This window comes from Eucalyptus grandis, chromosome 8, assembly GCF_016545825.1.
Source record: "Eucalyptus grandis isolate ANBG69807.140 chromosome 8, ASM1654582v1, whole genome shotgun sequence".
Lineage (NCBI taxonomy): Eukaryota > Viridiplantae > Streptophyta > Magnoliopsida > Myrtales > Myrtaceae > Eucalyptus > Eucalyptus grandis.
The window spans coordinates 28,964,028-29,036,116 of record NC_052619.1 but is presented as its reverse complement, the minus strand read 5'-3'; the positions used below and the strand labels follow the sequence as shown (position 1 = coordinate 29,036,116).

General features: G+C 39.0%; 4 protein-coding genes across 5 annotated transcripts; 1 reads left to right on the top strand and 3 right to left on the bottom strand.

The window, feature by feature from the left end:
- Window positions 1–2,272: 2,272 nt before the first annotated feature.
- On the bottom strand, window positions 2,273–8,487 carry LOC104457403. The gene is given in 8 exon segments (XM_039299825.1): window positions 2,273–3,558; window positions 4,289–4,409; window positions 5,345–6,415; window positions 6,511–6,975; window positions 7,412–8,202; window positions 8,237–8,374; window positions 8,377–8,466; window positions 8,469–8,487. Coding segments are annotated over 8 exon segments (3,645 nt in total). The 3' UTR covers window positions 2,273–2,608.
- Window positions 8,488–21,084: 12,597 nt separating this feature from the next.
- LOC104457402 (cyclin-D5-1) lies at window positions 21,085–25,034 on the bottom strand. Its single transcript, XM_010072352.3, has 6 exons — window positions 24,989–25,034; window positions 22,949–23,532; window positions 22,751–22,837; window positions 22,260–22,548; window positions 22,002–22,138; window positions 21,085–21,916 (listed from the first exon to the last, which is right to left on the bottom strand). The coding sequence occupies exons 1-6, from the start codon at window positions 25,032–25,034 to the stop codon at window positions 21,713–21,715; spliced, it is 1,347 nt and encodes a 448-aa protein (XP_010070654.2). The 3' UTR covers window positions 21,085–21,712.
- A 14,523-nt stretch (window positions 25,035–39,557) lies between these two features.
- Window positions 39,558–42,960, top strand: LOC104457400 (BTB/POZ and TAZ domain-containing protein 4). The gene is given in 7 exon segments (XM_010072351.3): window positions 39,558–40,279; window positions 40,835–41,113; window positions 41,509–41,639; window positions 41,742–42,048; window positions 42,158–42,374; window positions 42,377–42,470; window positions 42,677–42,960. Coding segments are annotated over 6 exon segments (1,143 nt in total). The 5' UTR covers window positions 39,558–40,279; window positions 40,835–40,849; the 3' UTR covers window positions 42,807–42,960.
- Window positions 42,961–46,366: 3,406 nt separating this feature from the next.
- LOC120286405 (proteasome subunit beta type-4-like) lies at window positions 46,367–50,846 on the bottom strand. Of its 2 annotated transcripts, XM_039301181.1 has the most exons (8): window positions 50,363–50,846; window positions 50,176–50,268; window positions 48,748–48,824; window positions 47,971–48,100; window positions 47,683–47,842; window positions 47,413–47,598; window positions 46,756–46,858; window positions 46,367–46,537 (listed from the first exon to the last, which is right to left on the bottom strand). In XM_039301181.1, exons 1-8 carry the CDS (start codon window positions 50,377–50,379, stop codon window positions 46,503–46,505), a joined length of 801 nt encoding a protein of 266 aa, XP_039157115.1. In that variant the 5' UTR covers window positions 50,380–50,846; the 3' UTR covers window positions 46,367–46,502. The 2 variants fall into 2 exon arrangements, with proteins under 2 accessions (XP_039157115.1, XP_039157116.1); XM_039301182.1 differs by lacking the exon at window positions 46,367–46,537 and having other exon boundaries at window positions 46,745–46,858; window positions 50,363–50,844.
- Between the last annotated feature and the right edge of the window lie 21,243 nt (window positions 50,847–72,089).

Sequence of the window (72,089 nt, the reverse complement as noted above, 5' to 3'; positions counted from 1 at the left end):
AGGTTTAAGGATGGTATTTAACATCGAGAAAACGTTCAAGGATCACTCATTCATTGTCCGCGATATATATCTAGTTGATCCCAAGGAAGCTTCCTAGGGAGTTGCCTCCGCCGGCACTGGACTCCATGCTCTTGTCCTTGAGTCCTATTGGTGTTTAGCCTTAACCAACGTGACATTAATAATTAGTTAAAGCCCTTAAACTGCCTTCATTAAAATTCCTATCAATGAACACGAGAACTTTAATATTAGAATAACCTTAAAGGTAGCTTTATCTGATAAACATATTTGTGCTTAGGGATCAATATAATTAGAAGGTTTGATAACTAATCTTATAAAAGTACAAAGTGCTTTCACCAACAATGTCGAACAGGCTCATAATGGAGAACTGGATTCCAAATCTATCTCATTGGCATAGTGTTCAAAAGTTTCAAGATATTTGTAACTCTAACGAGGGATATCTCGGAAAATTAAATTTATAAAATAACAAAGGCAAGTTGCAAACATGGCTTCATTACTAAAACAAATTAATAACAAAATACGGGGAACCGTGTAAAAAAAAGTCATAAACGTATTCCATTTGTGCCAATTTAGTTTTAAATCTTTTATTGGTGTTAATTTAGTCATAAATATTTTAACATAATATCAATTCAATTGTTCTAACTAATTTTAGCTAAATATTGCTAATGTAGACACCGGCCAACTTTGGCTAGATATTGCTGACGTAGACACCGGCCAACTTGTGCGATACCTTTAGTGCTAATATGAACAATTTTTAATTGTATTTTTTCAATTCTTTTAAAAAAATTTCTTTCTTTTTTTCTTTCATTTTTTTTTTGGCCTTTCTTTTTCCTTGGCGTTGGCCGGCCATCGACCATGGTAGGGCAAGCTGGCCTCACCTAGGCAAGGGTCCCCATCACTCACCACAAACGAGGCCTGAACAAGTGAGGGCAATGGCTCACCTCCCTAGATCTAGTGAGGCCAACCCTCGTGCAAGCCAAGATAGCCTCACCATATTTTTGGCTAGGGGAGCCGTTGGTCGGCCAAGCCTTGCCTATGGTGGGCAACAGTGACCCTCGCCCAAGCAAGGCCAACTCTTCTTGCCATGGCCAGTCATCGACCAAAGGAAGAGAAAGGCCCAAAAAAAGAAAAAGTCAAAAAAATAACTAAAGATTAGAAAAAAATATTAAAATACTATTAGAAATTATCCATATTAGTGTCAGCAATGCCACATAGACTGCCCAACGTCCACGTCAGCAAATTCAAGGCAAAATTAACCAAAAAAAAGTTTAAGACTAAATTGGCACCAGCGCAATAAATTTGTAACTTCTTTTGACACTCTTTCCGTGAGTTACGAAGAGTATCTTTCCACTACATTTTTAAAGGTCTTGCCATCGGTGCTCTGAAAATGACAAAATATCTATGTACGAATCTTTAACCTGTATCTCTAGAACAATCGCCAATAAGATTTTATGGTAGAAAAGGGCCATGGTCACCATTAAATGAAATTACTCATGACGCTTGAATTTAATGCTCTTGGCGAGCTGACTCTCCCACTCAATGTAGTGGTTGGCGCCATTATTTAATGTAAGCCGCTTTCTCCATTAACCCCTCTCTAAACCCACTTTGTACACCACACCCCCCCCCCAGTTCCTTCTCTCCCCTCTAGCACACTGAAGTTTCTCTCTGTAGCTAGTACTTGTTAATGGACGCTCACTTGGACCATTGCAATAAGGTCAATGCTCCAAAGGAAGCAATCTACCTATAGTTAGCCCAATAGATCCCTAATCTTATATCTAGACTTACTTTGAATGGTGTGATGCTGAAAGATGATTGAAAGTTAGGTTGATTATAGCTATGCCAACGTGCACTGCCGCTCTCTTTCCATGCAATAGTTAAGTATACTTTGTATGATCGAGGATTGATTGATGATGTGACCTTGTGGAGCTCCAACGTGTTTCATGATGGATCCTCTTTCTGGAATATGATATTGCTGCTCCGCACCATGTGTTTAGTGGGATTCACTTGTAAAGACAACCTAACCCTGCTAGTCTTATCAATACATCCAAATCACTGGTGGATCAACTTATTTTGTTGTGGAGTGCACGAGAACGACAGCTTTAATTTTATAAGCTGCTTGAAGATACTGCTTTTGGGATCATCCCTTCTCGGATATGGTTTGAACAGCATGCCCAACCTCACATTGTTATTGCACCGTATTTAAATCTAATATGATATTATCGTGTTATAAGAGTGCACGAGAATTTCCGCTGAATCTAAAAAAACAAGGTTAAATAATTGACCTGTTGGCGCTTCCCAATCTTCTTGAGTTGAACTCCGCAGGCGCACGATCAATCGATCTCGAACACCATCCGGGAGGAAAAAACTCATATCAAAATACCCTCTAGCAGAAATCCACCGTTGAAATTATTGAAATTTAACGAGTAAGGGCATATGTGGGAGAAACGATCGAACAGAAGTTTACTAGCTTGACAAAATTGTCTTAGGCTTTGGGGACCTTACCCCGCCTTACAATTTGACGAACTTCCTAGTCTGGATTATCTGTACAAGTAGGGCATATGCCCGGTTATTGTTCATCCATCTCAGAAAATCACCCACTTTCGAAGCTATGATGATTCATCCAAACAGGTTCAAGCAAAGCCCGAGCGGCACTCAATCGGTTCTGCCTATACCCGGGAATTTGTTCTCCATGCTTTTTCTCAATCGGAAGATAGATTTGATCAAGAGAAGCCAACATCATATCAAGTTGATCCCAATGTTGATTTTCGTGCCCAACTAGCTTTGCAGTCACAAAGTGCAAGAGTCCCAACACGAGGCCGTCATTATCCCTCTCGAGCCCAAACAATGAACCAGCCAAGAAGATCATTCCAACTGCATCGAGTAGATGAACATTTGCTCTCAGCAGAACGAGTACTGTTTGCAATAGCTTCTTAAATGCTGGGTACTTCTCGGATCGAGAGATGCTCTCATCCTCCACTTCAGAACAATCTTCAGAGAGCTCATCCACCTCCATCCTTGCTATAACTGACGGCCATGATGGAAAATGGGTTGAAATATCCGACATGGTTAAAGAAACATCTCCATGGATCTTGTTCAGCATATATGTGGATCCCAGGGCCACAACCAAATCAGGCAGCCATGGTTTGGCTGCTGCAATAAGACGCATGACGCAACCATACCCTAATGATAACTCAACACTAATTATCAGATCGAGCAAATGATTGGCTAGATCAAAGATTTCCAACTGAACCCTTGAAGCTTCGCTGGTGTCTGTAAGGACTAAATTGAGCAATTTTACCATGTAAGTGAAGGAGCTCTTCAGACATATGGTCATTTCTTTCATGTCATCCTCTGTCAATTGCAATGACTGGCTAGATAGTTGTGCTAAATCTGAGATGATCTGTCGAATGGCTGCTGATGCGCAATGTAAGCATCTCCCATAATTGCCAGAATAAAATCTCAAGGTTATGGCATCACTTATGAACTTGAAAATTGCGGTTAGCATCTTCACCTTTCTGGATATCTTTTTTCCTGTTGATTCTGGAATGATGTCACAAGAATAAAACGTTAGCTGCCAACCAGAGCACATGCAAAACATCTGTTGTAACCATACTATGACACTTGCTACTCAGATGAACCCATAGAGGTTACTTCGAAGTGATTGTGCAGATACTTTTTCTAATTTTGACACTTCAAAACAGTGCACTTCATCAACAAAGCAATACCATCAGCCTAAAGAAAGAAAAATCAGCTAACCAACGCCCAGTTGCCCAGTAAGGTGTTCAAAAGGCGATATATGCTGTTCATCTATATCCTAATCTTCTTTTGATCATGAACTAAATCATGCCAACAAGAGTAACCCTTTTGAGATTTCCTTGACTCAGAATGTATTGGCAATTTAGATGAACAAAGTCACAAAACCTACTTAACCGACAGTTGTCCTTCTGCAGATGAAAGCAGCATGAATGATGAAGAGCATCTCATTATAACAAGGATTACGCTCTCGCTAATAAAAGCAGGATAAGCAGATGCTACCATTTCCATCCACACTTGGAGAATTTTAATTCAAGTAACAATACCATCTCATGGATTAGATGGAATTGTGAATGTATTCACGGTGGCAAACTATAAGCTAATTACTGTTGCTTCATGCACATTACAAGTTCAACTTTATAAGAATATGAATAAATGGGAAATTCACATAATAGCAGATAGTTAGAATAAAGGATATCTCTCCCTTTTTCTCGTATGCCCTTCCACACACACTCACCACTATCACTTGGTTGAGAGGCATCTGTTGCTGGTTCCTTTTCCTTTTGTCCAGAGGCAGGATTAACATGGCCACCAGCTCTAAGCAGCTTCTCCGCACAATTTAGCAACTGATCCATAACCTAGTAATGCAGGATAATTAGCCAAGCACCTACACAGGTTCCCCAGTCATCTACCACTCATAGAAAAGGCTCACTCAACAAAAGTATGTAAGGCTAAAACCTCAAACCAGGGCCCTGAGCTTAAAGTTGAAAAGAAGCCAATCCTTTTCATTTCTTTTCTAGGATGGCACTGATGAAGCGCAAATGGAAGAAGCATATCCCTGCTGTTAACATAATATTTTACTCCATCATAGAGACTGGTTGGCAAGAGTACAACAAAGGGTTCAAACCACTCAAACAGTTAATTTCAACATATATAATGAAGACACATCTAAACCAATACAAGTATCAAAAGAATACAGATTGGAAGATGTTAATGAATGTACAAATCAAGTTCAGTGCCAGATTTGTCACTCTTCCATCCTAACTTGGTTTACATAAACACTCATAAGAAATTCATAATGGGTACTCTGCTGTTGTACAGACATCTGAAAAATATGTCTCTATCAACTGCCGGCATATTTCGTTAACAGAAACCTGGACATTACATCAGTCCCATGTTTCCAGTGAAAGCTTACAAAAAGTCCAATTTCATATGTGCATTTGATATTCAGTTTGCACTGTTCCACCCGATGGTGATATTTTTACATGTTATAAGCTGAGCATGGAAAAATTGGGATCTGGCACACCTTAAAATCGGTCATCAGTCAGTATCACAATGTAGGCATAATGCCTGGTAACAGGTTTACATTTTATTTTCCCAAATGATCCTAACAAGAACAGAATGAGAAGGTCGGTATATGAAAAAAGTGAGAGAAAGGAAGAAATCTATCATGCAGATGGACCAGAAACCATAATGAACAAATAGTACGTAATCATCATCACCAATTTGTCCAAAGTGAACTTCCTACTAGTAATAGTCATTACAAGTCACTTATAAAAGGAAAGATTTTTACCTCTATCACTGCTCTTGAAGGGTTTGATGTGCTATACGTACTGTTGTGAGAGTTCTGTGAACTACTCAGGCTAGGATCTGCTGCGGCCATGTGCATCACCAAGGTTGTATATGCCAAGAGAGGGTATATGCTCATGTATTCAACATTCACACACTCCACAATGCTGGCTGTTGTGATAACCTTTAGAGTATTAAGAATCAGTTCACAAGATGAAGAAGCCAACATAGCCTTCCGAGAGTCCTCACATCCAAGCAAGTCTCTTATTTGCCAGGCTACTCCTACAGCAACCAAATAGCCATCCTCAAAGCTGGATGGCATCTGCTGGCCGACTCTTCTCTTTTTAGCTAAGTTTCTCACCGATGACTGATTTTTTTTCCTTTTTGAAGAGGAATTACTCTGCTTCTCTGACATATCAATGCCAAACTTCTTATGGCAATGGAAAGCAGCATTTTGCAGCAGTTTTGAGAAAGTGTCAAACATATCATCACATTGATCATAAGAGAGCAACAACTTATGGGCACTTCTTACTTCAGATTGCCTTTCTTCATTTTCACATATACCAATACAGTCCATGACTAGGCGCCCACATTCTTCAATGAGCCCTGACACATCATCTGGGGAGATGGCAGAGACGATATTGAGAACAGAAGATTGAGCATGCGCAGTTGGTGCCGCAGCAAATAAGCACTTCAGCTTGTCATTTGCAAATATTTCCTTCAGGGCATCCTTGTAGGATGGCTCACCAACAAGTTGCTTACAAATGTATGCAGCAGCATCAAGTAAACCCTCAATCTGATCTTCATTCAGCTTATCAGTTGACAAAACAAAACTAATAAATACTTTGAAAAGTTGCATAAGAGACTTCAACGGTGCACCTTCCGAGGCAGCATACTCACAAAACCTCGCTCCAGCCTTGGGTGACCTCTTGATAAGTGTGACACATCGATTACACGCCTCTTCAAAAGTTACTTTGGAGGGAAAATATGATGGCAAAAGCAATCTCGTGATCTTTTGTGCAACTTGTGCCTGATCAGTTGCAAGCATGGACAGTAGTGCTTCTAGTGTTACCACCTATGGAACATAAGTGTGAATAAGAAACAAAACCAGCCAAATAATAAAAGACTGCATTATCTTAACATATAATAGATTGGAGACAGCACTTCAACCTTATTAAACTGAAAAGACCGAATATCTCTAGTGAGGAGAAGAAGTTCAATTAGGGCAACCCGCACGGAAAGAGTACCATCTGTAATCAGATGCGCAAGTCTCGGTAGTAGCACTTTAAGAACCTCATGTGACTGTGCATTACCAAGCAAATATGCAACTCCATTTATAGTGGAAAGCCTAACTTCACTGCAGTTGTCGTATGCCATGTCATCGAAAATCCTTGTAATAATCTTGGTGATGGTAGATGAAGGAATAACTTCCCAGAACAGATTAAGGATGCGGCAACAACCTTCCACAGCAACAACTCTTACATCAGGACAATCATCATTGAGCAGTCTTTCCAACAGATAGAACTGTCTGTCAAGCAAGCTGTCCTTAACCTCTTTAGTGGCATCCGGATCTTCTAGAGGGAACACATCCAGCAGTAAGTGCAGTGCATTCTGTCTAACATCTGAGTTTGCGACCTGTCAAGGCAAGTGTAAACATTCAGACATTGCATCGGTGAAATGACATAGGAAAATTCTCTTGTTCTGACTCCCCCAGTTTGTTTAGTATTAATTGGCATCACGAAACTACAGAGACTACTGACGAAAAAAGGGCCACTGATCCACCTTTCACTGAACATTGGACATAAACAGCAGAATCTGCTCCAACATAACCCAACTATATGCTGGTTCGACACATGCCACTAATTCTTCCTAGTTGCCAGCATCGAAGTCCAGCTTGCCCAATGCTAACCAAGATAATTATAGATGCAATCAATATCAAATGATATCATAAAAAGGGACAACCTCTTTATCTGTATGTAGATAGCATCATCAGATCATTCATTCCTATCGATCAAACCCACAAAATTTGTCATTTTCTTTTGCAACAAATTCATCCATAATTTGACCATACCTGTAGTGAGCGGAAAAGTACTGGCTCGGTCAGACGGAAGAGGACCTTCTCAACACCATCAACAGTCCGCTGATTGATAAACCCACCCAAGACTCTTCTGATTGATGTTGCAAGTGCTGCAGAGCCCGAGTGTATCGCCCCTTCAATTAAACCCTGCAAAAACCCATTTTCAATCTCATCTTTTGAATCTCCTTCCGCAACATTCCACGCCCTGAACAGTATATCCCCATATGCCTCCAACATCGACTTCCTCCCGAACGGAATCTGCGATTTGATCATCGCCAAAGCTTCCTTCACGAGCTGCCTGCTCAGCCCAAACATGAACGCCACGAATCGCTTCCCTTCCTCGGTCTTCAAATACAGCGGTGAGATCACACACCGAATCAACAACATCTTCAAGTCCTCGATGCTGTCATCCTCGAAATCAAACAAGCCGAACGCTTCCCGCATCGCGTAAACCCTCCCCACGTCGACCTTCTTCTTCAAAGTCAAGGACCTCGACACCAGGAACGGCAGGAACTGCGAAATCAAATTCTCTCTCGCGGGCAGATCGCCCTTCCACCACTCCTCGCACAAGCCCACGATCTCCGCCGACAAGACCGAGTCCGACTCGAAGAGCACCAAATTGTCGTGCAGCGCCCGCACCGCCGGCAGCAGATCGCCCACCGCCGAGCTCTCCCCGCGGGCCGCCGAGACGCACAGCCGGGCCACGTGCGCCAAGACCCGGAGCCTCTCCAGGGCCTTCTGCCTCCGGCGGTCGAGGCCCGCCGGGGAGGCCCGCCGCCGCGGGGCTCGGAGAGGCGGCGGGAGGAGCGGCGGGGGCGCTTGGAAGGAGGAGGGCGAGGTCGCCGGGGTCGGCATCGGGGGAGCCGCGGAGGAGGTCCCTGAGGGCGGCGACGGACTGGGAGACGGCGCGGTGGAGGGAGGCGGGGAACGACGGGGAGGAGGCGAGAGGAGGGGCTGAGAGTGGAGGACGGATTTGAGGGCGGCCTTGGAGGATTTCAGGCTGAGGCCGGCGACGGCGGAGATGAACTCCTCCGGCGAGGATTTGAGGAGGAGCGCAGCCGCTTCTCCATCGGCGACGGCGAGAGAAAGAAAGAGAGGGAAAATGGAGATGTCTCTGGCTTTTGAATTTTGGAACTGGCGACGACGCGACGACGACGATCCTACAAAGGAAAAAAATTGCTTTTTGCCCCCAAACTTGCACGTTTTCTCGATTTTTGTCTCTATTTCTTTTAATTTATCTAATCAAGTCCTTGAAAATTGCACGTAACCCATTCGATACCGGACTCGGACCCGATTATCATTCTGCCCTATTTTACTTTGTTGGAGTTGACTCCGAGAACAAAAGCAATTTAAAGACTTGCTCAAGTCCAGAATCCCTCCACTCCTACTCTAATTCATCGTAGCCCACATGTTCTTTGTAGGGGGCAAGAATTTCAACTCGGAAAGCTTGAGTGCAATCTCCGTGCCGGAAAAATTCACCCGTGGTTTTTATCTAATCAAGGTTTTCTGTGAGTTCTGAATCGACATATTAACTCCGATTATTGACCAAAGCAAGAGTTAGAAGAGCTTGATTAGAAAAATTCATGCAAGTTTAAGCACTTAATCTAAGAAAGTGAAGAATTAGCGACCTGATTATTTTCTCCGTTGGTCGAAGGCATTTTCTTTTGTGCTTTATTATACATTTTTTGTTATCATGTTTGTTATTCTAAGGATCTTCGATAGCCAAACTATGCACATGCATTGCATGTACCCACAATATTGACATTTGGAAAGATTTTGCAAATTTATGTTGCTACGAAATATATAGATCGTTAATTAATGGAAATAAACTATTTACGCAGTATGAAGGAATTTTACACATATGAAAATATTTCATAATTCGAATTTTGTTAATAATATAGTTCAAATTGGGATTTTAAAATTAAAATATGTAAAAAATAGAATACATGAAGTAATCAATTCATTATTTTATTTATCGATAGAATTAATCAATTAACGATGGGCAATCCCTTTTGTTTTTGTCGAAAAAGCTTTCATAGCATTCTCATTTAAGTGAAAGTTTGAATAGATAAAATGTGTGTTTGGGAAGACTTTTGAGGAAAGTCTTTAGAAAAATGCTAAAACCTTTGAATTAAAGATATTTTTCAAAATGCAAACTGTGTTTGGTAAATTATAATTTAAAAGCCCTTTGTAAGTACTTATGAGTAAAATGGTGTTTGGGGAATCACATTTACAAAAACTTTGGTGATTAAAAAAATTATGAAAAAATAAATAAAAAAGTTCACCGGCTAGCGGGCGGCCGCCGGCGACCTCAGGGTCGGGCGACCTTCGTGAGGATCGCGACCTAGATTTAGGTGCGCCGAAGATCGCAAGACCTTGCGGTGACCCAAATTTGGGTCGCTGGAGGTCGTGCGACCTCGCGGCAATTGGCGCAACCTAGATGGGTCGTGTCGGAGGTTGCGCGACCTCACCGCCACGGATCCGGGTCGCGGCGACGCAACTTGTTGGGTCGCGCGCCTCGCAGGCGGTCGCCGCGACTCGCCGAGGTCGAGCAATTGGCCGGTGATGGTCGCCGCGACCTCATCGAACTCAGTCGTGACCTTGCCTACCTCAACCGTGACCTCGCCGGCCTCTCAAGCTCGTCTACGCCACCGGAGAAGAAGATGAATAGTTTTTCATGAACAGTGACATGGGCATTTAAAAAATGCTTAAAGCCCAAGGCAACCTAGGGCTTGCCTTGGGCTTTCAGCCTTTGGAATGCCAGCATTACTTGAAGGCAAGTTTCATTGGGTGTTCCCAAACACTTAATATTTGGGCAAATGGGCTTTGGACCCCCAAAGGGCTTTCCAAAGCGGTTCCTAAACAGAGCCAAAGTACGAGTTTCAAAGCACAACAACTCCAAAGGATAAATTGGGGGATAAGCAACCCAATTAACCAGCAGAGACTCATTTCAATGGGCCTTCACAACCCAGCTTGTCACTTGATTATGCTCTCTTATGCAATGGGCAACTATTAGGTTGGTAAATTTTTTTACACGTGATTGGGCTTTGGTATGATCAGCATGTGCACTTCCCAACTAACTTGATTTGTGCCCTCAGCTATCACCTTCATCAGATCCATTCTATCAATCTTAATCTCCATCTTCAGTTCAATTTTTCCTTTAAAGTACTTTAGGAATTCTAGCATAGCAGTTGCCTCCGCCTATCTCACTGAGATTTCTCACCATAGAAGCAAATCCATTGATGAGGATACCCCGACTGTCTTGACATACACAAGCAATGCCCCTTCCCCTGTTTCTTTAGCATAAGATCCCATCCATGTTGATTTTAAGCACACTTGAGGGAAGGGGAGTCCAAATCGGAGGTATGTTAGTTCGCATTTGTGATTTTCCTTCCTTCTTTCCCACCCATATGTTTAAGTTTGTCTCCATGGCCCTTACTGAGGTGATTACATGCTAGGGATTCAACATTTTAGCTCTAAACACCCAGTCGTTGCAAGATTTCTAGATGTGCCATAATAATAAGGCATGCTGCTCAAACGATATCAAAGTATATCGAAAATTAACCAACCACTCCTCTATTTAGGTCACTCCATGAACATAACTTTGTATGTTTACCACAATAGTGTTCTAGACTCGTTGAGTCCATGGACACAAAAGGAAAAGATGCTCAATGAATTTCAAGTGCTAATGACAGATTGTGCAAGTGGCTTCAGGTACAATATGTCTTTGAAATAAATTCTCTTTGGTTGCTAGTGCATTCTAGCAAAGTTGATAAAGAAAAAGAAAAATCTCTTTTTGGGCAAGTTGTATTTTAATATTCCATATTCTATTCCACAATTCTCTAGAGGTTAAAAAGGATGATGATGATCAATTTTGTTTATGGATTTCTCCTTACGCCCTAAGATTATTATAGGCACTCTTGATTGTAAATTGGCCTATTTTAGTCAGCTTTCACATCAATTTATCTCATGGAAACTGAGAGTTAAGTTAGATAGCTAGAATCTCCTAGGACATTTTGTAGTCGAACATCTCTCTCACTTTGTTTTCTTTCCAACTAGCTTCATCTTTGTTTATCAACTCTGATACCTAAAATTAGGGATGAACGGTTCCAAGTTTTTTACAGATTTTGCCTAGAACTTGGAATCTACCATTGAGTATAGGTTTGCCATTTTTTGGAACCTAGAACCTATCCGTCGGAACCAAGAACTTGAAATCTACCTTGCCACAAGTTCCAAGGTCAGTTTTAGGTTCCAACGGGTCCTTTTTTTTTTTTGTTTCATTTTTAGTTTTTTTTTTTTAAAAAAGAAGAAGAAATGAACGCAACAATAATAAATAAGCTTGTCATTTATCAAAAACAATACAAAAGAAAGAAAACTATCAATGGAGGAAAATGAATTCTTGACAAGGAATTCAACTAGATAAAAGAGAGAAAAAGAAGCAAAAGTCTACATTGAAATGGAACAAAATTCACTAGACCATAAACTTTGTTTGGGAACTTTGTATCAAGAAATTTATAAACCATAAAACCAACTAGACCATTAAAAAAGGCATTAAAATTGCGAGTATGAGCATTAAAAGAAAGATGAGTTTTTGGTCCTCAAACATCCATGAAAATTTGTTCCAAAATTTGATCACCTAAAATCAAAAGAAACAACAATCATAATTAATAACTTAATAATAGATTTAAATTTAAAATTGAAGTGTTGTATATCAGTTATTTGCAATTATAACTACAATGTTTTCTTTGCAACTGAAAGTTCACCATATATAGGGTAGCCCGGCATTGCAATTTGTGTAAGTGCTCATTGGACATGATGAGAACTAACATCTTCTAGAGCCTACATAAAAGAGCATACCACGATACTTAACTTGACCATATAATCAACCATATATGAGAACTAAAGCCGTCGGATGGAAGTGTAAAATAAGTATTAGATGCCTTACTGCATATATATATTTTTGGGTGACCCAGGAACCCCATACAGGCTGGTAGCCGAGTAAACCTGGAGGAACACATAAGCGACGTAAGCGGGAGGACCCACCACCCTCGGCATCCCACTTATGACCCCAAGTGACTATGATGGGATTCGAACTCCTCCCTTTCGTGAGGGGGAGAGAACTCAAACCATCGCGGCCACCAAGGCGGTGGTTGCCTTACCATATATATTCATTCTGCTTTAACTGGTAAACTCTATTTACCGATGATAATTTCCTCATTAAGACAATCCATATCTTAAAAAAAAAAAAGATATTAAATAAAATATTCACTTATTATATATATATATAAGGAATTACAATATATAAAAATATAAACATCACTTACCCAACTCAATTTTTTTCATTCTTGATGTACTCTTCAACATTAATCGACACACGAACAGTTCTCAACTAATCTTGAGTGCAAATCAAAGCCACTACTTTGAGAGTCAAAGAATTTCAAAAGCTATCAAGCACACGACTCGATATACTAAAAGTTGACTCTAAAGCAACAGTAGTTATGGGAATAGACAAAATATCTTGAGTCATCAAAAGGCCAAGATAAAAACTTTTTCATTTTTTTCTTAAAGATACTCATCAAGCTCGAATTTGTTGGTTCTAGGATCTAATACAATCACAATCGACACTATCATACTTACTTTATCCAAACTTCCATAGTTTTTGTCAAATTTTTCTTTCGATTTTGCACCCATAGCTTGAAGCTTAAGATTCGAAGCATCGGCTACATCTTTCAAATCCATTCAAAATAATCATTTGAAGTAATATATTAACTTCTAAATATTCGATTGATGGCATCATAAAATTCTTTTAAAAATTTTGAAAAAATAATAGCGTTTTTCCAATCATCATCTTAAGGAATTTCATGATTAAGTTCACTTGTAAAAGATTGATCATCTTCTTCCATCATTTCAAAAGCTCTTCTATACTTTATGGTGATATCTAACATGAGATAAGTGGAGTTCCGGCTAGTGATAACGTCAAGAATAATCGAACCCTATATACATTTCTCCACCATTTTCTCAATCTCCCTACCTCTTTTACTATGCATTACCACAAAATTGATGATTCTTTTATACAACTTCTAATTTTTATCAATAAAATGTGCAATGAGAGATAAATAATTCAGATTTTGAATGGAACTCCATGTATATGTCGTGATAAACGTTTGAAAATAAGTTTTCAAATAAGTTTTTTTCACAGAAATACAACTTCATGCAATCTTTTGCCACTGCGAAACGTGATAAACGTTTAAAGAGAGATTGTAACTCACTGACAAATTCACGAAATTCAATACGCTCGACTAAGGAAAAATGTTGTTCATCAAGGATGATGAAAGGAGCTAGCATTTGTTTACAACATTCTTGATAAAACGACCATGTCAAAAAGACGCTACTAGTATTAGAATCTCCTTTTGCCTTACCAGTCATGTTTACATTACATGGTGCAAAAAATTTATGCCTCTTATCTACATTATGAGGAAACTTCTTACACATGATTAAGTGCTTCCTCATTACAGAAGTACCATTAGCAATACGGTATTTAAGTATAGACCCACAATGAATGTACTTCACTTGATATATTTATCCATCCTTATCATTGATTCTCACATTATTATTCTAGCATTCGAATGTATATTTTTCTATCACGATGAGGAAGACGAGAAACTAATACTTTATTTGTGGCACTTATGATAGGGGATGACTCTTCTTCATTTTCATCACCCGAAAATTCCAATTCCGTGATCGGAGTCATCTCTTCACATCCCTCCACTTCCATTAACGTGTCATCTTGATACATTAACTTCGCACTACACAACAATAATAGAATATAGTTAGGAATTTCAAAATAAAGATTAAATATTTATTTTATAGCAAAACAAACTACTACTCATGAATTTCAATTTGGAATGATATGTCAAATTCCAATTTGAAATGATATGTACTTGTACTTATTCATCAGTTGGAATAGGTAGATGAAAGAAGTCATTAAGCAGGTTAATCTGGTACAACACACCAGACTAAGATTGCAAGGGGAGTGTTTGGACATATTTAGGCATAAATAAAGTAGAGATAGGTATCTCCTCTTCAAGTTCCAATTGAAAGGAAAAGTCTAAATCTAATAAAAATCGTGATATCCCAATATTAGCCTATAAATGGAGGTGATTATTTTCTTTAAAGTTCATTCAGCAACATTGAACTAATCAATCTAAGACTGAAGAACATAAATAGGCTGCAAATTCTTAAGTCCATCGATACAAAATCCTGTATCTTCTTCTTGCGTTGCCAAGATTCATCAATGAAATAAGTTACCAAACAAAAGTATCGAACATCTCCAGAACCAGCCCAAGCATCTATATTGAGGTTAATTCTACTAGGCAACTTATCCAAGACCTTAAAAACCTTTTGCTTCTCTTTTTCGTAGATTTCCAAGTAGCCGGCCTCTATTTTATTTGTTGTCACATGCTCAAAAAAAGGCTACAAATTCTTGACAAATATCTTGAACCCATTTCCACCAAGCAAACAATTCAAACATGATAAAGAATTCATGAAAAATAGTACATTAGCCTCAAGAATTATGAGAGTTCATGCATTTCTCAAGACTTTGGCTTTGGATTCAATCGAAATTTTCCATTTAACTTCAACATCTTTAATGATTAACAAAGCAAATGTTAGAAACAAAATCAATTTCATCTTGAGCATAAGCAAATGACATTAGAAAAAAAAAATTAATAGATGCTTGCATTTTCGTATGGCATCAATTTGATTTATCACTGATAGGACAATGTAGAGGAAGTGCATAAGTAGAGGTTGAAGCAAAACAGACTGCTTTGTCATGTAGAGTAAGAAAGCAAGAGACATATAAGTTACGTAACAAAATTCACAGCAGATTCCAAGTTAATCATTAATTTGTCAATACAACCTAGAAGGTCTTTCACTAACAGCAATATTCTGATCAGATAATGGTAAAGGAAAAACAAACCAAGTATCTAGAAGAAATCAATAGGACCAGTCTGTAATTAGTTGTCGATATAAACCATGCATTCAAAAGAAAAAGACAAGATTGGAAGTTCAGAACCTAAAAGTTGCATGCACTATAAGACATGAATTATACGGAAATCTACTTCTACTATGATAGTGTCGAAATGCACCAATTGCTTTTTCGTATAGTTTACATAAAGACAAATTCAATCTAAGCAACTACTATTACAATAGCTAACAACCTCCGAGAGAGACACATTTCGAATGGAAAATACACACATGAACTTGCTACCTCATACAAATGCGGCATCTAGCAAGTCCTTGTATAATTTAGCAAGCATTGGCATTGTACGAATCATTGAACCGTACCAATCTAAGACTGAAGAACAAAAGACAAGATGGCGTAGAGATTGGACCTGCGATTGAAGTGATGGTGGAGGAGGCGTAGTCCTTTGAGGGGGGCAAGGGGCGTCAAGTAACATCGAGGGGGGCGAGCGACGTCAATGGTGACGAGCGATGGCGCATCATCGTTGAGGGAGTGGAGGACACAATATGGGGGAGTCGGGGATAGGGAGTATTTTGGGGTTTTAGAGTGAAAGAGTTGAGGGTGGCAAGCGGCATCCAACAAGGGGGTGAGTGGCATCTAGTGACCTCAAGAGAGGGGGCTAGTAGCGTTTAGCAGGGGGCGAGTGGCATCAAGTGAGGGGGATGCGGCATCAAGGGTAGAAAGCGATGGGGAGTCATCGAGGGTGAGTGTCGTCTAGCCGGGAGGGGGGCCGAGTAGCGTCGAGGGCAGCAAGCGGTGGGGCGTCGTCATCGAGGGAGTCAAGGACAGGGGTATGGGGAGTTGGGGACAAGGCGTGTTTTGGCTTGGGGTTTCAAAGCGATAGAGTTGGAGACAGGGGTTGGGCGAAGAAGGATAAACGAATTAAAGTATAATTAGGGTTTTTTGGTTTAGGAACCGAATCTAGCCTCTCTAGAATTGGGAACCGCGCTCACCCCTACCTAAGATGGGTCATCTCATTTGTAGGTCCACTAATCAAACCTCTCGATAACCATTGATCTTCCCTTATGCTGTTTTTTTCTCAATTTCCAACCAACCACTATATTGATTGACTTATAACATTGCATTCCATGACTAGACTTTGCTATCTCCAAGAGGCTCATGAACCATTTTCTACATGTAATATATTAGTATGTGGATGATATAATCATTTAAAAATCCAACTCCAAAGAGAATGAGGATTCTAAACTAGCCTCCATGCTTGTCAACCCAATATTGCCTCTTTGAATTTAACCAAGTCTTGAAACCTTAATCCATCCTCATCCTTTCTTGATTTAAGAGTACCCCGGTTTCTCCAATGCAAACCTACCTTAATTTCATTGTTTTTCCACCAAAAAGTGGCTATCTTTCTTTCATTAGCTTGACAAATGGATAGGGGAACTTTAAAGATGGATATAGCATATTGCGGTAGAGCTTACACTATAATTTTAAGGAGAATTTCTTTCCCTATCTTTGATGAAAAGTTCTATTTTCAACGTTCAAATTTCATGTTAACTCTTGCATGGATCCAAGCGAACATTTGTTTTTTTTAAACCACCCCAATCGGAGAATATTCCGAGATACTTCCCTGTCTTTTCTAAATTTGGTAGTCTTATTTTATATGTCATATTCCTCCTCAACTCGCTTAGGCAGTCTTTGCTGAAGAACATGCCTGATTTGTTCAAGTTTATGGCTTGTCTAAACGTGAAGTACTATTGGTTGAGGATCATAGCTACATTCTGACATTTGATCAGATTTCCTTTCAGGAATAATATTAAATCATCTGCAAAAAGTATGTGGGATGATGATGGATACAATCTGTTCAGTTTAATTTCATTAATACTTCTATATTTTACTTCTCTTTTCAGCAACATAGATAATACATCAGTCACAATGATGAAGAGATGGGGAGATAGGGGGTCACCTTATCTAATATCGCGAGGACATAGGTTTCTTGTTAACTTTGACATTGAATGACACTGTAGAGACACATTTTATAACCCAAGAGATCCATATATCACAAAAACCTATTTTAAGCACGCTTGCTTCAAGAAGGCCCCATTCTACACGATTGTATGCTTTATTCATATCTAACTTCAGGATTGCATGAAATTTCCTTTTTCTCTTTGGGATATCTAACTAATGAAGCACTTCCCGCACTATCAAGATATTGTCTTATATTTGTCTACTACTAACAAAGGCACTTTGCTCCGTTGCTATCAAATCAGGAAGTCATTGTATTAATTTATTTGCCATAGCTTCTAAAATGATTTTATATGCAAAATTACATAGGTTGATAGGTCGAAATTGTTCCAATTTCTCTAGATTATGAATTTTGGATGAGGGTGATATAGGTGTTGTTCAACTCAAGATCAAGAGTCCCTGAATTGAAGAATGACCTTACATCCCTAAATATTTTCTCTTGGATATCCTTCTAGTGATGTTGATAAAATTTTCCATTCAAACCATATGGTCCAGGAGCTTTCAAAGCGCCCAACTAGAAGGTTGCTTCAGTAACAACTAGAAGCTTGCTTCAGTAACAACTAGAAGGTTGCTTCAGTAACCTCTTCTTCTAGAGTCACTTCTCCAATCAAAACCTAGTTAGGGCCCATTTGGTTCAACTTTGGGGAAATGCCTTTGCATTTGCCCAAGTATCTTTAGAAGAATGGGCATTTTGTGAATGCTGAAGTGTTTGGGAACTCTTTTTATTTTGGTGCATTTCACAAAGGAGCTTTGAGCTGAAAAGAAAAAGGAAAAAGAAAGGAGAAAGGAGAAGGAGATGTTGAATCGAGGGAGGGGAACGATTGGGAGGCGGTGAAGGCCGGTGGGGGAGGCGGCCGTGGCATGGTGGTGGGGGAGGCGGTGGGTCGCGGCCTCGGGCGGCGTCGCCAGGGTCGCGCGACCCACGCGACGGCGGTGCGTGGCGACCGGATCGGGCGGTGCTCAGCCCGTCGCGTGGGTCGCGCGACCCGGGCGACGCCGCGAGGCCGCGACCCACGTGACGGTGGTGCGTGGCGACGGCGGTGCTTGGCGACGGCGGTGCATGGCGACCCGGATCTGGCCGGTGAGCACCGCTCAGCCCGTCGCGTGGTCGCGCAACCTAGGCGACGTCGCCCGAGGCCGCGACCACGCGACGGCGGTGCTTGGCGACGGCGTGCGTGGGCGACCAGCTTCGGCCGGGCGAGCTCCGCCGGGTGAGCTTCACTCTTGAAGAAATAAGTTCAACGAGGAAGACGATGAACAATAGTTTTTGAGGGTATAATAGGAAAACGTAATTATCAGTGAGGGCAATATTGGAAGAAAAAAAATTCATTAATCCCCTCTTCAGCATTCCGAAAATGCTGAATGCCCAAAGCAGGTCCCCACCTGCTTTGGGCTTTCAGCATTCTAGAGCATTCCAAATGCTAGCATTCCCCCAAGTATGGCTCCAAATGCTGAACCAAACGGTTAAAATTTTTCCCAAGGGGCTTTCGGGGCTGAAAGCCCCTTGGGAATGCTGAACCAAACAGCCCCTTAATCTCCTCTTTAACAATCCATAGGACCATATTGAGGTGTAAAGCTCTTTGAAATACTCAACTCTCATGTCCTTCAGTTGAAGGCAATCCTTTAAAAGCGGGAGATTTTCTTTTATTTTAAATGATAGTGTGGATAGCATTTGTATTTTATTTATTGTTGCAGCATATTGTAACTCAAAAAATCAGTAACTTAAGCTCACCGAGCAAACAATACAAAAGCAATCACTGTGAGGGCTGCTATATATCAAGTCATCGTGCAAAAGTTCCTGCATTGAAGAATTGTTGAAGTGGCATTAAGAAGAAGTAAATTAAGGAGCTTAAAATGTATCACTTCATAAATAGTTGCTGCTTTAGAGAATTAAATCACAATCTAAGTTTTTCTTGGGGGTTGAAAATTCACTTTCATTTCATTAGAATGAAGTTGGCGAATACACATCTATAAAAGCTTCCGAACAAAGGAGCTCCCAAAGGCCCAGAGGAGGATAAGAAGTCTAATTTCATGGCGGGCTATTTCTTTCTTTGGGCCTTTACAACCCAATTAGCAAATTCCGTTGATCTCTCTCTTCAATGGATTAATAAGTCGATTAAGTATTCAATGATGGTGAGGCTTTTAGAAACACAAGTTCTTATACCATTTTTGAATTACGAATAACGTTATTTTCCATATCATATGTAGAATAAGTCAAATCAAATATTTATTTTCATGGGGCACAAGGGACATGATTATTGCGAACTGGAGCACTATCTAACCTAGACTGTCATGGATCTAATTAATTGCATATGTTAATCAAGATGGGTCTCATATAATCAATAATTGCGACCTTATAGGTCCATGGAGTCATGATCCATGCAAAATGTTTTCTCCTTTAAAAATAAGTGGGTTTGCCAAGTATGATTTGTTGAGGATATTGGACCACTCGTTATAAAAAAGAAAAAAAATCAACGAATCATATGCTATCATAACTATCAATTGTAATTCACCCGGTCCATCTAAAACCTGATCAAGGTAAGACCCACCTATCCCATGAAGGCATGTGGAGCATTGGACCTTCTGACACATTCCAACTTTTATGAATCATAGGAAGGCCCCGCAAGGACCAATCGGAGGGAGCAAAAAGATCACTATATATTTACCTAACATTCGTGTGAAAAACCAGGGCCTAAGTTTAATTTTTTCACGATTTTATGTCATTGGGAAACCAAACTAATAATAAAAAAAATTAAAAAAACTATGTCTCTAAGAATAGATGGTATGTGGAGATATTCATAAGAAGACTTTTTGTTGCTAATTTCTTTTTTGAGCAATATATCATTATCTCAAACAGAAATTATCGCTCATAATTCACATCACGATGTAAAAGTCTTTCTAAATTATTCTTTAAGGTTTATTAAGGAGCACATAAACCATCATCGTGTCACAAAAAATAAGAACGCAATGAGCATAATGGAGAGCCAACTTGATACGAGGTGCAAAATCTTTTCAAACTCAATTTTTGGTGAGAATTATGGGATAATTGTAATTTGATTTAAGGCCTTTCTATGAAGCACTAATCCCATTAAATCATCAAGAACGTACCACCCCCACATTCTTAATTCCATTGCGTCAGCAGACAATCTGTGAAACAATATCCATACCGACTTACCAACTAAGCTCCGAGCATCTTCGTCCAAAGTGCCATTTTATCTTTTATGTATTCCGGTACCATGTCAATTTATTTTCATTCAACTTGTAAAGAAAACTCATTGCCTTATCTAGTTTCATGGGCTTATTATGGTCCTAAGTCCTTCAATTATGGTTTGTCAAACACTTTCAGAGCCCAATTTTTTCTACATTAACAAGAAGATAGATATGCTAAACATGCATAAATCATTTTCCTCATTCCCCATACCCAGAAGATACTCATAAGATCTAGACACCTTGATTTTTTTCTTTTTTTGTTAGAGTAATAGACACTTTGATAGATTGCAATGGAATGCGACCCATCGTGCGGGAAGGGGGTAGGGGTGCGTGGGGTGCGTGGTCTTTTATAGGCTCCCATACTACAGCTTAATGGGAAAAAGGTAAAGCCACTCATGAAAAGCAAGGACTCCCCCGACCCAACATTCGAAGCAAAATATCCAATCACATCCAATATCTCATGCTTTTTTATTGGCCCAAACGCAATACAAATGTGTCAAATCAAGCAAAAACAAACAACACATTCCCTCGTGGCCTTCAGCCTTTTGAAAGACACAAGGAAGCATCCCAAGCTCCCATCAAAAGGTAGGGACTTTGCTAGGGTTTTTCACTAACACAAATCACTACCGACCAAACAAATTTCACGGTAAACAAAATCGAAAATGAAACAAAATGCCAAAGTGGGCATTGAAGCAAATAGCAGCATTTTAAGGAAGCTGCTATTTCTAGCATGAATATAGACAAGATTGGGATTAATTGGCTGATGCTTCTTTCTCCCACTCCCTTGGTCTCTGTACTGAACTTCATGTCATCTTCTTGCTTCTCTCTCTCTCTCTCTCTCTCTCTCTCCCTCCGTGAAAAAGTTTCAATCTTTTTTTAATTATATACTGTTTTCTCCTCCAGCCGCTTGGCTTTCACTGGCTGAAGAATATTCTTCTTTTTCTCTTTTTGTGGGTATTGGAAAATGAAGACCCCCAGGTCATCAAATCCACTCATGCTACTGAATTTGGGACTTTTAAACACTCATTAGACCTGTAATCATCATCCCCCAAAGCAAGAACCTAGCTCAATATCACAGGAAACTATTGCCTTCTGGTCTTTTTCTTCACAGGGCAGTTCTGATCACTGTCAATGAATGGAAGCCTCCTCTTGATGCCACCACTGGCATAGGTTAAAGATGATGAAACACTCCTCAGAACATCTCTGTGAGAAATTTTTGGCGGGGTCTTGAGTTTTTCCTGCTTCATTATTCCCTGAAGAAGGTTGTAACAGACGAATATATGCTCCTGTTGCAGTGAGACAAAAGAGACTATAATCAGAATTAACAATAAGATCATTAGGAAAGGGACAGCATATTTTGCAGAGACTCACATTATCTTGAGAATCCCATAATGAGATTCTACTTGTTTTAAGTTCCATTGCTTTTCTACTCAACTCAGCATCAGAAGATGACGATAGTACGGCAGCAGCAGCAATAACAGATGGCCTATAATCCACCAAATTAATCTCTGGCACATAAATTGAATATAAACAGATAAATACACGTTGTAGTAAAAATGAATACACACAACATCAATCTATGTACGCAAAAATGCTTAATCTCACAGATTAGACTAGCTTTCTTTTTACCTTTTGATAGCGCAAGAACGAGCTCCATGGCATTGAAGAACTCCCTCTCTCTGGATTGGCCGTGGAATTTAAGGACTAAATAGTGCAGATAAGAGAAGGGAGTGATCGAACCCAATTTCCACTCGAGTGTTTTCAAGATCAGGAGCTCGGTGTTCTGTATTATTTCACCCTCGAAAACGAAATCTTGAGCTTGGAAATCTGATATCGCAGGGACTCTGTACTCCTCCATCTTCGCCGCCAGAAGCAAGCACGCCAGCGACAGCAGTCGGACGGCCCACAACTTCCCGTCCTGCAAAATGAATCCGGCAATCCCAGGTAAATATCATTCAGAACCCGATTCATCAGAACCAGAAGAGACCCAGAAAATGCAAAAAGGGTCTCTTCTCTAGCTACTTAGAGACCGCACCGATAAGAAATGTTCGGATTTCCAAAGCATCGAATAAGCACTCGTGGACAAAATTCAAATGAAAAAAGAATAGGAGCTCGCTTACGGCTATGGAGCGGATTGCAAGAAACCGATCGAAGTAAGTGATGGACAGATAGGCAGTGTGCAAGTGAAATCCGAACGATTCCCTCCTCTGCAAAACGCAGACTTTCCTTCTTTTAGCAATAGCAATAACGACCCAGAAACGATAAAGCGGTCAACTTTAATGAGAGAACAATCCAGAGAGAAAGAGAGAGAGACAGACATCGAAAATCCAATCGATGGCGCTGGTGCGAGCGCGCTCGAGCCAGAGGCTGCGCGGGGTGGCGGCGGAGGCGGCGGAGGAGCAGCGGAGCGAGAACGGAGGGTCCCGGGTCTCTCGCCGGACGAGCCTCTGGATGTACTCGTCCTCGTCGCCGACGGCGAAGAAGAACTGGGTAATGGTCTCCACCGCCGGCGCCTGGTCGGCGCCCCTCCGGCGGGGCGGTCGTCGTCGTCGTGGGAGACGAGGAGGAAGGCGGCTTCGTCCTCTTGGCACAGGAGGGAGACAACGTCGGAGTCGTCGCCGTACTCCATCCTTCTGTTCTGTCTCAAGTTTTCTCTGCCTAAGTCTCGGGCGTGCTCTGTGTTTCCTCGCACGGTTATAGCGAAGTGAAGATCTCCGAGCAAGAAGGAATCGTGGGGGAGATTCGGCGCTGAAACAACGTTGACGGGATTGACAGAGAGAGAGAGATGAAATCGTGGGGAGCGATGGATATGGAGAGGAGGAGAAGGTGGCGCTTTCAGTGCCGCCAAAATCAGCGGGGCAGAGAGAGAGAGAGAGGGAGGGAGAGAGGTTATTTGCGGTTACTTATAGCGCAGTGTTGCTACAGTTGTTATACAGAGGGTATAAGTACATTCTCTCTTTTTTTTTTACCCCTAAATTAGGCATTGTCTGACTTTCTTTGCAAATTTTTTTAATATTCTATGTTTTTTTAAGGAGGTTGATGTGGAATTTTGAGAAGGGAGAGGAAGATAGTTTATATTTGCTTAGATTTATTTCTCCCTAGGAATATATTATTTGGGGTAACTGTATGAAATGAGCTTGACCGTAAAAAATGAAAAGACAGGATGGAAATTGCAATGAGACCTAGATAGATGGGGGTATAATGTCCACTTTTTAGATGAAAATGAGTTAATTGTTAAGGTGATCTCAATCGTCATTATTTTGTAGAAACGATTAAAAGCATAATGACAGTGCGAGGTCTAATTCTTGGCAAGTTTTGATTTGTCTTTGAATTATTTTTCATTTGAATTTGTATACTATGATTTTCAACAATTCGATGTTGAAGCATAATTGCCATTGAATCTTGACGTGAACTATGCGTTGATATTCATTGTGTCAATGGCGTCACAATAAAAAAAAAATCACTACAAAAGAGACATAAAGCCTAAAAGGAGGAGTGGGAGAGGGAGAGCTATGAGTAAGCTTCTACATCAATGGCCAAGGATGGTGTACGTCACCCCGGATGGCAATTAGAAGGTATTGACACCAAAACATAATCAATTTCTGAAATCGATGAGTGACGGACTCGGTCGATAAGACTTAAGTTTGTTCACAATAGAGTTATTAGTCCATAATATGAGCTTGTTGATAATGAAGAGAATCGATAAGATACGGTGGAAATCATTGACAAGAGCCCTCATTAGAACCTAAGATAAGTTAATTGACTATATCATCAATAGCAAGCTATTCCAGATTTTGGCTAACTGTTGGAATGGTGCAGTTAATAGGCAGTGGCCTGCCGGCACATCAAACATAGTGGATCGATAGGAGTACATTATTGCCAGGTGTTTAAGCCAGCATTCTCAAGATTGGTAATTACTTGTACATAATCCTTACTAAATAATAGGACATTGTGTCTATTACTTGTAATTTATTGTAATTGCGGACAGGATTACAAAGTTGCTGGTTTATTCAAAATCAAATAGCCACTTGTATGCAACTGTCAATAATAGGTTATATAAACCTGCGCTGTACTGTTTGTAAAGGTTCATTCAATCAACCATTGAACTCAATGTTCTTCGTAATTTATTTCCCAGTAAATTTGTCTTTCCTATATTTTTAATTTCCTCTTGTCCAAAATCAACGAAAGACCTTTCGCGGCATTTGTCAATTTAATTCAATCAATATTTAAAAGATATTTCTCTTTTTTAGTGAGCCATTTGTATGGGACAACTTCTGCTGAATCTGAGAAAACTGCAATAGTGAGGACCAGAAATCAACAAGAGGCTAACAATATTACTAGTAGCCATAACATGTTACCACCAACTTGTAATGAGATGGCTCCACATTCCGAGTCCTTAGCCATTGGAGGAGTGATGGAAGACAATTGTGCAAGAGATGCTGATCTTCCAAGGCATCTCAATGAAGAGCAATTGAGGTAGGTTGCACCAATTCTTACATGGTGTCAACATGCACAATTCGATCAAGGAATAGCTAAATGACATGGCCAACTACATTGTGAATCATATGTCGAATGTGATCAAGCAAATGGTCATCAATATTATCAATGGTGCCATCTCAAGGTTAGAATCGTCCAACTAACCACAATGACAATTCCAAGCGTATCTTGTTATAAGGGTATGTTCCCAGTCCATCTAAGTCAATTTAATCATGCATATAATTTAGGCCAAGTTTATCAACTCCGGTAGAGCTGTTGCACTCGAGACTTCAAATCAAAGCCAAAACAATAGTAGTAATTAAAACAATGCCGATCAAATAATCAAATGAGTAATAATAATTTGGTGAATCAGACTAATCGACAGAATGGTCAAGCACCAACTGTTGAAAATATTAGACCAACTGATGCAGTGGTGCCACCTAATGTGCTAAACATTTCCTGTAGGCCTAAGTTGCTAGTTAATATTAGCATCGCCTAAGGGGCAGCAACATGAGCAATTGAATCCTCAAATCGCTCCAGAACAATTTGCCTAAATAGTTGGACAATAATTAGAAATAGACGGACGTAATCACAGGAAACATTATCATAAGTGGGTTGATAATAAGACTTTTCTGGAAGCCTTTAAAACTCCTGATTTTGCCATTTTTACTGGCAAAGACAAACAAACGACTGTTCAACATATCGATCTATTCATAGCCCAATGTGGTGAAGTAGGAATAAATTAACTTTTTAGATTTAATTTTTTTACTTTGTCTTTATTAAATATTTATTTTATCCTATAGACTAATTTGTCACCTAATTCGGTTTGTAATTGGTCGGAGATGTAAGGATAATTCCGTTCTTCATTTTATAAAACTATACCATGCCAAACTTTACCAATACAACAATGAGTTTTTTGATGGACTTGTTACATGATTTAAGAAGGTTAGGAACATATGCCTCACTTCACTCTTAGAAAAAAGTTATAAATTTACTTTCGATGGGTTAAAATTTAACTTGAGAGAGATATTTGAGGGCTAAGACTTTGCTATTTTATTGCTAAGTATGAGCTGCTGCAGAAAGAAAGAGATAAGAGGCCACAAAAAGACTACAAGCAAAATGTGGCTGTAATAACAAGTCACGAGGATTATAACATTACAAGTGCCATAATTTTCATACAACGCTTATTTAAATGCCACAACTTGTTTTTTTCAATCAATTGAATACCATTAATTTATAAAAAAATGTTTACTTGGGTACTATAACTTTCAGTTAATCATCCGAGCATCATAACATTTTCCAAAAATGCATCAATGTGCCAAAAATTAGACGTGGCATGGCACCTAAGGTAAATTTTTCTAAAAAAGTCATGACTCTTACGTAATCGATTAAAATGCTATATGTCACTTAAGTGATTGGAGAAAAAAAAGAGTAAGTGTCGTATGAAAATTATGACACTTTTGATGCTCTTTAGGCTATCATCATGTTTGTTTTGATTCTTGCCCTGTCATGACTTCAAAAAATGTTTTTTCTTCCAAAGGATTACATTTATTTTCTCCAAATATATTTTTGGCTTTAAAAACCAGTATTATATATGTGGCTGAAAGGACGAAGAGAACCCTTGTCTGACGCAGCTAAATAATGACACGACCGTCAATTCTAAAGTTGAGCGTGCCTCACTAGTTAAAATGTATAAATCATATTGCACACGCATACACTCACAAATTAAGGATCGTGCATATATTTACACATCTTTTACATATTTTCATTTCATAAACAAGCAGGGGATATTAAGTCATGGCTGGCCGTTGAACGACGAAGAAATTTCACCAATAAAGTCTCCCAAAAATCAAAATTGCAATACAATTTTAGGAAATTATTATGATAATTGTATTCAAGGACTTAATTGAAAAGTGCACCGGAAGTCCTAAACTTACCAGGAAAGGTATTCTAAAACTTTCAAAAAGTGTAATTAAATTTTAAAACTTGTCAAAATTGTACAATCAAATTAATCTGTTAATTTTGTTCAACTTGGCTGATAGAAAATACCACGTGGCCTTTTTTTTTCTCTCTCCCACGTGATGATGACATGGCTAAAACTTAAAATAGAAGGTTAAAACGACATCATTTTGGTCTAAATCTAATTTTAATACAATTTTTATTTAAATATATTGAAAAATAATAAAAAATTTTAAAAAATACAAAAGGAAAAAATAGAAACGGAAAAAGCAAGCCCACAACCATTGTCGCCCCACCATCATTGGGAAGGGCCAGCAATAGTCGAAAAATCAAATTTGGGGGAGGGTTGCGACCCTTACCCAAGGGCCAGTGACTCTCGCCAATAGCAAGTAAGGGCCATGGCCCTTTTCCAAATTGGGCGAGGGTTGTTAGGGCCCCACAATCCCCGCTGACCATGCTTTGTCCAAGCCCTATGATCCTTGTTCACATCAATCAATCCTTTTGCAACGCCAATTATTGATTCTCAATCCGTCTGTTGCCTTACTCAAGCACACCCAATTCATGGTTATAATAAATGCCCGGCATGGGTTCAAGGGCACAACTCGTACCAACCTAATGCATGAATTTAAGGGTCCAACTTGCGGGGTAACGCAACCCTTTTCACGTTTGGACTTAATCAGGCTCGTTTCTAGAAATCTAAGCATTCTTTAGTGTTGGGGCCATTCAAAGTTCCCTTTGTTATTCTTTTTGGCAGGGAATTAGGCCACGAGAGATGGAAAGCTTGGGCACGAAAGAAAGCAATCGATGGAGGAGCGTCTCCACGTGCGAAAGGCTGGGCACCCCTTTGAGACTTTTGCTCACAGAAAGAGATGATGTATGATCAATTTACGAGGGAAAAAGAAAAAGGGAGGGTGGGAAGAGCTTTGCTCGGAGACGCTCCTCCTCTATCCAGGCACACAGAGTTGTCATCCACTATTCAGTATTTTAAGATGTGGAGCAGGTCTTGAATAAACAATCATCTTGCATTGGGGTTCTTCTGGCTTGGGAGTAAGTGCTGGGGGACTAGAGACTTTGACTCTGATAACTTCACAAGCCCGAGACGGTCAGCATCTTTGACTATTATTATGATGCTTGGCTACACGCCCCATGCCAAGCAAGCTGTAGGAGAAAGAGGAATATGAAAGAGGATCGAACTTTATAAATCTTTTCAATGACTTTTAACCCTGCTTTAGATGGATAAATTACAGATTCATGGAATGGTCGACTAACTTTTTTTTTTTTTATAGGGATAATAACACAAATGGTCCCTGAACTTTAGTGTAATGTGCAATTTGGTTCATGAACTCTTAATTTGTTCAATGTGATCCTTGAACTTTAACCTAATGTGCAATATGATCTATGAACTTTTATTTATTCAATGTAATCTCTAAAAATTTTGATACATGTTCAATACAGTCCCAGAACTGTATTAAAATGTTAGATATAGTTTTCAATGTAGTCATTTCATTAGTTCAAGACCTAGGACTACATTGAACATTTTCATACAGTTTAGAAACTATATTGAACATGTACCAAAAGTTGAAGGATATATTGCACATTAGACTAAGTCCAGAGACCATATTAAAAAAAAAAAAAATCAAAAGTTTAGGAACTAAATTACACATTTGAAATGACTGTTTGTGTTATTTTCCCTTATTAATAGTACAAGAGTTAAGCCAAAGTTCTAATGAATGGTCTTAAATATGAAAAGTAATGTAGTATGGGAGGCTGTGCAAGCGAAATAAACTAGGGGCAAAATTGGCTTTGGTATCATATGTTAGAATGTTTAACCTAAAAACTTAACTAATAGATGGAGGAAAACCACTATATATAAAAAGCATATAAACCCTGTAAACAAGCACTGAGAGATATTTTGATATAGAATGTCATTGTGAAATTAAATATCCAACATAAACTTAATCTATAATGCAAATAGATTCTCCAACCACTGAGTGGAACCAATTTAATGTTAGACAATTTATTTGGATATGCACTCTATCTTGGGGAAAATTATTCTATTGATCATAAACTTCTTACACGAATATCAATTCAGTTATAAACTTTTCAAATTTATCGATTAAGTCATAAACTTTTTCATAAGTCATTCTAGTCAATTTTTGTTGAAAATCTATAATATTGTGACAAAGCTTGAGAACTCAATTACAATTCGAAAAGTTTAGGATTAAATTTGTATTATATATAATAAGTTTAGGATTGATCGTACAATTTCTTCTTTAAATTGATATAACATGTTTTCAACTCTCCTGAACTAGTCGTGATCACCCCACATCTTAACAAGGTTCTATCCGCTTGAGAACTTGTGCCCGGTATGAAGTTGTTGTGAGATTATATATCATTTGGGCGCGATGCGTTCTAATGGATTTTCAAACAAAGGGGATCCAAAATTCACCTTCGCCCTGAGGAAACAATGCTAACCGCTACAATTCATGTCCTCTCGTGAAAATAATTGACTTTGTTGATTGAAATAACTGAAAGAAAAATGGATTTCATTCATCTTCACCTATTTTTCTTTAGGCAATTTTTTTTTGCTTCCTTGGACTTCCATGGTGCACCATAAGTAGCTTTAAAAATGCTAAGTGGAGTCTATTGAGATCTTGCTAGAGAGAGATAATTGAGACTATTCTATAGCTAAAAACTTATGGGAATCAAATTAAATATAGAGAATTTGTTTGAGAATGAATCCGCACAGTGATTTCAACTATGAAAAGGAGTGCTACGGCTTTTGAAAGTATTTGTTAGATAATTCAATAGCAGCATCAACTTTAAAGCCACGGCATATTTTGCAAAGCCGCTTAGCCCAGTTATGAGAAGTTGCAATTTTAAAACATGTACAACAAAACATATAAGTTTCTATACAGCATAGGTACCATTCAGCCATAGTTTACGCCAAATGAAATCCGAGGCTATCGCGAGCATCCAATAATCCTCTGATGAACTCCGGACTTACTATCTTCCATTGAAAACTCTTTGTAGGCTTCCATTAACTGTAGGGATCTTATCAACAAGTGTTCTCAAGAACGCTTACTAATCATTAGACCCGTTAAACGGGTGGGTCGGGTCGGATTTGGGTCGGGTCATAAATGGTCCGACCCAAATCGACCCATTTAACTCGTTTATGACCCGTTTATTGCAATGCAAAATTTTTGATCCATACCCGACCCGACCCATACCCAACCTATACCCGACTCATTTAATTAAACTTAATTTATTATATATATAGATATATATATTTAAAAAAATGGTATTGCTAAAATAATTTTATACAACACAAATTTAATGGACAATTTTTATAATTTTTAAAATAATTATTTTAAAAATCGAATTTTAATTATTTTTTAAAATAAAATTTTAATTATTTTATTTTTTAAAATATAACTTTTCTTTTTCTTTTTCTTTTTCTTTTTTTCTTTCTTCTTCTTCTTCCTTCTTTTTCTTTGGGTGGCCGCCACGGCGACTGCCCGGCGTCGGCCACAAGCGAGCCTCGAGCTCACCCGGCCGCCAACGCCGGCGAGCTTGAGGCTTGCCGAGATCCGACGAGCTCGAGCTCGCCCGACGCTAGCAAGCTCGAGTCTCGCCAAACGTTGGCGAGGCCGCCGCCTCGCCCGGATCGGCGAGGCTCGAGCCTCGCCGGACGTCGGCGAGGCCTCCGCCTCCCGATCCGGCGAGCTCGAGGCTTGCCGGCGTCGAGGCGAGGCTCGAGCCTCGCCAATCGGGCGACCTCGAGGCTCGCCCGGTCGCCGGCCATCGCCGTGCCGGTGACCGGAGGAAGAGGAAAGAAAAAAAAAGAAGAAAGAAAAATATAAAAAAAAAAGAAAATAAATGGGTACCCATTTAAGACCCATTTATTTTAGTTCTTTTATTTTAAACCCATCAGGGCACCTTATTTCTCAAGGCCTGACCCATTAACAACCTATTTATGCTTAAATGGGTCCATAAATGGGTTGCACAACCCATTTAACATCTCTACTAATCATGCCCAGCAAGGTAACATTTTGTTCTCGATGAATTATTGACTGTGTGTATCACGAGTGCGACCAATGCACAGGAAATCGTGATATTCGCTCGATTCGATCACTTAACAAGTTGCATGGGACCGTGAACCTGGACTAATGGATGTGATGATGCATTATAACTCTTTTTCTCCAACGAGTGATCATTTTGATCGGTGGGCTTTCACCCATCACTGCAGTCTTTCAGATCAATGTGGTCGGATTGCTTGGTGTAGACCCGGGCCATTTAGTGGGCCTTTGCTCGTGGTGATTTTCGCATTTCACAAGGGGAAAGAGATGTCTGACTCATCCTCTGTGGAGCCGTCCTTTTACAGCACAATCAAACGTACTGGGCATATCAATTTCAATTATTGGCATTATTCTCAATCGCATACTCAGGGTACATGAAATAGGTCGCTGCAACTCGACGAGAATCGAATTTTAACAAATCAAATCAAGTTGTATTCTGGAGGGATCTCTAGCGGTATTGTATATGAAAATTTTGCGACGGGCGGGCTTGGAAAGATTTATGCCTGACCTTTATGGTTGGCCCGGCTAAGGCCCGATGATCACCTCCGTCATGAACTGCCTTTTTTTTTTTTTCCCCTTGCCAGGACAAGAAATTTAGTCTCGATAATAAAAGGGTAAACATGTTAATGGTTTCTCTTGTGGGCTTCGGCAACCCAGCCTGCTCCAAAGTTGGTTTCTTTAAAGCAATGAATAATCTGGATATTAGAATAGGACAATAACATATCTTTGCATTTCAAGATATATATATATATATATGAGTTTCCCAACTAAGCTAATCTGAACTCTCCAAGGTGTTGCCTAAGTCCTAACTATAGACTCAAGTACAAGGGCTTCATGCCTTTTGGGAAAGGAGTGAGTAAGCTCTTCTAATAGAGTGAGAGACTCGGCCATCAACGTAGATGGCACTGCCATTGTATGAGCTGCTCCAGGTTCGTACGCTCCATCTATATTTATCTTATAAGCTTCGTCCAAGTCCATGAAAAATCATTGTCCTTGTTCCTAAATCTGCTCGATTTGCGGTTCCATCTGTTAAAACTCTTCAACCTAGGCAAAATAGAGTCGATAAGGTTGATTGTGTCGAGTTATGTTCTTAAAGATGGCTTGGTTGCATGCCTTCCATATATTCCACGATGTTGCAGCAACCAACTCTAGATTTAATGAGTTGCTCGACTTTCCTTTCAGAATCCCAAAGCAATCTTTAACTTGAGTAAGGCCCTAACTTGAGATGTGGACATTTAGGGTGCGAATGATAATCATTCAGGTCAAATTGATTTGTAGAAAAAAAAAAATTCTATTTCTATTTTGGATGAGTTTCTAAGAAAAATAAGCATTTGATAGCGACATAAATTTTTTTATTCCTGAAATAGAAATCTATTTGATAACGACACAAAATTTCTCATTTCCAGCGACGGTGGTGATTGACGAGTAGCGGCGACAGCAGTGGTGGCGACGATTGGCAACCAATGGTGGCGACTGGCGACCGAACATCGGCCGGCAACGATGAATGAACAACCAACTAATAGCAAAAACAAACGATAAGAATAATTTTTATTTCTCATTTCTGTTCTAGAAATTTAAAAGTAAAAAGTTTTTGCTTTTGATTTATGTTTCAAACTTATTTTGGAGTAGAAATTCTACTCTAGAAATAGAAAAATGAAATAGTTTTACCAAACGAATTTTTATTATAAAAACAAGTCTAGAATAGAAAAATAATTCTTGAACAAAAATAGAATAGTTATCGTGTATACCTTTAACATAGGATTGACCAAATTTCCTTTGTCCAAGGACACAACAAAAACAGGTGCTCCACAATTTCCATGCTTTGATTACCTAAAGAGCATGTGGGATTAGGTATCATTTTCCTTTAAAATAAATTCTCTTTAGTTTGAATTGGGTTTTGTCCCCTCTTCAAGCACTTTGAGAGTTCTTATGTATTAATGCCTATTTATCAGGTTCTACTATATTTTCTTAGTGAATGATATAGTTTATTTTCTGACCCAAAAAGAAAAATATGTTGGTGAATTTCTTTTAGGAATATTCCCAAGCATCGCTAGTGAGAATATCTAGTAAGGTAGGGCCCTCTTCCTCTTCGTATGCATAGCAACCCAATCTGGGCATGGATTTCTGAACCGAAATATCTACTTGCCCCCTCAGACAACCTCATCCATGAAATGAGAACTCGGTGGGTTTCTTCAACTCATGTCTTTGATTTGAGACGATTGTAATGCTTTTTTTAATTGATAAAATGTCATTTTATTAAAACATGATTATCTTATCAGATATAGATAAATAAATACAACATTGTAAAATTTCACATTAATCCGACGCTTCATATGACACTCCAATTCTCACAATGAATGGGAGAGGAGAGGACTTGGGGCTCAATGTATAAGCTTACTTACTCACTTATATGATTATCACCTCAACTTGTCATCTTAAATAGTACATAAAAGCTCATTTCGAAAGTTGACCCGCCCGAATCAAGTTGAATCGTTTTAATTCGGTAGCGAATATTCTTTTGGATATTCGAGATGATTATTCTCTATCAAGTGAGATTCATTAAAGAACGAGACTTGTACTACTTTTAAAAGATTTGCTTGGTAGATGTTATCGAGGCAGCGAGCAAAGTTAAGCGGAGGGGAATGATGTGAAAGGAAGGGAGATGACAATCGTGATATGACAATATCAGTTTCGATCGATCGTATGGAACTAGACCTAGTCTTCAACTTCGAGTATTAGGTGTTGCTATAAGTCAATTTGTGTTTTTATTAATATTTATATATATTATATGTATACTTTTGTAGGCCGATAAGTCACGTTGATTATATTTATAATGGTGTAAGGACGGAAGTTCGGGGGAAGTACTGAAATGCTGGGGACCAACGCGGAGGTAACGTGGACATGATTTCATCCTCGTGCTTTTTGGCTTTTCTTTCTTCTTCTTTTTTTCTTTCTTTTCCTTTTTGGGCAACATGCTGAGGTGTTCGAATTATCGGTCCCCCCAGGAACAATGCACTCCATCAAGAAAAAGAAAATTACTAAACAAATATTAAACATATTAGACCTTGTCATTTAAGTTCCAAATATTTTAATTTGATTAATTCGGTCCTAAATATTTTGATAAATTGTTAATCTAGCCTTTTCTATACATTTTGACTAGTAATTATTGATTCTGACAAATTTTTTTATATGCATTTTTAATTTTTTTGAATTTTCTTTTCATTTTTATTTATTTATTTTTCTTTCTTCCTCCGGTGGTTGTCATGGCCAGCAATGGCCAAAAAATTTATAAAGAGTTATCAACATCAACGTGCTCTTTCGATCTCCACGAACTATGTCCACGATGGCGGCGGGTGGGAGGCGGATGGGTCTTGGCAGCCAGAGGAGTACGGTGACAGCTAGGGTTTGTTTGTATTGGCCTTTGCTAGTGGATTGTGTGATGTAGAAAGGAAAACAGTGGAAAGAGATGAAAGGAAAGCTATAAAAGGAGAAAGCGGAAATTAGGGAAATAATATCAACCGTTGATAAGCTAACGAAAAGTCATCTAGAAGGAGAATAAATGTAGGATATGAATTTACAATCTAAATTTAGAGAATCCTTATCCGAAAGAGCTGCCAAGAAAATGGAAGTACCGTAGAATCCAACCTAACGGAAATCGTGCTCATTGTTCTATTTTCCTATTTTTGCTTATTATTTGTATTAAGACTTAAGAAAGCTATTTGCTTTTTCAACTTTAGGATGTAAGTTCATGAACGAAGAAGGTTTTCTACCCTAGAAAAAGTCCCTATTGGTGTCCCCACAAATCCCATTTTTCCATCCATGCCTTTCTCGAATATCACCCTTATTTTTACATGAATGAATGAGATAGTATACCGAACCATCAGTGACGTTTGGTTAAACTAATCAATTAGAGAAAGTATGCGTAGTAAAGGGAAAAAAGAAATTATTCATTGCACCTAATCCATGCATGGTTGCAAGGTAGATCGACGGACATGGGACCCTACATGGCCCGAAGAGCTAGAAAAACAAATGCAATTCCATTCATGATTGCATCGCTGAAATAACATAAGAAACACGTGCTCCTCTGCCTTTTCTAATTTTCTAATTTTTATTCTCTCTTCGAATCCCTTAATTGGCCTTGACTGCCATTTCGTTGTTTACTGGTGGGAGTGGTGGACGTATCTCGGACGAACCGCACATGCACCGACAAGCTAGAGAGAATCTCACGTTAAACATTTCTGAAAGATATGCTTATATGCTTTTTGCCTAATAAGGTCCACCATAATCTCGTGTGATCCACAGTAAGACTTATATATATTTGGTGAAGGGTAAGGATATTAAGCTTTAACCAATAATTGCAAAAGATCCGCTACAAAAAACTTCAGAACAAGACAACAAGTCAGAGTGAGTGGAAAGGAGCCGAATACAAAAGAGACCGCAAGAGCGGGCCTAAGAAAGCAAAACAGCCAAATAAGGCAAAAAAAAAAAAAAAAAAAAAAAAAAAAAAAAAAAAACAGCGGGAGGCCACCAGAGGCCAGATGAACCACAATTTACGCACACATCTAGCAACGACAAAAGTGAAGAATTGTCAAGGAAGCAGCCGTGTAGATGAAGAGTATCTAAACAGCAAACACCAGGCTAGGGCCCTACAGAAGATAAGACTTTTATATTGTTGCACTCGTAAACATAAAATCTTTTACATACATACATACACACAGATATATATATATATATATATATATATATATATTTATATGGTAAATTTGATCAAGTTTTATTTGCTTCCACTCCTAATTAGTGAAAACTTTGTCAAATCAAGAGGTGTGCATTGGTCTTGTTCTCATCCAAGAATCATATCGAACTGATTGGTTCTGGGTGGTTCTTAGAGGACTAGCTCGGTTACTGATTTTAAAAAATTGGAATTGAAAATAATTGGATAGACTGGACATCTCAAGATTTTTTTTTTTTTAATTTCAAAGCAAGCCTTGATGAGTAAATAATTGTTTTGGAAAGCTTTCACTTGTAGAGATAGAAGAAATGAAAGAAGAAGAAGAAGAAGAAGAAGAAATCAGCAATTCCAGAACCAAACTCAAACTAGAGATGATTTAATTCATGATTTTAGGGTTTACAGTGGAAGTCGGTCCATTTAAGAGGCTAGACCCGATTGCCCCTACTTTTTAGATGCCGTGCTCATGCAAACTTCTGATTGTATATGTTTTAAAGCGCGCATGCATAGAAGGTTACCGTCCGCTAATTTTCTGGTCGCGAACCAAGTTGTCGTCCTGCCCATTCACGACCGTTCATGTCTCGATCGAAAGATGCTGCCTGTTTATACATGGCCTCAGCTAAAATTTGGTCACCTTTTTCCACTCCCAAGCACGCCAAAAAAATATCCGGCGGCAAACCGGTGAAACCGGTTAATTCACCCCAACGCTGCGAAGGTGGTGTTGGTGGTGGGTCCCGGTCGAGACAAATGCACGTACAGAAAACCAGACAACCTCAGCTTAGATGCTTTTCGCCTCATAAGGTGCACCATAATCTCATGCGACCCACAATAAAACCTTTGAATTGTTGCACAAGTGAACATTAAATCTCTTATATTGGATCTGAGCAGGTTCTTAAAAGGCTCTGACCACCAAGAAAGTATGGGTAGATGCCCGGGTTCGGGGTCTCGATAAAAATATACCGGCCCTATTTGTTCTCCCGTCCACACCTTCCTTACGGGGGAAAGAGGAACTAGCTTGGATCCCCGTGAAGACTTGCCGGCTGAAACACGCCAGCTTAGATGCTTTTCGCCTCATGAGGTGCACCATAATCTCATGCGACCCACAATAAGACCTTTGAATTGTTACACAAGTGAACATTATATATATAGCGAACAGACATACCCCTAAATAGAAGCATGATTGGAGAAAGTTTTCATTAATACTTCACCTTACATTGTATATCACTTTAAGATCACTTCTTCGTCTTGTAAGTTTCTTAATCACTTAAAGAGTATAGCAATCAAATCATGGTTGGCTTGATTATTGTGTCGTCTGGTTAACCCTCCCTTTTGCTTTGTAATTTTCTTTATTTAATAACAGTTCATCCCTCATTTGAGTGCGGATTACCTCTCTTTTAGAAGGGTATGTTGTAATTTTCTTGTTTTTGTAAAGAAAATCTTTGAGATTATAAGTTGTATTGGCTTTGGAAGTGATTTTCATGGAGGTATGGAGCTTATCTAGGTGTTCTTTCTTAGCTTTAGAGTCAAATATTTGATCTACAGTACTAGTGAAAACTCCCTCCAATCATGCTTCTAATTAGGGGTGTGCATCAGTCCCAATCCAACCTAGTAACCGGATCAGATTAGATCGAATTGAATTAGCTAGTTCTGGGTGGTTTCCTTGGAACAAGGAATAACCAATTTGATTCTCGCTTCATTGCTGGACAAACTAGACTGGCCAAGATTTTTTTTTCTTTTTCTTTTTTTATTCTAATGCAAATCCTAATTAGTAAATTATTTTTCTTTTAATGTTGAAAAAATTCCACTTGTAGAAAATAGAGGAAACCAAAGAAAAATAAAAAGTAAGGAATCACCGATTCCAAGATTGACCTTGAAACTAGATTCGACCAATCAATGCAATTCTAGGATTAGGTGGGTCAATTCTTGATTTCAAGTTAGAAACTAATTTTACCCAATCTCATTTTAGATTCCAACGTGGGACCAATCCACCCTGAAAACTAGTTCCCATATCAAAACCGATCATTCCCTAATTTTGATTGGAGGGTTTGAAAGTCATGGATGTCGTAAAGCGTGCATGCATTATCGTCCGCTAACTTTCTTTGTCACGAATCAAGTTGTTGTCCTGCCCACTCACAATTGTACATGTCTCAATTGAAAGAAACTCTCTAAATATGTGGCCAGCCAAAATTGTCACATTTTCACTCCTAGTACACTAAAAAGTCTTTTGATTAGGGTTGCACATCAATCACAATCTAACCTTGTAACCAAATCGCATTAGACCGAATTGAACTGACTAGTTTTGGGTGATTTCCTTGAAATAGAGAGTAACCAATATGATTCTCGATTTATTGCTGGACAAACTAGACTGACCAAGATTTCTTAATTTTTTTTTTATTTTTTTTATTTTGAAGCAAATCCTAATTAGTAAATTATTTTTTCTTTTAATGTTGAAAAACATTCCACTTATAGAAAATAGAGGAAACCAAGGAAAAAAGAGAGGAAGAAATCACCAATTTCGGGATTGACCTACATTGGATTGATAGGTGTGATTTTAGGATTGGATGAGCCGATTCTTAGCTTCATGATTTGGAAATCAACTCAACTTTGTCAAATTTCTGGTTTTGTGATAGGGATCGATTCATCCTGAAATTTGCTTTCCACTATAAAGTCAATCACCCATAATTTTATTTGACAAGATTGAAAATCATGGGTGTCATGAAGTGCGCATGCATTCCCGTCCGCTAAATTTTTTTGTCACAAATCAAGTTGTTGTCCTGCCCATTTGCGACCGTGCATGTCCCGATCGAAAGAAACTATCCATATATATGGCCTCCAGCTAAAAATTTGTCACCTTTTTCCTCCCAAGTACACTAAAAAATATCTGGCCGCAAACCGGTCAATTCACCCCGCTGCTGCGAAGGTGACGTTGGGCGGGTCCCGGTCGGGCCAAACGCACGTAGAGAACCACACAACCTCAGCTTAGCTGGCGTCTCTCCACTTCATGGGTCCCACAGGAAAATTTGTCGTTATCCTTCATCGCGTTTCCTTTTTTTTTTTCCCATTTTCGGGTTTGGTCTCTTCATCTTTTTTTTTTAAAGTCACAAAACCTACAAATTTTACCTACCGTAATACATTTATGCCAATTTTTTTTATAATATCAAAAACTCTAAATTTATTCGTGATTGACCCTCCAAGTCAAGATATGAAATTCAACCATTATGAACTAGATATGGTTCAAGCAAACAATCTTATGTCCGAGCTATACATGTGGTATATTTATTACAAACTTTTTTATAACATAAAAAACCTCAAACTTTTTTTTTGTGATTTAAAAATTTTGAGGTAAATACGTCATACGAATATAAATTTGGGAAATTTTCATGTAATAAAAATAATTTTGATATCACAAAAGTAATTTAGGATAAGTTTGTTGCTGTAGATAAAGTTTTAGATTTTTGATAGCTTTGACTATTTTTTAACATTTTTGGTTATTATTAAAGAAGAAAATGGTGAGTAATCTAGGGGAGCACGAGAACCACGGGAGGATCCCTTGCGATCGAGCGGGGATAGTCGGTTGGCGGCCGTTGGTAGATCCCGAGAACGCGTGCAGCGAAAAGCGGGATCGACCCCGAAAAAGAAAAGATAAAAAATGATAATTTAGGAAAGAACCGGTTTCTTGATCCCTTCCTTCCTGCCTGTATCAAATTCCCTGACGTGCGTCTGAATCAGCAGCCTGATCTTCTTCCTCCTTCCTTCTCCTTCTCCTTCTCCTCTCTCTCTGCTCTGACCTGCCGATGCGCGTGCGGGTTTCTTGCTTGTTGCCTGACAGAGTGGAGAGAGAGAGAGAGAGAGAGAGAGAGAGAGGAGGGAGGAGGAGAGAGAGAGGAGAGAGAGTGCGAACAAAGACTGACAGATAAGGAAACGGGCGACGTCGACAATGGACGTCGTCCTTTCTATATAAGCTGGTCGAAGCGTGGTTCGAGGAATTCCGGTTGGGTCGAGCGAGCCTTCCTCTCCGTGTCTCTGCCTCCGTCTCTCTATTGGGTTGTTGATTTCAAGACAATAATTGAAACTGCGCAACGGAAGTTGACGCCTTTGCATCTCGCGGATCGGTTCTTGACTCATATTCGAGGGGATTGCCCAGAGGGTGTTTCTTGGCAGAGAAGCTGTCGCTTTTCCTCCTCCTCCTGCGGATAAATATTCTGTATTGCCTTCGGCATTGGTTCCGTTCCTACAGTTTTGTTGGAGAGGAGACCCGATTTGCGCCGGCTTCCAGAGATTTAAAGAAGCAGAAAGTGTCCGAGGTTCGGACAGGATCAAATTTGGATCGGATCGAGTCGAATCTGTTCTTGCATCGTATCCGGGTTTTTTTGTTTCTTCTCCGGGTATCTCCGGATCGGAAATTGGAGGTATGTGATTCTTTCGTCCTCCGCAACCGGGTCTTTTCTGTTGAAGTTTTTCTTGTGATGATAAGATTCATTGAGCAGTCAAAAATCTTGTGAGAATTATGGAAGTGACTGTTCTGATCCTCTTAAACCTGAAAAACATTTGGTCAGATTTGCACAATCTATGGCTTAATTGGGCTTAGTCATTAGCAATATGATCATTTTGAGAGAATCCTTACTTGGTTCTGCAATTATTAGCTCCTCCATGATCTTTTTCTGATGTCTACCTCAGATGTTTCTCCTCTATATCATCAATCTTGGTTTGATGGTAGACAACAGATTCTATTCATTAATGAATTGGCAATAAGATCTGCCAATTACCAATTTCCATTAACAAGCCTTTCTTGTCGGTGCTCGGGTTAGAAATTTGAATGTTAGGTACAGTTTCCCGCGATCACATGCTTACTTACCCGAGGTGAATGTTTGTTGCGTGTTTTGCCATTTGCTTTTGTAAAGTGACTACAGCATCTCGAATTTGACCAGGAACTGCAACTAAGTCCGTTTCCATTTGTTTGGCAGAATAATCAGAAACAGATGGGAGGGATCGACACAAACAGCAATGATACATTGATCATTGCACGGACTGGTCTCCCGGCAGCACCTCCATTACCTGGTCCGACCCTGACCAAATGTGCCAGGAAGAGACTGCAAACGGAGGGAGTGCCTCAAAGAGGCAATTGCTGCATCTCGACAACAGCAATCGATCTCTGGGAGCGACTTTTTGATGAAGGCCATAAAGCAGATGTCCAATTTCACACTGACGATGGTGGTGTCGTCTATGCACATGCTTGTATAATTGTAAGAAATCATAATCCAACCTTGTTTCAATTCAAACCATAAAATCTTTCTGCAAATAGTCAGTCGCTTTCCATCCAACATTGCTATGCTGAAATTTTGCTACTCTCTCTGTTGACAATCTGGAACTTTCTTACTGTGATCATGAAAGTTGAAATTTTCATATTCGAAATGAAACTTTGTGCAATCGATGTTTTACCTTTCACAACAACTTTGGCCTGAAAATAATTCACCCTTTCATGATCGTTACTTAAGTTGTCAAATTATTATGTCACGAGAGTGGATCTGATTCTTTTCCCACACGAAATTTGATATATTCAATGATTAAGGCCACATGATGGGAAGTGGTGTGACTTTGTACTTCTTAAACTCATTACCAATTGGCTATTCTTTTGCAGAGCATGGCTTCTCCAGTAATGAAAGGCATGCTAAAGAAATCTAAACAAAAGGGTCGTTATCAAATATTATCGGTTGGTGGAGTTCCTCATGATGCCATTCGTGTTTTTGTTCGATTCTTGTACTCATCCTGGTAAATATATCTCCCTTGCTGTCGCTTCAAGGATAGTGGAAATTTTTTAGATTTTCTACTTCCAGAATTCTATGCTAAGCATGGCTTATGTTTCATGTGCAGTTATGAAAACCAAGACATGGCTGACTTGGTTGTGCCTTTACTGGTGCTCTCACACTCGTTCGTGGTTCCTCAGCTCAAGCAGATCTGTGAGCAGCAACTCGAGCAGGGTCTACTTAACATGGAGAACGTCATTGACATTTTTCAGCTTGCGTTGCTCTGTGATGCTCCTCGTCTTAGCTTCATCTGTCACCGCATGATTGTGAAGAACTTCAAGGATGTGTCAGAGACCGAAGGATGGGCTGCGATGAAGCAGAGTCACCCCTTCCTAGAAAAAGAGCTACTAGAGTGCGTCGCTCACGAAGAAAACGTAAGCATTGGAACTTATTGTCTGTCGTCACATCATTCCTTTCCTTACTTTTTGGTTCTATTAGAGAAGAGAACAGAAAGGAAAATCAATTTGAGATCTAATATTGCAGCAAACAAAGGAGAGGATCAGAAGGAAGAATGAGAGGAAGATCTATTTGCAACTATATGAAGCGATGGAAGCTCTAGTTCATATTTGTAGAGACGGGTGTCGAACGATTGGGCCCCATGACAAAGTCTTCAAGAAGGACCAGCCGCCGTGCAGCTTCGAGGCTTGCAAGGGCCTAGAATTGCTTATCCGCCATTTTGCGGGCTGCAAGTTACGGGTTCCGGTGGTTGCATCCACTGCAAGCGAATGTGGCAGCTGTTGGAGCTGCACTCCCGTCTCTGCTCCGATTCAGACGTTTGCCGAGTCCCTTTGTGCAGGTATGTTCCTTCTGTGCGATGGTTTTCTCTTGCATTTTGTACTTAATTATGTAGGCACACGTTTTTGCTTACAGAAACCCTTGTGTTCACTCGGTTCTGAAAGTGTCATTTCACTCTGAACTTTTGCATGTTTTCGATCTAATTGAAAACATTGTAATGTCAATCAAAGTCTTTACTAAATAGAAGTTTTTTTTTCCATTTTGTAGGAACTTCAAGGACAGGATCAACCAACAGAACAAGAAGGACAAGACCAAGTGGGGAATACTTGCGAGAAAGATCTTGAGGACGAAGACCATCGGGGTAGCGCCGTTTTTTACATCGGTATATGGGAGTTAATTTGGAGAGCAAATCCCGGGTTTCTGTGGGATGTCAATCCAAGTGTAATATGTAATGTTTATATGCAATGAGAAGCCAGCACCAAATCTGGTGGTTTTGGATGCCTCTTGATCGACAGAATCAGAAGGAAAGAAAAATAGATTGCATTCTCTTATACGTCTTGACCTTTTATGAATCTTGCAAGCTGGACTTGAACAAATGAATAATCTGTCGACACTTAAAAAATTGACACCGATGTGAGTGCTCATCATATGTGATAGGTTTACATCATCTTAAATACATGTATGTAAGGGCTTTGAATATAAGGAATTCCAATAGTAATCTCTTCTCTTATTCTTGGTTTGTGCCTGTTAGGGATTGATCCACACGTCCAGGTTTCTAAACATCTGAAACTGATCAGCCCAGCTGCTGGACAACGTCCGTAGTGAGATAAGAAACACAGATCACACAGCAGGCATCATTCCTCGAATCATCTTCGGGATTTTGAAATTTAAAAGCATTTGAAGCCAGACAGAGGGACATTCATCCACGAATGCTTGGTCGGTGCGTATCGGGTGCGGAGTTAACTCGGGTCTGGTTACGTTGGAATTCAATCTAGTTCTGCTTCGCCATCCATTTTCGCGGGATGAGACGAGACCAACAACAAATCCTCCCAAGTTCAAATGCCAATTTCTGCCATGAAGCTTGGGCAGTGACAAGTGATTTCAGACTTGTTGCTGATGATGACGTAGCAGCTACCTCCAGAGGCTCTCATCTCCAAAACATAGGCAAAACATAGGCATGCGAGAGAGAGAGGGAGAGAGAGGAAATATAAAGTAAAAAAGGGGATGGTGACTTGTCGGAAACTACCTTTCTATCAAAGCCGGGTTTCGATCCTGGGACGTAAGGTCATGCGTCGTATTCATAGTCGAGAACGTTTTAGGTTGTATGGCAGCTCGTTGATAGTGCTGCTCATATGAAATGCTTCATGTGCTTCCGCTCTGCCTACGGATTTCGGCCCCCTCTCACATCTGAGCGGGTTCAGGTTGCTTTTCCGTCGACTTTTGCAGTGCGGAGCATGACACGTTATCTGGAACTTGATATCGAGAACTTTGATTTTCTCGGGCAAATCTCTTGATTGATGAGAGAAGAGGAATATGTCCTGACCATAGACTGAGTCGACTGACTGATTTAGTTGAAGCACTTCATAAAAATTGCATACCCTGTTTTTTGTTGACATTGAGAAGATCTCATGAAACTGAAAAGCAAAACTATTGCATACCCTGTTATTTGTTGACATTGAGAAGATCTCATGAAACTGAAAAGCAAAACTAGAGCAGAACAATAGCATCAACCCACACCAAACTCTTGAAATTAATTGCAGAAGAAGAGCGAGATTGAAACAATAGTGTATGAAACCATGGGAGATTGAAATAATAGTGTAGGAAACCATGGCCTCTCCTCCAACTGGATTGTCTCTCGAGCCAATTAATCAAGCCAGGAATGCCCGTCATGCCAATTGATATAAATGCTTCACATTGTGCCTTGCTTGCAATGACCTCAAACTCCTCATGCGGCGAATAATGACCACGTTTCAAGTGATCTACTAACTAACCCGTATGCAATACTAGCCCAAACTCACAGCAGACATGTTAGTGTCACGGGTCAATAGTTTCCTTGGCCTGAGATCAACCCATGTGGCGCTTAGCAAGCAGAATTCGCTAGGCCAGCCTTTCTTTTATAGTTGTTTCAGTGAACAATACGACGAATAACCATTTTATACGAGATCGTATCATGCTCAGCTTTACTCGAGCTTATAGTCCATCGAGCGAGACAGCAGCCCTCGTTAGACTCAACAACTAGTTTCGATCTGTCCTGGCTTCATTAGGAGAGCGGCATCAGCTCCTGACCAGTTTGTGTACGGGAGGCCAACCTTGCCTTCAGAGCTCCTAAACAATATACTCCTTCTATCCGTCCTAGAACTCCTAGCACCAACTGTCCTGACGCCATTCCCACGGACCAATTGTGTTCATCCTCTCCGCGTTTTCACTCTTCACTCGATAACCACAAGCTTCACTCCGAAGGGTACCTGGGTATGGGAGGATTCACGAATCATGTCATTAGCGTCACAAACTCGACAGTTCATTGATCGTGAAATAGCCCGTGCGGTGCTTGGTGAGCCGAAAACACCAAACTAGCCTTCTTTCTATAATTGTTCCTAAGAACAATATGGCAAATTTATACGTTATATAGGATTGCACCATGTCCAGTTTAGCTCGGACGTCCGGTCCTTTTGAGACATACAGAACACGCCTGATTTAGCTCGGGCCCCTCCTTTTTCGTTTGTATATTTTTGGGCCTTTTGTTGTAGTTGCTGAAATCATGCTCGTTGTTTTTCTGGCCAATTGGCAATGGAGAGAGCTTAAGAGTATGCAAAGCCATCATAGGTTCTTTCCTTCGTTCTCACATGCACGCTCCTTTTAACCTCTCTAATTCCTCTCTCCAACGACAAAAGAAGAATACAATATTATGTATGAGATGGTGATGGTAGATCCAATTCGAGTCCCTGAGATTGCTATACGGATCTCTTTTTGCCACACACACACACACACACACACACACACACATTTCAAGTTCATGATCCACACATATACAACCTAGGACGGAGGGAAAAAAGAAAAAAATTATAATTTCGATTTTAATAAAAAAATATTTTTATGAAATTAAAGAGGGAAAGAAAGAGTATGAGGCTTGGAATGGAAATGAATTCTAAGTCCAACTTATTTAAAACCCATTTATTTTAACCTTTCAATTTTTAAATTCATTTAAGTAGTCTCTTCAAAATGTAAGTGATTTATATATGATCCATTTATAATTTAAATGAGTTATACATGGGTTTAAAATCCATTTTGACATCTCTAATTGTGTCACGCTCCACTCTATACATGCTAACAGAAAAACAATCCAAACCTGCTTGGATGTGATCATGTGAGAGAATGCTGAAATACATGGGCGAAGCAGAAACACAACAGGCCCATTTTAACGAGCAGTAGCAGTAAGCTGCGATAAACCATAGGCAAAGCCGAACAGAAAAGCAATCCGAAACTTGCTTGAATGAGAGAGAACGCTGAAATACATAGGCAAGGCAGGAACACAACAAGAAAATCAAAGTTCTCGACATAAAGTTCCAAATATTGAGTTCAACTCCATTCTATAAACGATAACAAAGAAAGCAATCCGATCATGGGATATGATAGAATGCTGAAATACATAACCGCAGCAAGATCACCAACGGGGAATACCCTTCAAGGGTATTTTGCATCTAAATCAGACTTCATCCAACTTTATTCTAGTTGGTCATCTTCAAATGATGCCCTGCACGATCCAATAACTGTGGTAAGAGCAGGGTTTTACGTCAGACTACATGGTGAAAGTTACGAAAGATGTTTTTCCAATGTTATGTTAACAAATGAGAGTGGCGCAGCAGTAGCATGGTGAACCCATGTCCCAGGGATCAAATCCTTACTCTGATTCAATTGCGTGGAAGATGTTCCTAACGAAATCGACAGCCCCTGCTCACTTTTTTTTCTTCTTTTTCCCCCCTACGATAAAGATTACTGTACCTTACGCACTGTTACTCATTTTCTGCACAAACAATGTCTCCGTTTCTCTCACCTAGCACAAGTTCTGCTCCAACCAAAAGCTACCCCAACTACATTAGCCCATCTGCAAAATTATCCCCCAAGAAGACCCTGAAAAGGTCAGATGATGTATCCATAAGAATTGAAGTACAAATCTGTAAGGGGCAATCGACAGTGAAGACGAATAAAGCATCAACAGCTTCTTTACCAAAGAAGCCTCTCCAAAACATCTAAAAACACATTTTCTAAAGGTAAGATCACATGATTAACATGACAAGATCAGGGTCTAAACGAATAAAAGAATATGCAGAACAAAGTTCACCACAAACCTTCTTCACCAGCAGTGGGGTTTTCATATGATTCAAAGCCCCAGAAGGTTTTCAAAGAGTAGGGCGGAAAATTTGTTGTTCCTTCTTCTGTGATTTTTACAATCTGCAAGTCAAGCGCCATGTGATTTAGATGGTTCGAAATAAAGCTAATGGCAATATTACAACAACTTGATATTCAGCCTCATTAATCTTCCTCAAGATGCGGACTTCAAATCTGTCTGGAAACATCTCCACAGAATTTTTAGGATACGAACCAATACGGGTCATCCATGACTAATCATTGTACAACCAGGTAACAATCATGCACCACAGGTGGGTTGGACCTGCTTAAGTAAAATTGTAGAGAGGAATAAATTGGGCAATGGCGGATCGAAAAGGGGCCAGAGTTATATGTGGAGGCTGGTTTCGCAACTGGGTTATCCACAAGAAAATACACTGTAATTCTCCCTCAGTCCCAGATAAGACATCCTTTCCTCAACAAAAGAAGGATGCGTAAGTGTGCATCAGTTCATCAAAATCACACAATTATATGAGTAAGAGGAAGAAAATGCCAACAACTGATATGATATTATCACATCCTAACCTGATAGTATGCTGCATATGCAAACATCGAGAAGTGAAGAAAACCATAAACAATAACACAGATAAAACTAGAACCTGAATCTTATTGACTGCAGATCTATCACGATACAGAAGAATGCGCATGCACTTCTCCAATAGCTTAACACCATCTTCAAAACTCAAGTTCTCGTTCCACTCGTCACGAAGAATTGGCCGTGCAAGGTGATTGCCAAACCCAGTAGCCACATGGTTTTCTTTGAAACTCACGCCTATCATGCTAACCTGGATAAAATTGCACACCAAGTGAATGAGAATTCGACAACATTCTGAAAAGTCCAACGAATCTCACCAAGGGTCGAGGCCTACCATGCCAAGATATTTCTGTCCATTCTTAACTCCACCTATAACTAGTGAGTTCCACAATGGATTGAACTTGTTGCGCCTATTATACATAAGCTGAGTCAGATAATTATGCACCTCTTTGGGCCCCAAGGAATTCCCGTCATCCCACATATTGTCGTAAAGACTGCAACAACAGACCCCAAAATCAACAGTCTTTGTCGGAAGCAGCCTCAAAGTTAGAGAAGCAAGGTAATAAATATTCGGCAATAAAAAAGAAATCGCTGCTTGTAATCTTGATCAATTGATACATACATCAGTTCATCAAGGTAACGCAATATCTCCTGAAAATCACTTATCTCTCCGCTCGCACCCAGGAGAGAATGTTTTCCAATAGGCTTTATTCGCTCAATAGTTTTGTATCTCAAGGTGGATCCATAAGAACCTGCGAAATATTTCTCACTATCAGAACATCAAGATAAGCCGGAAACTAACATACTCACAGTTAAGGATAATGTAGGACTCAATAACCATGTTACTAGAGCATGTAAGCAGCCAACAATTGGAAACCAGTTTTGAGATCACTATACTATCTAAAGTCAAAGAACTTCGAAAGCTATGTAGTAATGATAACTTTAATAGTCAGAAATAGTGAAATGGAAGAAAATACAGAAGCAGTAGAATGTTTCCTTCTGGCAGGACTAGTCAAGACTTATGTTCCTAATGAGCAGATATATTAAGTAGAACCGACACGGACACTGACACTGACACCCGACACCTGACACAACACGGAGGCTCTCGGAAGTGCTTCGTAGCATATATATAGCATGCTAGAACAAAAGGTATAGTGAAGCAACAAAAATTAATCTGAATTCCTCAATCATATCAAGAAGCAACAAAAATTTTAGCTTCTTAAACTCATCAAAACTCGACTCAAACATCTCGATCATCATTCTACGGCCTTGACAGATATCTAATTCCTGAACACAGACAAAAGAGCCAAAATTTCTCCCTAGCGAAAGCAACAAATTGTTCAAATCAAAGCGCACCAGCATCAGGGAATCGCAAGACCGATGAAGCAAAGAAGCTAACCTCCCATGTCAGCAGCCATCAGAATCCCATCCCGGTACACAAGTGCGACCAAAGCCGTGCCGGTCACATACGGATACCTAAATCACGCGAGCCATCCAACCAAATCGCAATCAATTTCATATGAAAATCCGAACTTTAGGGTGCGCATGGATTTATTTCTGTGCTTTTTTTTTGTTCCTGGGAACAAACAAAAAAAAGTGTTTCATTCGGGGAACAATTTTTGAACAAAAGAACGCGTTTGGTAACGTTTGGTCCGGGAATAAAAAATGAACGAAACACGTTTGGTTAAATTTTATTATTTTTTTGTTTCTTTTAATTTTTTAAACATTTTTTATTATTTTTTATTTTTTTCCTTTCTTTTTATTTTTCTTTTTTCGGCCGGTCACCGCCTCCGCGACTCGGCCGACGGGGCCGGCAGCCCTCGCCCGCCACGGCGAGGCTCGCCGGCCACGGCGAGGCCGAGCCTCGGCCGTGGTTGGGCGAGGCTCGGCCTCGCCTTGGGCCGGGCGAGCTCGGGCTCGCCGGATCCGGGCGAGCTCGAGCTCGCCCGGCCATGGCGAGGCTCGGGCTCGCCGGATCCGGGCGAGCCCGAGCTCGCCCAGCCAAGGCGAGGCTCGAGCTCGCCGGATCCGCGAGCCCGAGCCTCGCCGGGGGCCGGCGACGCCGGCCTCGCCCGCGCGGTGACGCCGAGCCTCGCCGGGGCGGCGGCGCTTCGGCCTCGCCGGATGCGGGCGAGGCCGAGCGTCGGCGACGGCGGTCGCCGGCCATGGCCGAGGCCGGCGACCGCCAAAGAAAAATAAGAAAAAAAAAAAGAAGAAAAGAAGGAGAGAAGAAGAAGAGAGAAAGAGTCGTTTTTGTTCTTTTGTTCTTCCGAGAAGTGTTTCTTTTCTGGAGAAACAACTTTTTTTTTGTTTCTTTTTCTATTCCTATTTCGTTCCAGAAACAAAAAAAAAAGGAACAAAACGCAACCAAACGCGTTTCTGTTCCTTTTTTGTTCCTGGCACACTTTCCGTACAAAAGTGTGCCGGAAACGTTCTTAGAAACGTTTCCATGCACGCCTTAGCTTTCATCCTCTAAAGTCAATTTTTTGACCCAAAAAAAAAAAAAAAAAAATCTGTAGAGAAAGTTTAGGATTGAATTTAAAGTTCTGATTTTTTTGACAAAAAAAGTTTGGGGTAGAATAAAGTTGGATTTTTTACTTTAAGCAAATGAGGCCAGGAAGTAAATTAGCCATTCATAGGTAGCCCATCACATACGGATACCTAAATCACGCAAGCCATCCAAACAAATCGCAATCGATTTCATATGAAAACACACGTCGTCGTCCTCCGACATCCAGAGCCGAGACCCTAGATGCATAAGCGCACCGTCGCGACGAGCATGGTATATGTCCGCGAGAATGGGCGAACGAAAGAGAAGATTGCTTACAGAGTTCTTTCAGAGAACAATGACCCAGATCGAGAGCCTGGAACTTGTTCCGCATAATCCTTCAAACCCTTCCCATACATCTTGGGACATCTCCTATGAACAAGAAGAGACGAATAGCAATCAGTTTCATATGAAACGCACGCATCATCTAGCATCGGGAGCCGAACAAGAACGAAGGGATGCTTACAGAGTTCTTGCATCCATGAAATCCTTCAAAGATGGTCGGCGAAGAAGTAGAAAACCCTGCGAGGAAGACACTGATGCGTTTATCTATGATCTGGGTAAATTAGCAGAGGGTTGCCCGCTGCTCAAGCCACCAAGCCAGGGTTTCTCGGTTAGACAAGCCCAGTTCACCCTTCGCTTAAGCCCATAAAAATGCAGAAGCACCAAAAGCCTGTAGAGCCAGATTCGAAAGCTGAATTCCAATCCTCTCTGTAGAGAAGTTTCTCAGTTTCCAGCGATCTCCCGTCGCCCTCCGCCGCTACTTCCACTCGTATTCGCGGCCGCGACCGCCGTGCTCTGTTCATCTATCTTCTGTGGCTGAGAGATCGAAGTGGCCAGATCTCGCTTGAAGCTCCTCCGCCGGCCCTGATTTTGGTCGTCGAAATATGCACAAGCTTCCTTCTCCGATTCGATCATCCAAGGCGACGCTGATTAGCTTCTTTAGCAAGGCAACACCAAACGCTCTGTTCTGGTCTATTCTGAGGGAGTTAGGGCCGAGATGTTTTCTTCTCATTAATTTGTCGATTACAAACATCATAAATCGATTTAGTATGAGATCAGTATCAAGCCCGCGTTCGTTGATGTGTCGTTTCACCTATGAGTCGAATGCATAGAACCTGTTTGACGAAATGCTTCGTAGACATGATCACGAATTAGTTCGTGGAATTGTTCAATCTGAAGATGTTTTGATTTATTTTTCATGTTGTTAATCGTTTTATTAGCTACGAGATATGATTTCCGATGTAATTGCGTATTTGCCGAGCGCATTGTTGAACCTATCGTAGCCTCTGTTTCTCTGTTCTATGATTCTGCGTGCTCCTACGGCGGTCAATGGCGGTGACCGGCGAGAAAATGGCCTAATCGATATCTGGTGATGTCCATGCATGTTTCCATCTCTCTGTGGTATCCCTCTTTCCTTGTCCATGTTTTGCGTATCTTCGCAATGCCATAATCGTGAGCATTGATCTGCTAGCGACCGAAGGTGATGGTCTGGTGATGGTTAGGGATGGTCGACGGCAGAGCATAATTGGTTCTCGGCCTAAAGCTTAGATGTGTTGATCGCCGACCAGGTAGAGATGTTATGGGGATCTACGTTTAGAGTTCGCGCGCACGTTTGATTAGCGCGAGCAGAAGATGGAACGAACGAGGAAAATAAAAGAGTGAAAGAAAGAAATAATAAATAAATAAATAAATGCTATGAAAGATAAAAGGGTTAATACCTGAAAAACTTCAATTTATTCAAAACTAATATTTTAACCACGAAAAATTCTAAATTAGTATATTTGTGATAAATTTACCCAAACTGATCAACAAAAATCAAAACTGGTATACTTCTAATAAATTTATCCAAAATTAATTCGATCGCCAAAAACCCTAAACCATTGTATTTGTGATAATTATATCATCCATCAAATTGAATTAATACCACAATAAAATCACAAAAGTAATATAAATGTGATAAGCAAAGAGTAAAATCATAAACTGGTACGTCGGTAAACTATTTACGTGTTATTTAATGGGTAAATTTATTATAAGTGTCTCGGTTTAGGATAAATTTGTTAAAGATATATCAATTTGGGGTCTTTAATGGTCAAAAAATTAGTTTGAGATAAATTTGTCACGAGTGTACCTGTTTGAAGTTTTTTAGGATAGTAACCCAAGATAAAAATGGTATGAAAATGCATGTCTCATTTAGGTTGCCGGATCTTAAGATTAAAATTAGGTTCCATTTGTTCTGCAGAAAATGAACAATTTTAAAAAATTTCAAATAAGGGCTTAAAGTGCACTCATTTTCTAAACTAAAGACCTGAAGTGGTTATATCGGTTTTAAAGGAGAACTGAACTAATTATATTTGTTTTAAATAAGGGCATACCCTCATCGGCTCATTGGCCAACAAAAAATTCTAGCCGACCCAGGGGATATTTTTTTTTGTCAAAATGCAATTTAAATTCAACAAAATAAAATTTAAATTTAGATTAAATTAGATTTTTATTTGAAAATTAGATTAAAAATTGAAAAAACTTAAACTCTATGAAAAAAACAGAGGTAGCTCCTCCCACCTATGGCTATCGCCCCATCGTTGGTGGGGTGGCAGCGTAGGTTGGCGCTTGGGCGAGGGTTGCCCACCCTTGCCCCAACCTGGGCGAGTGTCACCCACCCTTGTGTAAGTGTCAGCAGCCCTTGCCCAACACCCCTAGACCTCGAGCCTAGTTTTGAGAGAGGGTCATCACCCCCTCTTGCCCCGACAAAGGCATTGCCTCCGATTGACGAGGGATCCTAACTCTCGCCTAGGTGCTTGTGACCTCATCGGCCATCATCGCTGCCCCACTGGCAATGGGGCTAAGATGAGAGGTGGGAAGGAGCCCTCCGTTCCATCTCTGTTCTTTTTTTTTTTTTGTAATTTTTTTGTTTGTTTTATGGAAAAAATAGAAAAATTTAAAATACAAAATTGCCCTTATCAAACAGTGAGTTGAGGCTCTTTTTTGAAATCGATATAATCACTTTAGATCTTTATTTGGAACAAAGTTTACTTAATATCCTTATTTTAGAAAATAATGGCATTTCTTGCCATTATTTGAAATAATGTCCATTTAAGGTTTTTATTTAAAAAATGTTGGTACTTTAAGTATTTTATTTGGAATTTTCCCAAAAATATTTCTTTAAAAATGATTGCTTGTTATAAAAATGAATAAATAAAACGTATTCTCTTCAATTACGAAAATTTCCCGAGAAATGACACATGTAAGAGCACCATTGGGTGCGGAAGAATGCTCATCTTCAAGCATTGGGGTACGATGCATACACTTTAATAGACAAGGACAGAATTTGAGATGAGCATGTAAATAATATAGATTGTGCTTAAATTTTTCTGCATATTTGTCTCAAGGTAATATAGCTAAATGCCCAATATGAAATATTGATGTTTTTGCTGTCCTGTATGAACTATAATTATGTCAACACTAAAATTCTGTTTTCTTTTCCCGAATCTCCTAGTTAATTGATTGAATGATGGTTCTACGTTCCTGGGAAATTGACTAAAATTCATTACACGTTTCGAGAGTAGAGAACATGTTGACCTCTCCATAGAGTAGTCAATGTAAAAGAGTGCTTTGACCAGAAAAAAAAAAAAAAAAAATGAAAAAATTGCTGCCACTGTGGACCATCAAAATGATGTTCCTATTTCACCAAGAAAGATGAGATAATATTAGAATACATTTATTTTGCGGAAAATTTCATGTCCAAGGGAAATTTTTTACACCTACTTTGTTAATTTACAAATTTAATTAAATTTAATTAGAAAAGATGAATTATAAAAGCTTAAAAATTATTTTTATAAAAAAATTCAAAACAATCTATAATTAAATTAATATCATTTTTGATATCCTTATGAAAATAATTATTCCATTAATAAATGAATGTCAACCCGAGGTAATTCTAAATGAAGTTCCATCTTTACTATTATTGTTCTTCCATCTCTTTCAAGTGACATGACATTTCATTTTTAGCTAATACGGGATTATGTCTCAAAACTTAATAACAATGTCATTTACTGCTTTTTGCTCGATTCGTATCGAATTTACTCTTCCATACTCACCTTTATATTTTTTGTACGTTGTTTCTTTGTAATGTCGTTGATTATCTTTACACGTGTCTAATGTCTTTGATTTGCTTAGATTTTCATTCAACGGTTAGGCCACCTTTTAGAAATTATCCCAATCAATCCAAACAACAGCGCGTGAACACCTAGTGGAAAGAATTTTAGGATTTCATAATTTGATAAGATCGCATGAATCGCTTTTTTCAGCAAGTAAATTGAGCTTAAAGATCGAAAGGGCGTTAATTAGACATTAGTACAATCATGTTCTCGACCCTTGATTTCTAGTTCATAGTAAGTGAAATGTTCTCCTGCATTTTATTTATTTTTAGTCGATCTTCATAAGTTAATGACAACTCCTTTGGAGGATAGTATATCATCTTTAAAATCAACGAATTTGATTTTCCTAATGTCGCGCGCGATAAAAATTTAGAAGAACCCCGTGCCGAGCGAAATTTGTGGTGATGCTAGTTCCTATTTGACAATCCGCTAAATCTGCTTCCCTCGGGAAGACCCCATTTAAGAGGATCCTGACATATTTTTCATCCTAAGGGAAGAGAGAAATGTAGGAGCACCATTGGATGCGGAATAATGCTCGTCTTCAGGTATTCGGATATGATGCAAATACTTTAATTGACGAGGACAGAATTTAAGATGAGCACGTAAATGACATAGATTGTGCTTAAATTTTGTCCACATATTTACCTCAAAGTAATATAGCTAAATGCCTAATTTGAAATATTGATGTTTGTACTGTCTTATATGAACTATAATTATGTCGACACTAAAATTATGTTTTCTTTCTCCGGATCTTCCAGTTAATTGATTAAATGATAGTTCCATTCCTGGGAAATTGACTAAAATTCATTACACGTTTGGAGAGGAGAGAACATGTTGACCTCTTCATAGGGTAGTCAAGAGTGCCTTGACAAAAAAATAAAAAATTAAAGGATTGTAGCGACTGCGGATCATCCAAATGATGTTCCTAGGTGTTCTTTCACCAAGAAAGATGAGATAATATTAGAGTATATTTATTTTGCGAAAAATTTCATGTCTATGTAAAATGTTTTACACCTGCTTTCTTAATTTACAAATTTAACTAAATTTAATAAGAAAACATCAATTTTAAAAACTTAAAAAGTTATTTCTATAAAAAAGTCGAGACTAGATTTAGATTAATATAATTATGGGTATCTATAAATAAATTAATATCATTTTTTGATATCCTTATGAAAATAGTTATTCCAAAAATAAAGGAATGTCAACTTGAGGCAATTCTAAATGAAGTTTTTTTTTTTTTTTGATGACCTATGAAACCCCGAAAGCCGACAGTGGCGGAAAGAACTTGAGGGGCGCGCAAGGCGGCCACCACACTCATGCCGGTTAAGTCACCAAGTAACGCCACTAGGATTCGAACTTGGCACCTTTTGTGGGAGGTACAAAGCTCAAGCCAACAACGCCACCGCAACGGGTGGTGTTTTATCTTTACTATTACAGAGGCCATAAACTAAAATATACTTAAATGAAACCATCATAAAATTCATGGAGATGAAAAGGGTAAAAATGTAATAAAAATAGTATTTTTTTTTTTTTTGTTGATTTAGGAAATCAATTGAAATAAAACATATTCTAAAATTTGAGCAATGATATCATTATGTAAACTTGTAAATAGTATTAAAAAACTAATTTGACTTTATTTTAAAAGTCAAGGAAATAGATTGAACAAAATTAATATCTTGAGGACTAGGTTGACCAAATTTAAAATTTGCAAACTAAATTGAATATTTATGAATAGTTTAAATACCATACTGAACGGATTAAAAGTTCAAGAATAATATTGTATGTTGGGTAAAAGTTTAGAAATTATTAGTGTGACTTTTTACTTAATTCCTTAAAAAAAACCACAAACTTTAGGTTTAGTCTCAAATTTGCCTAAATTTTTTCTTATTTAAAAAATGGTTAATACTATGAAATACCCTAAATTGGTATATTCGTGACAAATTTATCTTAAACTATTTTTTTATTATCAAAAACCCTAAACTAGTACATGTATAATAAATTCCCCCAAATGATCACAAAAAAACCAAAAATTGATGCACTTGTGACAAATTTATCATAAATTAATTTTTTGATCGTCAAAAACTCAAAACCGATATATTTGTGACAAATATACCCTCCTTTAACTTAGATTATTACTCTTAAAAACCACAAAATTGGCATAACTATGACAAACAAAGTGTAAAATCACAAACCGGTACACTAGACAACTATTACATGTCATTCAACTTAGTAATTTAATAGTAAAATTCAATAGAAACTAACAAAAAGTAAATTTATTACAAATGTACTAGTTTTGGGTAAATTTATCAAAGGTATACCGGTTTGAGTTTTTGGTGGTTAATAAATTAATTTGGGATAATTTATAACAATTGTACTAATATGAGGTTTTTCATAGTATTAACCCTTAAAAAAATTCTTAATTTTCCTTCTAGTCCTAAATCTACCCCATTAAGCTTCTGCCCAAAAACTACTATTTCATTAGTTTTGGATCACGCAACGAAGTATCTTTTATCAAGTGTTATATTTTAATTTTTATTAAAGGAGACTCGGGTTCTGTGTTAATATTGGACAAAGCGGGTCAAATGCAAACAAATATATATATATATATATATATATATATATATATATATAATATTCTAATGAAGTTGCTTAACAGGCCTAACATGAGTTCGAAATTAATGATAATCAATGTCAAAATCCAATCAACAGTTTGATTTTAACTCACTTCAACGTATTAATGAAAGCCCATTAAAATTAAAGTGGTTTGTACAATATGGAGGTTGATTTGACAACAATGAGTATTAACAAGAGCACTTGGAAAACAATGCTTTCAAATAAGTTCGAGAACACAATGTTGGAACCCAATCAATGACACTAGACCATGAGAATAACACTTAGTAGACATTGCACATGGATGGATATGAGGACACAATGTCGGAATCTAATCAAGGATACTGGACAGTGACAGTAACACCTAGTGAGTACTACTTTTTGATGGATACAAGAACATAACATCGAAATCTAATCGACATTGCTAGATAATGACAACAATACTTAGTAAACACTGCTCCTAGATGAGTATGAAAATAAAATATCGGAATCTAATTGACGACGTTAGATAGTGACAACAACATCTAGTTAACACTGTTCTTAGATGGGTATGAGGATACAATATCATAATCTAATCGATAACACTAGATAGTATAATAGCGCTGAAATCTAATCGACAATATTACTTGGGATATAGACATTTGCAAGAACTGAATCTATGACGAGAATCTTAAGCTATAGCTAAACTAGACTAATCTAAGATAAAGAGTAAGATAAAGTAGTTTTGCATATTATTCGAGGGGAAGAGGAGGCTTCTCCATTGGAGTGCCCACGATATTTATAGGCCAACTTGATTACCATCGGTGGTCGGTTGCTTCCTCCTTAAAAGTCGCTCCACTTTTTATATTGAATCGCCTTATTTGCATTTGGTTACTTTCTGACCCGTTCGACGATGTTCTTATGACTTGTCCAGTAAGTGTTAACCGTTCTTTTGATTTTGGCACCCTTTTAAGTATCGACCATTCTAGCCAACACTTAGCTGTCAATATTATGTCTTCAATAATGTCTCTTGGTTTAGACACATGATAACAATTGCTCTGTTATCAAGTCATGTATCTCCACTAGTAGGTCCATCGAAATCTAACTCAAGGGCTCTCGAAATTCTTGGCCATCCTTCGTTTTTATGACTAGTATGGACTGGGTTGACGTAAATCATGGCACATATGTGGTCGTGAGGGTAATTTCAAATGTTTTATCCCTCGTGATCAGCATATGACAGCAGGGGTATTTTTTGGATGTCAACAACCACTATAAGTATTCTAACATGGTAGTTCCACGTCAACACTATGTCTACATCAGTTGCTAACATGGAATAATTCCACTGAAAACATCGACATTCCATTCTCCGAAGATTGGGGGAAATTAGAAGTAGTTATGGCTTGCTTCTTCACTTCTTCAATTAGCGCTCAAAGAGAGAGAATAATTTCTTCATTCCTCTAAATCTCATCGCTCCCTCCATATCAAAGTCAGTCTTGATGCCACAAAGCCGAAGCTAGGGAGCTTTCCATCCTTTGTGCTTCAGCTCATTTCCATGTGTTAACCTCTCGATTTGTTTTGTCAAAGGAATTGATGATGGACCGGAGGAATTCCTTCGTGAATTAATGAGTAGTGGACTCCAAAGCGCTTGATCTCTTCCAATGTGAACATTCTTGCACATAATTGTGCTCGATCGCTCAGAAAAGAGGGTGGCAGAATTCTCCAATACTCAAACAAGAACAAATATTGTTCAAGTTTTGCCAAGCCAATCTTCAATTGATATCTCAGAACCTCCATGCACATAAAAATCTGGAATTGGTGGTGGATTGTGAAACTGTGGACCAAGAAATGCTTAAATGTTCAGTGCTTGCTGTTAGATGATATTTTCTTGCAAACTGAAAAGTGCTAATTCTTATGTTTCTTGTAAATGGATTTGATTGCATACGATATGTCTAGTATGGCTATATACTACGCGTTGAGTCATGCTTGCTGTGGTGGGATCAAAATTCATGAGAGTGATGTCCATATTTGCAATCACCAATCAAGCGTGTGGTTGGATGGAGTTTTCTTGAACCAGAGTTATAGGAAAATATGGCCCATTAGACAACTATGAAATAAACTAAAAGAAACCAAGATAGAATTATTATGTCGTTTGGACACTAGCAAGAGAAAGAAATGAATGAATACATTAATTCTAAAAAATCTTTTATGCATTTAAAATTAAAGATATAATAAGAGTATAAGTGAGAAAGAAGCAATATCTGTTTACAAACACAAGAATCTTTCTATAAGATTACAACCTGGTGACATTCCGTGGCTTATATATAGGTCCCAAAACCAATCGGAAAAGATCCTATAAAATATATAATAGCACTAATCCAGATACAAGTGTGACCAAGGTGTTAGACTAAATATAAACTAAAACCTGACGATCCTGATTTATCAATCACGGATAAATCCGTACAAAAGTCGGGATCGATTTGTGGAAATGTAAAGATCAACATACCTCTGGCCATTGATGAAAATCTACAAAGGCGGAAAACCTCAAAACCTTGGACGGATCCACATAGCACAATCGATTTGTGATATGGAGACACTAGATCTCGACATCTTGTTCTACTAGCCAATATCCCTCAAACCTGATGGTGTGTTTTCTGTAGTGATAGGGTTTGAACTAGACGACCGGACATTTTATTCCATTTCTTATGTTACCGACAACTTCCATCAATACCGTTATGGTAACATATTAACAGGCAAATATCACATAATAAACGTGGGTGATAAATTGGGCAATAAATCGGAATTAATTGGGAATACAATTTTGGGATCATATTTAGAATAGTAAATATATATTACATATTACAACACAAGGCATATAAATAGAGATCAACAAAAATCACAATATGCTATCATTTTTTGTCAATACAACACAAAATATAATTTACACATCTACATAACAACATTCACATGAGCAGTGTAATATTTTACGGAGAAATACTAAACTAATGATTCATATGTTCCTGATAAAATTTAATGAATGCTCACTTCGTAAAATTACACTATATAAAATAAACTTCGGTAGTCAGTTTTACTATCTTGCTACTATGCATTAAACTATCGTTGTTGCGAAAATTCGGCACTTGTAGATCATTTCATATGCGCTAATCTTGATCATTAAGTTATTATCAAGAGGAAAAATTCCTAGAAGAAGTGGTTGGGTTGGGGAAGTTGGGCTTGGAGAGACTTAGAGCGCAAATGATAATCATTTTGTTGGAATCAATTTTTGGCCAAAATTTGACTTTTCTATTCTCTGAACATGTTTTTGAGCAAAAGTATATGTTTGATAATGATACAAAATTTCTGTTCTTAGAACAGAAATTTGTTTGATAGAGACACAAAATTTCTTTTCTCGAATGGCTGACGAGCAATGGGAACGGTAAAGGATGACAGGCAGCGGCCGACGGGGATGGGTGATGGAGGACAACAAGCAGTGGTGGCGAGAGGTTGTCGTAGCAAATGGCGACAGGAGGTGGCTGGCAATGACGGAGGATAGAGATTGGTGGCAGCGTGAGTAGAGACGACGGGGGACAATGGGTGCCGGGGGAGGCTAGTAGGAAGGGCAAGCGATGGGAAAAGTTTTTATTCTTTTTTATATTCGAGAAATAGTAAAGTATAAATTTTTACTTCTCATTTTCTTTCAACCTATATCTAAACTAAAATTTGTTCCAGAAATAGAAAAATAAAATCATATTATTAAATAGATTTCTATTCCAAACCTATTATTGGGAACAGAAAAAAAAAACAAATTGATTATCACGTGCTGTTAATAACTTAATAATACTTATGATAATTTTTTCTTAAGAGACCTCATTATTTTGTCACGACTTACGCCTCAAGGGACTGCCTTTGGGGGGCAGATTTAGAGGTATTTGCTCACGAGACAATCCAATCGCTTCAGCTAAAAAAAACGACTCAAATACATCATCTTATCGATGATCCAAAAGATTCATCAATCATGAGCACGGGCTCTACCAAGCCTATACGTCATAGGACGTTGGGATTGTTTTTGAAGTTTTTAGATACCAAGAGTTACTAGGGCGCGAGACAACTCTCTCTAAGGAAAATTTTGTCTTTTTTTACATCACCAAATATTTCTAGGATTGAGGACTTAATTACACTAATATTTCTATTTATGTCTTTTCAGTGCCTAACTAGTTGGTTGTCTTGGTGATTATGCAATTTTGGTTTACCTTTCATGATCCTAAAGGTATTAGTCCACTAGGGGTGCGTTTATTTGTGTTTCTGTTTAAAAATTGTTCCAATAAATAGAAATAGAAAAAAGTGTTTCTGTTCCGGAACAATTTTTTAACAAAGAAACGTATTTTGTAAACTTGTTCCGGAAATAAAAAAATAAATAGAAACACGTTTGGTAAATTTGTATAATTTTATTTCTTTTATTTTTAATATTTTTATTTTATTTTTTTTCTTATTTTTCATTTTTTTTTCTTTTTCTTCTTTTGGCGGTGCCGGCCTCGCCATGGCCGGCGACCGACCAACGAGGGCCAGCGGCCTCGCCCGGCCACGGCGAGGCTCGCCGGCCCCGGCCAGGCTCGGCCTCGCCGGATCTGGCGAGATCGAGCTCACCCAGCCCGGTGCGAGGTCGGCCTCGCCTTGGCAGGTGAGCTCGAGCTCGCCCGTCCGGCGAGGCCGAGCTTGCCCGGCCGGCCGGCGTGGCTCGGCCTCCCCCGGCCATTGCCGGTCGGCGTCGCTGGCGGTGGCCCGGCGAGCCGAGCCTTGCCCCGCTACGGCGAGGCTCGGCCTCACCGGGCGGTGAGCCTCGCCGTGGCTGGGCGAGGCCGCCGGCCCTCGTCGGCCGGTCGCCGCCATGGCCGAGCCGGCGACCGGCGAAAGAAAAAAAAGAAGAAAAGAAGAAGAAAATAAAAAAGTGTTTCTAAGTTTTGTTTCGAAATAAGAAACACAAATTTGTTGTTTCTTATTTCTGTTTCTTTTTGTTCTTGGGAACAAAAGAACAAAAAGGAAACAGAAACGCACCCAAACGCGTTTGTTCCTTTTTTGTTAAGAACAAAAAAACAGAAAAAGTGTTCAAAAACAAAAAAAAAAGAAACGCAAACAAACAGACCCTACGTGTCTAAGCAAATGTTCTTGTGGGGAGTTCATTGAGATTTTAAACTAAGCCTCTCCTAATCTAGGAAAGTGATTAACACTCAATTTATTGAAACGTGGTGCCGAAAGTAAAAACGCTATGAATTGAAAGCGGCTACCTAAGTACGAGAAACTTAAATGTCCCGCAATCTGTCGGGTAAATAATACATGGCCTTGTTGTTGAGTCTTGGGACATGAACCCTCAAAAAACTTGCTATTGAAAAGCTAAGGCGAGCCTAATTCTATTTGATTGATTAGAGCTAAACCTAAGCTATTTGTTTAAAAATGAGGCTCAGTCTAAGTTGATTTTTAATTTTTTGGGAATTAAAATTGAAGCTAATCCTAAGAATGATAAACTAAACTAAACAATAAACAAAATATTACAAAGATAAGGCCAAAACGGACATCGGTCTTTCACCATTGCCATCGACTCGTCATTAGCCACCGTCTCCAAGGACTGCCATCTTTGCCCATGTCCCGACAAGTGTCAGCTTGGACATTCATTCATTCATCCACACAATTCATAACATGCACTCAAACAATGTGAAGCATTAGCAACGTTCACATTGAATCGTCATTCGATTTGCCTTGAGATTGGCTTTGGAGTTGATCATGCATTTCAATTATCTCATTCCACATCTTAATAGACTAGGGCTCATTAATTGAGATTAATGATAATTGACCGCTATTTGCGTATATAAAGAGATGGACAACATCATTAACCACTGACCTAATCATCCCCTCTAAAGTACCCATCGAGTCCTGCATCAGCCCTAACCATACAATCTAACAATCACATGCAATTTACACTAATTAGCCTTGAAGAATCAACTATGAAATTGTGAGCCAATGATTGAATCATTTGTTCATTTTTACTGATTCTGAGCAATTAAGTTTTAGTTCAATTGACCCACTAAATGAACTCCAATTCACTTGATTTAGGTGACATTGGAAAGCTTATGAAGTGTATTTCAAAGGTCACTAAGACTATTTGACCCAGTTTTGACCCGAAAGATCCAAAATTGACCCAGAATCAACATTGCTCCAATTTTGACCTGAAATATGACCTGGTTTTGTAAAATACAGGAAAAATATCTAGAAATTTCAAAATCCCTCCAAATATTATAGGGACTTAGATCATTCTGTTAATAACAACTTTCATGTATGGAATTTTTGCAAATAAGCCCCGAAACTATGTGATAATTGCAGGCTTTCCTAGGGACTCAATTGAAAACAGTTTTGTAGGCTGAGACCAACCTTGTCCGATTTATTGCCTAATAGACCCCCAAAACTTTGCTATTTGCTACCGAACTTTCTAGTCTACTCAATTGTTGAGAAAAATTCTAGTAGATTTTGAAATTGGCAAACTATCCAATAAATTTTCTTAATTATGATAATTGTCTTGAAGAATGTTGTTTCAAGGATACACTCGAGGGATGGAAACATCTCATTTTAGCACTATTTATAAAGTTTAGTTCAAACGAAACACACTCAAACTTAAACTCTATACTTTATTCTGAAGATAAAGACTAAGAAAATTACTCTCATTCTCATCCTGACAAGGTTTAGAATGTAGCCAATCCAGAACTTGGAAAGTTCATAACATAGCTAGTTCATAATAAAGCACATATTTAGAAGGTGACTAGTTCAGAACGAGACCGGTTACATATAACGGCTAATGATCTGGTTTAGATTTCACACCAATAAAGATTTGATTGATTCGATTGATTGACAAATCAATCCTAAAGACAAGTTATTTCTAAACAAAGAACCTCTTCTTATGGAAATTAAGACTCTAGTTGTATGAGCGACTAAAATCAAGTGGAGATTCAGTTTTTCTCACTTAACAGCAATCAAATCTTCTTGATACAGATTTGTCTAATGGGTAGATTGGAAAATGATCCTCTAGAAATTGCCCACGGGCTAGCTTGGAAATGAAGGGCTATTTAAGGAGACCAACATATTGAAAAGCAAGTAAGAGACGATGCCCAAAATATGAAATTGTAAAGTTTGAGCGTACTTCAATCATACACTTGTCTGTCGTGAACTTAAACATTTATGATAATGAGAAATACAAAAAAAAAGTAACTAAGTGAGATAGTATAATCTACCATTAAGTATTTGTATTCAAAGTTGTAATCCATTGTTGATCATATAGTAGAATCCAATTAGTTGATTATCAGTATGGGAAAATGAACGTAGGTTTGACCAAAACCGAATCACTATAAATCTTATAAGCAATCTCTCTCATCCCTAAACTCTTTTTTTTTTTTTTGCACACTCACTAATGCCTCTAAAGTCTATTCTACCGTGTAATAGATTTTTAACATTATTCTAGAATCTAATCCTTATGCAGACTTTGATCTTGACTAGTTTTATTCCGCATTAATCTATCAAGATCTTATAGAGTCACCTATTCACCCCCTCTAAGTGATACTTACTAGCTACCTCAATTGGTATTAGAGCAGGTGCTTGTTATTTTTTATTGAAGTGTTTTTCCTTTTGAGCTAATGATCTTTTATGGCTAGAATTATAACATTAGGTTTGATTGAAGTGCCAAGTCACATTAGACCTCCTTACTTAGATGGGAAGGACTATAGTGTTTGGAGAAACAAAATGAAAGCATTGCTCAGATTGAAGAATCCTTTGAAATGGGATGTTGTTGAAAAGGGAATTAATCCCAAAAGTTGCATTAGCATCAATTGGAAAAGAACATAATGAAACGCTTGAACCTTCTATTACCCTATCTTAGATTGAGATATTAAAAAAAAAAAGAAGAAGCTCTAGATGCAAAGGCTATATATTCTCTCTACCATGCTTTATCACCCCTTGTGTATAGTAGAATATCTTCTTATGAAATAGCCAAAGAAGTATGGGATAGACTTCATGTCACTGTTGAAAACTAAATTTTGATGATCCGATCATTCATTAATCGTATAGAAAATTAGGGATTAATGCTTAAACCCTAAACAAAAATATTAAAATTAAATTGCATAGCATGTAGTTTTAGGAGTATTTATTTTATTATTGCATTTGCATTGGACCGGTGATGGATGTGTTTGGGTTGATGATTTTGAACTTTAATTTGATGAGTTGGACTAAGCCCACGGAGAGAGGGAGTTGGCCCAAGCCCGTTGTTCTCTAATGACCAAAAATTCACTTATGAGGAATGGCGATTTGATATTTTTGGAAAAGATTCATAACATTTTTCCAATATTCGTTAAATCTTTTATATGTTCATGCGATTTATACATTGAGCAACATATTTCGCAGTAGATTGGAAGATTTTGAAGGAAATATCAAAATAATAAGAGGGAATATTGCATGTGGGGCATATATTAAGTGATATATTATTTGTCATAAAACAAGAAAGATTGCATAGTAAATGGAGATTTCGTGCATGAGCCGAAAAAGGAAAGGACGGAAATTATATAATATTTTATGGCATTTTCTTTCTTTGTTGGGGCCTCACTACTTTGCATATAAAAGGGAGGCCACACGTTGAATACTTGGACAGAGTATAGAGAGCCACAACAAAAGAAGGAAAGGGAAAATGACAAAGGGGGCTTCATGGCCGTTTCTCACGTGGTGGGAGTTCTTCACTTTGCCTGCCGGATGCATAGCCATGCCTCCATCTCTCACTGTTGCAATTTGTTGACACCTAAATTTTGACGATTCAATTATTTATTTATTGCATAAAAATTAGGGATTAATTTTTAACCCCTAAAAAAATAGAATTAAATTACATAACATATAGTTTTAGGAGCATTTTTTTCATTACGTTTGCAATTGACCGGCAACGGATAGATTTGAATCAATGGTGGAAGAATTTGGCCAAGCTCATTATTCTTTAAATGGGTCTATCTTAATGCCAAGGTGAAAATCACTAATTAAGTTTGATCTTAGGAAATATTGAGGCAAACTAGGATAGTGATATCAAGAAATCTTTTGGTCACCTAGCAAGCAATCGGTATGATTCTCAAGGTACTTGCGTGTGTGCTTAAAAGGAGCAAGTAAGCCATGGCTGATTCTGTTAATCGTGGAGGAAAAGAAAGAAGGGGCAGAAAGAATTCTATTGCTGACCTAGTGAATATAAACATGCAGAAAAAGATACCGAAGGAAGGGCATGAAAAGATCAGCATTATTCATAGATGGAAAGGAATTTTTAAAAGAAATTTTGTTGCATGTAAGGGGCCATACATTGTGTAAACGAGCTGTCTTTCTTCAAAAAGGAAAGGACACGATTCTTCCATGAGAACTCGTGGATTCGCAATACATACAAAGGAAAAAGTGGAAAAAAAAGAGAAAGACCCTCACAAAAGAGGGAAGTCAGTACGTGACGCTCTTTCATATATTCACGTTTCCTGTTTTGAACTGCAGAGTCGGACGCTATAAAAGCAAGCTCACGATAGACAAAAGAGGAGGGAGGCCACAGAATTGAACACACAGCCATTACACAAGAGAGTCTTCACATTCAGAGATCAAAAAGTCCAACCTCTTTTGCGACAATTTCCAGTTCACACCCAACGATCGTGCTGCCTGTTCTAGTGAGCGACGGGCCTTCTCTCCAGCTGCACCGAGACGGCCGCCACTGGAAGGAAAAGAGAACACGTTCGCGAGGGAGAGCTCTCTCTCTCTCACACTCTCCAATATTCGCCACCCACTTCATGATCTCACCCCCTCATCAATAGACACGCGGCTCCACCTCTCTCGCGGACGCCGAGAGAACATTCGCAAAAAGGGCTTCTCTATTTCAAGGCCAGCACAACACAGAGAAAAAGTCCATCGACATCTGGCTCATGCGTGACACTGAGCATCGTTAACGGACCGAGTCAGATCGTCCAGTGGATTCCAAGAGGTGAGGCCTGGTCGAAGTTTTGAAAGTCAGCAATATTGGAGCTATACACAAAGAAAGGAGTCAACACAGGGACAACAAGCGAGCATTCTGGAAGCCTTCACAAATTACAAGAGAAAGAGAGAAGAGAGGAGTCCTCTTCGGCTGGATCTAGCCTGCCGCCCATCGCATTGCCCAGTGTCCCATCTATTGTTGATTTTACGTTACCGCGCGTCGTTCCCTAGCGTCAACTTGTTGACGCATTTAACCACACGACGAGCTGCCTGACGACGTCCTTGCTGCCCTCGGAGCTTCGGTCCTTAGTCGAGTTTTTGGCTGTGCATAGCCTTGCCCACTAGCCTTGTCGGCACGAGCGCTACTGCCATTTACTGTCAGGGGAGCCGTGCTTCATGTCAACCTGCATCGTTGCCCTGCACATAACGCTTTCCGCCATTCACCATTGAGAAGCCGGTCGTGATCCCGGTCCAATTGCACTCGGTTCAAATTTGGAAAGAATATCCTCAAATTAGGTAAGATGCACATTCCCTATGACATCCCAGATTTTTAGTCCTGTTTTCTACTGGCATTTCATTGACGCGTCTGTAGCTCTATTTTCAAAACTGATCACTTATGAGATAACTAGACTATCTGGGGAAGTTATTAAAAGATTTTAATGTAATGGACTTGAGAATTCGACCAGAAGTCAACTACTTGACCATGCTAGTCTGCAAGGGTCATAACGGCATTGTCAAAATCTCTATGCCCGTAATTAAAATCTTGAGATTTTCACGACCACCGAGAGTCACTAACGTGTCGAGTGGGTTCATTGTGATTTGAAGAAAATCGACTACGGGTCATTTGCACTAAAAATTTCTGAAAACTACCTGTAATCTAGATCACGCTAAAAACGCGCCGAATGGAAATTAACCGCGAATTCAAGTCTAATTTTAGAAATTGAAGATTTCGTCACATCACAATAAATTCTAGGAAGGTCGACTCAGTTTTAGAAGATTTTTCTGAAACCCAAGATTTTTTGGGAAAAAATTGACATAGGACCGTTTCTATTTAGGAAAAGGCTGGGGTCATTTTTTATCGCAAATTTGAGATGCAAGATGGTTCAATGGGTGAGGAAAAATACTAAATTGAGTATTGACTCGATAACGGGATTTGTTATGGTCGAATTGGATTGAATTAAGTACGAACATGTGTCCAATTGGAGGAAATGGCAAGCAAATTCGTAGCTCCCCATTGCCTAGCCATTTTGGACCAATTCAAATGTCCAAGAGTGAGCCTTGGTGGAGGAAGGACAGCCAAGGAAGATGTTTGGCCAAGGATGAGTCTTGGGGGACAAGTTGTGGAAAATCAAGGCCATGGTGGCCCCCTCGCCCCTCTTGCTTCTTATCCTCACCCTTTCCCTCTTGGCCAGCCAAAACCCTCTCCATCTCCCTCCTCTCACCTTGTTCGAACCCCACCAACAGCTAAGGAGGATCGCCGGAGATAGCGGGGAGCCGCCACACGCCTTGCCGTCCACCGCCCGTCATCGTCCACGCGTGCACCACCACTCGCGCCAACCCATGCGACCCCGACCCTCCCATCCGCACCTCACACCATCCCAACCTCTGTCCAGCAGCTTGTGGAGCTCAACCGGAGCTCGTGCTTTGCCGTTACGCCATCGTTAAGCCCCACCATGGCCCGATTTGGCCCTTGCACTCTTCCTCAATCAATCCTCACTTGACCAATTGATGATGGATTAGTCGAATCCAATGGAAATTCTGTAGTTCGAAGTTTTGGACCCTTGCCGTTTGCCATTTTTGTAAATCAAAATAAGTTACGAATTTGAGGTTGATGTCTTATTGATAAATGTTTTAGACATCCTCAGCTACAACATATATTTTTTTCAAGATTTTTTGGGACTTAAGAGAAGGAGATATCAGCTCCGTCATTTTCAAAGAGAACCTTAGTTTTTGCTGGAATTGGTGACCCTTTAGGATTCTAGGGGTTCTTATCAACTCTTAGGATTCAAATTTCAAAGTGGTTTCTTTACAAAGGTTATTTGTCATATCTTCTAGTTTAACATACTCAATTTCAAATCAAATGGACATGGTTTAGATCTCGAACCAAACTGATTTCGAAAAACAGACTTTCTGGAAAACAGACATAGTTTTGTACTAGATTGAGCGATTTACTAGGCCGAATGTAGAAGGATCTGGGTTAAGGTGTTTCATAAAAAATGTTCGTTTATGTGTCTTTTACAACATATTTAAATTTGGGAATTTTCCGAACTCGTTCGATTAGGTTTCTAGATTTAAACTCGGAGACGCACGAGTGGGCATTTTCTACTGGTTAGGGTCGGTTATAATTTGGTGGTGTTATTGGTGTAATGCTTGTTGGTTTGTGCATATTGGATGATATGTTGGTTTATGACATGCCTCGAGCTTGTGTGTGATGATGCATGGATGATTGTGCTATGGTTTAGGTTTATGGTCGTGGCAAAAGGATGGCCATTGAATGGGGGAATATAATTGCTTAATTGTGCTATTAGTTGATAATGTACGCAATTGATTGTATACATGCATGGGTATCTGCATGAATTGAGGTGATCTGGGTTTTGTGGAGGGAACCTGATAGGTTATGAGTAGATAAAGGGCTAAGTGCTACAAGATAGCGAGACTACGCGTGAGTTACCTCTAGAGCCTTATACTATTGCTTATTGTAATCAAGGGTTAAGTGTTACATGACGACTTGAGTCGCATGGGAATTACCTCTAGAGCCTTGCACTTTTACTATATATGGTCAAGAACTAAGTACTACACGACGGCGATACTTCGTGTGAGTTATCTCCAGAGCTTTAAACTATCGTTTATTGTAATCAAGGGCTAAGTACTACACGATGGTGAGATTTCGTGTGGGTTACCTCTAGAGTCTTAGACTATCGCTTATTGTAATCAAAGGCTAAGTGTTACATGGTGACTTGAGTCACATGGGAGCTACCTCTAGAGCCTTGAGTTTGTTTATTGAATGGGGATGTTGAGTGCAAAATTATCGGGTATGATAAGAGGTGAGAAGGAATGATGTATTATGTGGCTCAGTGACTAAATATATTATCTTGGGAAAATGAATAGTATAAATTAAAATGATCGGGAAATGGTTTGATTGACATATAATCGATTAGGTCGATTGATCGATAATTTGATCTGCTTTGATTGAATGATGTGATTGTTAGTTTATGTTATTTGAATTGATTTGCAGGAAAAAACTGAGGCCAAGGTAAGCCCTCTAACTCGTGGTTGTGCTTACGCAGCCCTAAGGCATATTTTCTTTCTAATCGGGTTTTAGGAAGTAGAACTCGTTGAAACATTGTCTCACTGGTTATTGAAAAATCATTTTCAGCTCCTTAGGTGGTTGTCATAGAAGACTGAAGCCTCAGAGTCTGTGGAGGTGGAGTCCGAAGGATTGGCGTATGGGTTCGACCAATATGTCGTATGTCGTAGGATAGCTCATTTTGAGAGCCGATCTTTTGTAGGCTTTTGACCAGACTCGTTTTGTACCTAAACCCCATTGTTTTTTTTTTTTTAGAGTGTGTTGTTGTGAAATGTTGCCTTGCTTTCCTATCCCATGATGTTTGTTGTCAAGGGTATTTTTACGCTTTCGCATGTGTAATAAAATGAAATGGTCGGCGACTCATCTTGGGAAGTTGCAAATATTTATCGACTAATGAGGGATGGGCGCGCACTTGAGGATCGAGACGTGACATTCCTAGTATATTTGGATATTTTACTGCTTAATATATGTCTATTAATATCTAGTGTTCATATCCATAAGTGATAGATATAACTTTCAATTAGGATTTATTTCTTAATTCGCAACTGCATATAATCTTTGATTTCATTTATAAGGCTTTAGATAAAATTATTGATTCCGCGAGAATAAAATTGATATTTTGATCTTTAAGGCTTAAGATCAATTTATCGATTTTATTAGCGAAATAATCAAGTTGGTTAGATATCATTTTCAAATTCGAACAATGGATAATATCTTTGATGGCTACGAATGATTTGGTGCTTACCTTGCTTTAATCGCTTTATTTATCCCAAAAATACAAAAAAAAAAAAATTGCATTTGCATATCATGTAGATTAGAATTAATTCCTAGATAGGATTGCATGATAAAATAGTTAGATTCTTTTCTAATTATATTAGAATACATGTTTAGATGGTATCTAGGTTAGATAATATCTTTGAATTAAATTGCATGTCGAGATAAATTTCTAAATTAAGATAGGATTCAGGTTGGTCTATTTCCTAACTTAAAATAGATAATATCCCACTTTGGTTAGGTTTTTATTATTAACAATTTTAATTACGAATTTTTATTAAAAAATACAAAAAATTTATGTGCACGTCATATAGAATTAGATTCATAAAATGCATGTCATTTAGTAATTATTGCTAGGTCCATTTAATTAGAAATTGTCCGTCATTAGAATTAGGTCATTTGGTTAGATAGCATTGCATATAGATTAGGTTTTATTAAACAAGTGAAAACAAAAAAGTAATTGCGACCACCGGCCGTGGTGGCTCCGCTGGATAAGGCCCTGTTGATCCTCAGCCCAGAGGTGAGGGGTTCGAAACCCAGAGGAGGCATTAGGTGTCTTAAGAGTGACGCCATGGTGGTGTGTCTAGCACTAGTGTCACCAGGGGGTTTACGGCGCGACTATCTACTACAAGCTGGTTCTTCTTGTCCAAAAATAAAAAAATAAAAAAAGTAATTGCGTGTTAATTAGAAATCATATCTAGGACTGTTGATGTGAATTAAAAAAAAAAAGGTAATTGCTTGTTAATTAGAAATCATATTTAGGACTGTTGATGTGAATTATGAGCTAACATTGCAGATGCTTTCGATGCTATGAGGTAAGTCCTGCAATTTATTCACCGCTTTATCTAGGTGTTAAATTGATGGTATGCGCACCCGCATAATAACCTCACATGTTAGGGAAATAAGTTAAAATCAATTCAGGCTGCCTGCAAAAACATTTTTTCCGAAATAAAGAGAAATGTACCAAAAGAGCGTTAGAGAAATCTAACGTAATCAAGTCCCTAAACTCACAAATCCCTGGTTCGTAAGAGTAAAGTAAATCTCCTGTTATTTTACTTGGGTTTCTAATCGACTCACCAAAAATAGATTAGTGGCGACTCCTAGCTAATAATCTTTTGCCTCGCCACTAATCTTTTGCATGCTAAATATTTGAACCTAAGTCACAAATTAGTATGGGCTTGGGAGAGCGCGAGCTAAGTTTAAACTTAGTAGTCCATTAGCCAAACCCCAGGTGATGCACCCGAAATTTTGGTCGCGACACAATTCTATCCACTAACTACCTCCAGTGATGCCAACGAGTGGTTAGCACCTCTAGAAAATGATGCGGAAGTAGTCCAGTAAGCCCCGCAACTCTCACG

Coding starts and splice junctions, on each gene's coding strand:
- LOC104457402 (XM_010072352.3), bottom strand. CDS start 25,034: ATGGCTAAGGACTCGGAATGTGGAGCCATCTCATTACAAGTTGGTG. Junction 22,838..22,948: donor CCATCGATTGGATTTTCGAT/GTCTGTCTCTCT, acceptor TGCGTTTTGCAG/AGGAGGGAATCGTTCGGATT. Junction 22,549..22,750: donor TTGCAATCCGCTCCATAGCC/GTAAGCGAGCTC, acceptor TTCATTTTGCAG/GACGGGAAGTTGTGGGCCGT.
- LOC120286405 (XM_039301181.1), bottom strand. Junction 48,101..48,747: donor GATGGCTGCTGACATGGGAG/GTTAGCTTCTTT, acceptor AATATTTCGCAG/GTTCTTATGGATCCACCTTG. Junction 47,843..47,970: donor CGTTACCTTGATGAACTGAT/GTATGTATCAAT, acceptor CTGTTGTTGCAG/TCTTTACGACAATATGTGGG.